General features: G+C 37.3%; 6 protein-coding genes across 13 annotated transcripts in view; 5 read left to right on the forward strand and 1 right to left on the reverse strand.

The window, feature by feature from the left end:
* Positions 1–11,429: 11,429 nt before the first annotated feature.
* Positions 11,430–16,840, forward strand: LOC108258186 (N-alpha-acetyltransferase 30). Of its 2 annotated transcripts, XM_053675848.1 has the most exons (5): positions 11,430–12,426; positions 13,793–13,916; positions 14,169–14,224; positions 14,470–14,569; positions 15,457–16,840. In XM_053675848.1, the coding sequence occupies exons 1-5, from the start codon at positions 11,659–11,661 to the stop codon at positions 15,492–15,494; spliced, it is 1,086 nt and encodes a 361-aa protein (XP_053531823.1). In that variant the 5' UTR covers positions 11,430–11,658; the 3' UTR covers positions 15,495–16,840. The 2 variants fall into 2 exon arrangements, with proteins under 2 accessions (XP_053531823.1, XP_017312150.1); XM_017456661.3 differs by having other exon boundaries at positions 11,432–12,426; positions 14,470–16,840.
* Positions 16,841–18,559: 1,719 nt separating this feature from the next.
* On the reverse strand, positions 18,560–29,775 carry armh4 (armadillo like helical domain containing 4). 2 transcript variants are annotated; one of them, XM_017455522.3, is made up of 8 exons: positions 29,600–29,775; positions 27,711–28,839; positions 23,533–23,898; positions 22,539–22,625; positions 22,304–22,462; positions 20,919–20,950; positions 20,711–20,845; positions 18,560–20,566 (listed from the first exon to the last, which is right to left on the reverse strand). In XM_017455522.3, the coding sequence occupies exons 2-8, from the start codon at positions 28,732–28,734 to the stop codon at positions 20,495–20,497; spliced, it is 1,875 nt and encodes a 624-aa protein (XP_017311011.1). In that variant the 5' UTR covers positions 28,735–28,839; positions 29,600–29,775; the 3' UTR covers positions 18,560–20,494. The 2 variants fall into 2 exon arrangements, with proteins under 2 accessions (XP_017311011.1, XP_017311009.1); XM_017455520.3 differs by having other exon boundaries at positions 22,539–22,685.
* Positions 29,776–30,402: 627 nt separating this feature from the next.
* Positions 30,403–38,386, forward strand: actr10 (actin related protein 10). Its single transcript, XM_017456631.3, has 13 exons — positions 30,403–30,600; positions 32,223–32,295; positions 32,764–32,846; positions 32,973–33,081; positions 34,288–34,395; positions 34,545–34,612; positions 34,974–35,053; positions 35,320–35,355; positions 35,486–35,565; positions 35,680–35,753; positions 37,037–37,118; positions 37,327–37,528; positions 37,623–38,386. Exons 1-13 carry the CDS (start codon positions 30,524–30,526, stop codon positions 37,802–37,804), a joined length of 1,254 nt encoding a protein of 417 aa, XP_017312120.1. The 5' UTR covers positions 30,403–30,523; the 3' UTR covers positions 37,805–38,386.
* A 3,983-nt stretch (positions 38,387–42,369) lies between these two features.
* pgfa (placental growth factor a) lies at positions 42,370–46,619 on the forward strand. Its single transcript, XM_017456244.3, has 7 exons — positions 42,370–42,520; positions 43,251–43,284; positions 43,402–43,598; positions 45,191–45,270; positions 45,388–45,417; positions 45,508–45,580; positions 45,663–46,619. The coding sequence occupies exons 1-6, from the start codon at positions 42,455–42,457 to the stop codon at positions 45,575–45,577; spliced, it is 477 nt and encodes a 158-aa protein (XP_017311733.1). The 5' UTR covers positions 42,370–42,454; the 3' UTR covers positions 45,578–45,580; positions 45,663–46,619.
* Positions 46,620–53,015: 6,396 nt separating this feature from the next.
* cipcb (CLOCK-interacting pacemaker b) lies at positions 53,016–61,237 on the forward strand. Of its 4 annotated transcripts, none has more exons than XM_053675630.1 (4): positions 53,016–53,262; positions 54,368–54,529; positions 54,660–54,835; positions 55,615–61,237. In XM_053675630.1, the coding sequence occupies exons 2-4, from the start codon at positions 54,421–54,423 to the stop codon at positions 56,461–56,463; spliced, it is 1,134 nt and encodes a 377-aa protein (XP_053531605.1). In that variant the 5' UTR covers positions 53,016–53,262; positions 54,368–54,420; the 3' UTR covers positions 56,464–61,237. The 4 variants fall into 4 exon arrangements, with proteins under 4 accessions (XP_053531605.1, XP_053531603.1, XP_053531604.1 ...); XM_053675628.1 differs by having other exon boundaries at positions 53,016–53,229; XM_053675629.1 differs by having other exon boundaries at positions 53,017–53,162.
* Positions 61,238–63,677: 2,440 nt separating this feature from the next.
* znf410 (zinc finger protein 410) overlaps positions 63,678–70,825 on the forward strand; it is a 7,373-nt gene continuing 225 nt past the window's right edge. Inside the window, exons 1-11 of one of the 3 annotated variants that reach the window (XR_001810595.3) lie at positions 63,678–63,782; positions 64,465–64,562; positions 64,643–64,694; positions 64,806–64,938; positions 65,150–65,320; positions 65,975–66,166; positions 66,318–66,477; positions 66,897–67,078; positions 67,525–67,614; positions 70,378–70,497; positions 70,686–70,822. Coding sequence is in view for 2 of the 3 variants with exons in the window: in XM_017456236.3 (XP_017311725.1) it covers positions 64,662–64,694; positions 64,806–64,938; positions 65,150–65,320; positions 65,975–66,166; positions 66,318–66,477; positions 66,897–67,078; positions 67,525–67,614; positions 70,378–70,497; positions 70,706–70,822 (1,198 nt within the window). In the remaining variant the exon portion in view is untranslated. Of the gene's footprint in view, positions 63,783–64,464; positions 64,563–64,642; positions 64,695–64,805; positions 64,939–65,149; positions 65,321–65,974; positions 66,167–66,317; positions 66,478–66,896; positions 67,079–67,524; positions 67,615–70,377; positions 70,498–70,623; positions 70,823–70,825 lie in introns of those variants that run through there. The other 2 variants (XM_017456236.3, XM_047150858.2) reach the window with 2 other exon arrangements.

Here is a 70,825-nt window from a genome sequence, read left to right on the forward strand (position 1 = left end):
CCTATCCTGGATGTATTCCTGCTTTGCCTCAGCATTCCTGGAATAAGCTCCGGATCCTCCCTGACCAGGATAAAGTGGTTACTGAAGATAATTGAATGAATGAATGAATGAATGTAGCAGTCTGCAAATGGTCGGGAAAACTACAGGTGATATAGCTCAAAGCATTTCCATTTTTCACAGTAGTTAAGCACAAACAACAATATATCTGAAATAACAACAGGCTAAGTACAGTGTTGCAACTTGGAAGAGAAGCAGACAATTAACTGGTAATTAAAATGGCTGGTAAAGAGAACAGGGACAAGCTGTGTGTAGCTATGCTTCTGTGGAGTACTAATGGAGTAATTAGCCTCTCACTGTGTGGTAATAAAATTGGCTGTGCCATTGGGTCTCCAAGCATCAAGTCAAGTTGAGCCTTGCTGAGTTCAGAGGTCACCATGTGCTACATGACTAAAATTGAAGCAGGAGTTACCAAAAGAGACAAGAACAGCCTATAAAGCCAATCCAGGCAAGGGTTTTTTTTAATATATCATAAAGAAGTGAAATATTGTGATCTTTGAAATCATTTGTACCAAATCATAGACATGATGTTGTTTCTCCAACATACATCTATTCTTTTCTGTTTTGGAAAATTTGTTATATTGAGCTGCCATTAGATATTGAAGAAAGTACAAATATCATTAACAGAACAATGAATTAAAGTGGAATTGCATAATAAAAAAGACTGATGTGGTTGTTTAGTCATAAATGTAGAATCCATATATGTTTCTTAATTCCTAATGTATCAAGTGGTGTGAGAGTAGAAAAAAATGTATGATGATGCTACTTCAAAGTTATCATGCCGTAGATTTCTTTTATTTGTCCACAGACAGGACTTACATTTGCTGGTATATTTAATAAACAGTACTGTGTTCAAATGTTGTTTTCCCATTCGTGATCTAAATTCAGCTCAGACCCGAGGCCCATTTTCAATTTTAATGAAATATTTAGTTCAAATCATATGCTATACAAAAGACATGATCCCTGGATAGACACTGCAGGCCACTAGAAATAGCCAAAAGCAATAGAATCAATCTAGCACCCCAAGCCTGTGATTCTACCTCTACCACTACCTTTAGGGGGGTTCACTAATCTGTAAACCCTGAATATAAGCTTAAGTAAAAGCCCTGTAATACTGGTAATTTGGTAAAGCGGAGTTTCTCCCCATGAGAGACAAAATCCTGTTGACTATTCAGTGGACAAATTGTCCCAAAAGTAATGCCATTAGACCAGTGTGCCACTGATCCCTTTGTAGGAAACGCTGTTTAATTGCCAAGAGCCAGTCATTGTTTGGGCTGACGGGTAAATATTATCTTGCAACTCGGGCTGTATCTTGAGAAGGAATGGGATTGAGAACGGAGTGGGAAGCATGTGGGAAGGTGGCCCAATGGCTTCAGCCAGCACAGAAGAAGAGAGGGATTAACAAGGGTCAGTGGGAAAATTCAAGCTTTCAAAAGTAGCCACAGAATCACTAGTTTAACTAGTGTGTATGGGAGAATAAATATGTGCCAGGTTTTTATTTAATTCAGGATTTGTTTGACTATGTGACTAAGGGAGGTCTTGTCTTTTTATTCCACTTGATGGTAGAAGCAGCCTGTCTGAGCATCAGGACTACCCAAGTCTACATAGTGTTTTGTTGTTTTGTTTTAGGTTTTCTTTTAAAAAATTGATTTGGACCATTTTCATCCACCTTCTTCACCTCCTGGTAAGCAAATAATCTGTTCAGAAAAATTCAGGCATTCAAGAGATACAAAGCTTTTATCAGTAAATAAATCATAGACAGGCTGTACTTGCTGACAAAAAAAACAACAACAACAACAAAAGAGAGATGGAAATGTGGAAAACAAAGCCCTTCCCCAATTTTGTGCCACCTTACTATCCATTCCCACATGAATGTTGAAGAGTTTGGACAAAGCCCCAGCTCCCATGCCCTTCCCTCCCTTTGCCCCTCTCAGTGGAACTGTCCATGACGATTTAAATTGGATGTGATGAGTGTGGCAGCCATCATTATGCACCATTGTCAGATGGAACCTGCAATATGAGCAATGCTTTACACACTGATTGGCTTTGATAGGTCATGAAGACAGGCGAAGCAAAACCCTTTCTGTCTTTTTCACTGAGTTCCTTACAAAAGAGGGCCTTTTATAAGTGTGTTGCCTTTCTCCTGCCCCACATCACCATCATGCTGCTGGATTTAAGATGGGAAATTCAGTTGGACCAAAGGGGCTTGTCATGTGGTTTGCCTAATCCACTTTTTACCTTTTCCTCTTACACTTATTCTGTACTTGATCCTGACCATAAATCTGATGCATGCAATGTAAAAGAAATCCTTGTCAAGCACAACTTCCAAATCTTTCAATATGTGAAAAGAAAACTATATTGTTCACTACTAGAGTGCAATTATATGTTACTAAAGATTATTAATACAATGTTTAAAAAGAGAAGAATATAGGATGTAACAGCTGTCAACATACTGAGGAACCTGGATGCAAAACCTAAAATATAGCAGAGATCAGTTGAACAGTTGTGTTTATTTTTCAATCAGTATTTATATTCGGATTTACATGCATTATCTGTTCACCTCTCTGTAGTAAATATCTATAAATGTGGAAGTGCCCTGTCTTGTAAACCCATGTCTAAACTTCGGTAATCTCATTTGGAAAAGCTGTTTTGTGGCTAAAGCTTTGAAACATGGTTAATTGATTAATCTTGCCTGGGGGTAGTATCAGAGTTTTCAGTCATTTCACTCTTAGTACTAACTAATAGCATATCTGCACTAAGTTGGTTTGAGTCTTTTGTTTATATTTCACCATCAATATAAACATTTATATCTCACTTTGCAAATAGGAAAAAAATCAGGGATTCATTTTCGTGATGGACCCCCTACCCCCAAAACCCAAACCCTGCTCGCCTACCCCTCCAGTGCAGCTTAATGCTAAGAGTAAAGGAAGGAATACAGTCTTCGTCACCCTGCTGTTTTCAGAGTTTAAGAACAAGAGGGGTTTAATCCTCATTGTTTAGGAGGCTAGGGGGTGCCCAGGGTCCGGCAGCTGTAAAATGATCCAACTGGCATCCCCTAATCCCCCAGAACCCCCAACCTCTAACTCTAACCCCCAACAGGCCACATTATCAGCCCAGTATCTGCTACACACTGGAGACTCCTTCCAAATATGCTAAATAAAATCTTCTCACAGAAGACTTCATCATATCAACGATTATACACAAATTTTTAATCTGTTTATGTGGAGCGTCTACCATACACATCCATGTGTAAGTTGTTACTATAGAGAAATGGCAACATATTATAACTTTGGTGTTATAGAAAATGAATTATTTCAAACTGTAAACTTGTATAATAACACATTTTTAGTAACACATTCATTATATAAAACTGAGCATTCAGCAGTGTTGTGGTATAATTTCTAATAACATGCAATCAAATTTATTTAGTTGAGACAGGTCATGTGAATGAATGTTGTTGCTGTTGTTGTTGTTGTTGTTGTTGTTGTTGTTGTTGTGTCTCTCCGGGACATAGGATAGAATATAGTGGCAAATGCTATACACAAATAAAATAGAATATCAGTAGCATGAGGATAAATGGATAAACCAGAGATAAACTAAAAACATATGAGTGTAAAAAATATTATTTTAATGTTCTTGCTGTCCATATGGTGCGGTGAATAGATAAGTCTCTCCTTCAGTCTTTTTCCTTCTATTATTGTACCATCAAAACATCTCTCTCTCTCTCTCTCTCTCTCTCTCTCTCTCTCTCTCTCTCTCGCCCTCAAAGGCTTATCTATCTCAAGCAGATGGTTCACTTGGAATAATATGCAAACAACATGATCTGCAGCTTTGATAAAGACATTCTTCCTTTTCCCAATAAACTCCCTCTCATGCCCTTCTGCAATCCCCACTTACCTCTTCACTTCTCTCCTCCTTTGACACCTTATTTCTGTTATCACCCTATATATCTTGCCTACAATACACTTCCACCCTCTTTAATTTGCTCATCTCCATCTTGGTTTTTCTTTTTTACTTTCTATGTGTGTTCTTTGTAGTCACTCTCCTGTACTCACTTTCCTAATTTCACCCTTTTATACCTTTACTAAACATCACACCTTTCATCATTCCATCTGTGAAATCTCTTCTCTATGACTCCTTCACCTCATTTTCTCCTGTCCCTGAAACACCCCCCAACACCCCCCAACACACACACACACAGACACACACACACAAACACACACACACACAGTCATGAGCCCTGCTGTTGTCCAATTGTCTCTCTTCCCTGTTGTGTTGGCGCCCGTCAAAAAGGCCCTAGGACGATCAGACAGTAAGAGGTCCTGACTGTGCCAGGGCTGCCAGTGCAGACTCTCTGCTTTTCTATCCCTCATGTCCTTTTCCTTCTTCCTCCACTACATCGTATATATTTTTTGTCTTATTTTTGCATGCACCCTCATTTGAGACATAGTTAGTGAGTACATGTTATTTAGTTTAAGTTTAGCTCCACAGCCCTTACCCTTCAAATGGGGCAAATCCCACAGCTTTACCTTTGTCTATATTCTTTATACTTTTTTGCAGGGCAATACAGCCATGCCTGCCTTAATAAATTTTAGTTCATGTGTTCACACGCCAGGTCAAATAACCCCATTCATGTTGCACTTGAAACCGCAAAAACAATGGAGGATCACATGATAAGGATATGGTTGTTCCCTCAGAACTCTGTGAAAGGCTTGAGCATGTGATTGACCAGATGACATGTTCTCTAGAATGAGCCGAATAAGGCACAGCTGATGTGCATTTATGCATGGACAGCCTCAGAAGTCTGGGAGGTCCAAATGGCCCATGAACAACTTACTGAATGCTGTTTCAACTTTGTGATGGATTTAGCATTGGACAAATCTAGCAAACTAATGTTACTAGCACTTTATAACATAAGTAATATGTCTAATTATAAAGAAATACATTCACTCTTCCATATACTGTATAACCATTTGTATCTCAGACTGTCAAGGCAGGAACTGGGACAAAAGTCTGTTGCTTTTAAAAAGAGAGAGTTTTCCATAAGAGCTCCTTACCCTCTGCAGCAGTGTGACAGGCTTTCTCTAAAGAGGCTTGAATGACTTTAATCTGGCCAGTAGAATCTGGCAGACATTTTAGAACACCTGCGACTGGCCAGAGTGGCTTTTGTCCGGCCTCAACCCTGAACTTTTTCCCTCTTAATCAACTTAACAGAAACTAATTAAAGCCCTCTCCTTTCCAGGACCTGCATTGTGTCCCTCAGCATGAAACGTACAAACATAAATAGAGATGCTGAAGAGGGGCAATTGGATATGACAGCAGTAGTTATACAGAAGACATTGTTCAGGGTGGTAATTAGAAGCCAATAAATAAGTAATGTCAATGGTTGCAGTAGTACATTAAACTATTTCAGATTAAAATATAAAAACATAATAGACAGGCCAAATTGTAACTGTACAGTATACAGTGCTGTGAAAAAAATATTGATTTCTTCTGTTTTTGTGTACATCTCATACTAAATAGTTTTAGAGCTTCAAATGAAATACAACATAAAACAAAGGCAACCTGAGAAAACGCACAATACAGATTTTATTTATTGATTATTTATTTATTTATTTATTTATTTTTCACAGATTTTTTAAATTTACACCTATCACCAATGTGAAAGACTAATTGCCCCCTTAAACTTAAACTCTGGTTGGGCCACCTTTAGCAGCAATAACTGCAACCGAACGCTTCCGATAACTGGAGATCAGTCTTTCACTTACTTCTAGGACTAGGACCTATGGTTTTGTAGTCTCGCTTTGTATAATTTGGATCATTTGGATCAGCATGTTATGCATCATGCTGCATAACAAATGAGTTTCAACTTACGAACATTCTCCTTTAGGATTTTCTGGTAGAGAGCAGAATTCATGTTTCCCTCAATTATTGCAGGTTGTCTAGGCCCTGAAGCAGTAAAGCATCCCCACAAAATCACACTTCCACCACCATGCTTGACCGTAGGTATGATGTCCTTTTTGTGGAATTCTGTGTTTGGTTTACACCAGATGAAATGGGACCTCTGTCTTCCAAACAGTTCCACTTTCAACTCATCAGTCCACAGAACATTCTCCCAAAAGGTTTGAGGATCATCAAGGTGTGTTTTGGCAAAATTCAGACGAGCCTTAATGTTCCTCTGGGTTAGCAGTGATTTTTACCTTGCCACTCTTCCATGGGTGCCATTTTTGCCCAGTGTCTTTCTGATAGTGGAGTCATGAACAGTGACCTTTATTGATGCAAGAGAGGCCTGTAGGTCCTTTGATGTTGTCCTTGGCATTTTTGTGACTTCCTGGATGAGTAGTTACTGTGCTCTTGGAGGAATTTTGGAAGGTCGGCCACTTCTAGGAAGGTTCACTACCATGCCGATTTTCTCCATTTGGAGATAATGGCTCTCACTGTGGTTCTTTGGAGTCCCAGAGCCTTTGAAATAGCTCTGTAACCAGACTGATGAATTTCAATCACCTTCTTCATCATCATTTCTCGAATTTCTTTTGATTTTGGCATACTGTGTTACTGGGTAAGACATTTTAACCAATTCATGCTGTTGAAAAAGTTCTATTTAAGTTTTGATCTGATTGAACAAGGTTTGCAGTAATCAGGCCTGGTGGTGTCTAGTCCAGCTGAACCTCATTTTGAATGCAGTTTCATAGATTTGCGGAATTAGCAACATTTTCACACAGGCCCAGTTGGTATTGGATACATTTTTTGCTTCAATAAATAACTATCATTTAAAAACTGTATTTTGTGTTTACTCAGATTGCCTTTGCTTTATCTTAGATTTTGTATGAATTTCTGAAACAATTTATTATTGGATATACACGAAAACGTTTTCACAGCATTGTACTTTGCATTCTTTTGCAGCACAAAATATGGTGTAGCTGATTAAAGAATGATATAGGGATGTTTTTCATGTTACTAATGCAAATCAAATTTTATATTAGATTTTTACTCTTTCCCTTTATCTTTTGAGAGCATTTAACATTTCTGCACCTTTACAGTATGCATGTTTCACAGACCCTAATTGCACTATATTAATGCATTGCTTTCAAACACACCACATAAAACAGGCTAATATTTCTATACAGGTGCCCTAAACCATTCTTAATTTCTTTCTTCATCTTAATTCTTAAGGTTGATTGTCTATGCTAAAATTGCCCCCTATGTGAGTGAGTGTGTGAATGTGTGTGCTTTGTGACCTTAACATGGACTGGCATCCCATTCAGGTTGTATACTTGTCTAGAACCCAGTATTCTTAGGATAGGCCCCGGATCCAGCACAACCAAGCGCTAACCAAGATAAAACAATCACTGAAGAGCATTCACTCACTCACTTTCAGTAACTGCTTTATCCTGATTCAGGTCATGATGAAGTCAGAGCCAATCTCAGGAACACTGGGTGTGAGACGAGAACACACCCTGGATGGGATGCCAGTCGATAGCAGGACATCATACAGGCACATGTTCACACACTCATTCACACCTAGGCATGATTTATCTTAGCCAATCCAACTACTGGCACATTTTTGGGAGACTCCACACAGGCAGTCACCTGAGCTCAGAATCGAACCCTGGGTCAAACTACCTGCTGTGTCACCACACCTCCTAATGAAGTGTAGTGAATGAATAATCAGGACATTGGCTGAAATACAATATTGCAGGGACAATTTGTAATATTTAAACATTCTGATTTAATAACAGAAATATTAACACATTAACTAAAAATTCTGATTATAATGGTGTACTGTAGTGAGCTTGTGTTCTGATGAACTTGTACTGTGGTGAGTTTGACTATATCTGCTTCTATTCTAATATTTTCATCTTTTCCAATAAAATGTTCTGTTTCAATCTGAGAAACAGGGAGCAAGCTCTGATGACTAAGGCATGACTGAGTGGATGGGATTCCCAGCCACTGCCATGGTAGTGCTCTCACACTCAGTCACAGGCTGCTAAGTGAAAGAGACAGTAATTAAGGAGAGCCTGCTCAAATAGATAGGCCTCCAAAGGAGATTAAAAGAGAGAGGCTGATTGTGCATGTCTGATTCTAGCTCATCAGAGACTTCTCAGCCTGAAGGCTTAACTTTCAAAGAATTGGTTACGTACAAGATTAGGTGTATGTGTGCACCACATGGGAGCACACACACACACACACACACACACACACACACACACACACACACACACACACACACACACAGTGTGTGTGCAGACAGCACAAATACATAAGCCTAACTGTAAAAAATTGACACACACATTTGCAATAATTTACTGGCAACAAGTCAATAAACAACTGTAAAACATATTTACAATAAAGTGCTATAATATGTTCAATATTATAAAGTAACACATAATCCAATACATTTGCTCATATGGCTGATGCTTTAAAAAAAAAAAAAAAAAAAAAAAAGTACTTACAATTAATGCAGGATACAGCTGAGTTGAAGGTTAAGGGTGTCACTCAAGGACCCAACCATAGCATTTTGACAGTGCTGAGATGTGAACACAAGCTTCTTATGTGCGACTCAAAGTCTAAACTACTGAGGCACCACAACTAACCCAACTAGCTTGCACTGATTCAGGATTCATGAATGAATTAACATGCACTGAATGACTGCATTGAATCAGTGGAAGCTAATCAGACTAGCTGCAGAGGCTCAGTGGTTAAGCCTTTGAGCTACAGAGTAGAAGGTTGTGTGTTCAAATCCCAGCAAATTGCCATGGTTGGGTCCTTGAGTAAGACCCTTAACCTTTGGCTCATTGTGTCCTGCATCTGTTTTACATCATGTTTTTTTAAAGCATCAACCAAATGAGCAAATGCACTTGATAATTTGTTATTTCATACTATGTATAATATTACAATACTTAAAAATATGTTCACAGTTGTTTGTTTATTTATTACATTTTTGTATTTGTATATATATTTTTTTACAGTGTATACCTAATAAGCTAATATCGCCTGCAAAACATATGAGTGTGTTTTATGAGGGATGTCAAACATAACCATGCTTCACTATTGCAAAAAAGCTACAAAACATGAATACCTTATCCTCAACACAGTTAATTAGTCTCATAAGAGGACTTATGTAATAGTCTTCAGAAAAACTTTTTAAAAATCCTGGGTTATTTCATATTATATTAAAGTAACTTAGTTATCTTAATAGGTAGTTTACACAACCTAACCACAAGCAACGCTTTGCATTTATTCTTTTCCTATAACAACATGTACCATGAACATTAGTTATTCAGAATTTGACAATTCACAAATGGTTGTATTTGAAAGTTTATGTTGTTGATAATGTGTGTATAGGGCCTACACTACTAACAATCACTATTATCGTGAATAGTGGTGAACTAATCATTAGTCGTTCAGAATAATAAAATAAAGCAAATGTTGCTATTGTTAAAAGTTATGAACAAAAGTTTGCGAATTAATTTCAATTTACAAATTAACAAATATCACAAGTTGCTAAGCTCAATGCTATCATTACAGGGCATTAGGATCTCAGGTACAGGATTGAGGGGGGAACAACAATGCGACAACACCGCCCTCTTCTCCTACTTTAGCAGTACTGCACTACAAATACCTATATGAAGAAATTCTAAAAATCTTCAAGGTATATACCCATTTGTCCAGACCGACTGAAAACTATTTTTAATGACACGTTTGGTAAATTGACGCATTATTTATTTGCATCATACTTATTCATGGAATCAATTAATAAAATTTCAATAATAGGACATTCATCATCCACATACTCTAATATTGTATGAACATAGTAGACTAAGTAAAAGGTAGTACATATTAAGGTGCACTAAGTAACATTCCTCTCTCTCTCTCTCTCTCTCTCTCTCTCTCTCTCTCTCTCTCTCTCTCTCTCTCCCCCCCCCCTCTTTTTTACAACTCCAACCAGTCTAGATTTGGGATATCTCCAATATTTTCTAAATACATACCAATATTTTATAAAATTCAGTAAAACAGATTAATTTAAAAAATCACAGTAGAAAACCACCACTAAAAGTACAACATTTTACCAGTTTTGTTCTTGGAGTAGCAGCATAACACAGAACTTAAAAAAAATAAACATCAAATAAATCTCTAAAATTATATGAACACAGCATACTAAGTAAAAAAAAAAATCATGCATTCATTCATTATATTCCTTTACTTTTCCTCTCTCCACTTATTGTATTTTAAGACTGTTCCAATTAGCCAGAATCATGCTGGATATCTTGAATTTTTTTTTAAAATTATAAACTTGTACACATGATATGAACAGACTTTGTGCTCATTACGTTACGGTAGTACATATTATGCATATACAGCCCTGCTGGGGGGGGGGGGGGGGGTATATTTGTAAAATATACAAAGCATTGAACCCTAATAGAATATGGCCCAAAACACACTACATTCATTCGAATTTCTGTAATGGTATAATTACCACAATTAAACCATTACAGAAATTCGAATGAATGTAGTGTGTTTTGGGCCATATTCTATTAGGGTTCAATGCTTTGTATATTTTTCCACTAGACATAAACATGCCACCAACACATTACCAGTAGAGACCTACAAGGACGGTTATAGTTCCATTAAAAACCAGTAAAACTATTTGAATTTCTGTAATGGTATCGTTTGTTAATGGAAAAGTCAAAAGTTGGTTTGACCTTGGACGTTCGATATTCGCGGATATGCTGAAATTATGGGACCGTTTCTAAAGTGACATACATATGTAGCTTATTTTAATAAATATCAAAAATATAAAAAGGTGTGCGTCATACCTGACACCTAGTCAAACACTGTACAGTTGGCTTCATGACTGTACATCATTCCATTCAAATGCTATTGAGCTGTAAATAATGGCATATTTTGTGTATGAGCCCTTGCAGTAATAAAATACATGGCAATATTTATATATGATTTAATAGTTTATTTTGTTAAATATCAAAAATCTAAGAGGTGTGCGTGTGCATTATAGCTGACACCTAGATGAACACTTTACAGTTGGTTATATGACTGTAAGTCATTCCCTTCAAATACTATTTAAGTTAGAAACGTGTATAACAATGTCGTATGTAACTTTAGAGACGGTCCCTTAATTTCCGTATATCCGCGAATATCCAACGTCAAACCAACTTTATTCCAGTTCTATAATTTTGTTTTCAGCGGAGATGTATCAAGGGTTTAATAACATAAGTTTTGATTTTCACTTATCAGGCCATAATATGAAATAAATGCTGCTAACTTAAACTGACCCAACTGTCCCAATACACCTGAATTCACCCTACTTTCTTGGGACTGTTGCGTAATTGAAAACAGAATTTGTCTCAGTGAAAGATATGCGGCGGTGTGTCGTGAAACTGCTTTGCAGCAATAATGGCGACCGTATCGACGCATCCCTTTCCGGCAGTGAGGAGAACGACGCTGTGCAGACACTGAGCGAGCCGGAGCTTATCAGAGGCTGAAAATGAACTCTCGTTTTTATGGACGCGTTTTGTTCAGTGTCTCATTTATGAGACTCGGTGAATACTGCTTCCTTTATTAGGTTTTGTACCGTGAACGCTGATGGCCGCGGTTCCAACTGGGCCTGGCAGCGGATCCCGGGCAGAGATGATTTCTTTCCAGGGGAATGGGTGCTCTGTCCTCGGGGAACGGGAGAAACTCGGGCGTAAGCTGCAGGACTCGGTCGTGGCAGATACTGGACAGAAACCAGATGTATGCGGGTGTAAACTGGAACGAGGGAACAACCGGGATTACCCGTTCTCGGAGCTGAACCACCAGTGTGAAACGTTTGAGCGACGAATAAACGGCTTGAATTGTATCGGAGTGTCTGGTTTTATCCATAATCATAAAGAGGATGAGAGCTTGAATGGACTTAATGCGACTGCAGAGCACTTTGACAGATCCAGCTCTGTACAAAACACCAACAACCCAGAGCACAAACTAGGTTTACCTTGCCAAGACATGAACAAGAACAGTGACATCAGTTTAGTTACATTATCTAGAACTGAAACCAGTCAGAGACATGCAAATATTGGACATGACCTTGGTAATAAAGTCACAAAATGTTACCTAAGGAATGATCAAGGACCTGAGGTAACATCTCAAACTGTAGCTGCTGCTGATGGACCAGTATTAGAGATGTGCAGGTTAGATCTGAACCATTCGCCTGTCACAGAAGTGAACCAAAGTCAGGATGTTGTGTATGTGCACTATGAGTCTGAACTACAAATGCCAGGCATAATGAGACTGATAACCAAGGATCTCTCCGAGCCTTATTCCATATATACATACCGGTACTTTATCCACAACTGGCCACAGCTTTGCTTTCTGGTACGTTGGCAACTACATCTAACTTGTGTCTATGATCGGTTCAGTGAACTACTGGGTTGTACGTTCTGACTGAACCTCAGGATGAAATGTGGATGAGGAAACTCAAAATAAATATCAGTCTGTATTTTGGACCAGTGTATCTAGAACTTTGCGAATAGTTGCTGTCAGGAGAAAGGTTTTCATTTGGCAACCACCATGCATTGTTGAAGCACAAGCTGTACAAAAAGGCCTCTGTAAAATGAATAGCATTTCTATCTAAAGCATGCCTAATCCACTCCCACTGCAAAGCCCCAACGACAGCAAGTGAAACCGGAGTTGGATCACTGGGTGTCGAGAAGCTGTGGTAATGCCCGAGTGGAGGTTATATGTAATAAGTGTGCATTTTTACGGTTACTGCTGGACCACACAGATAGACATGGACCGTGTGCACAAACTAGAGAGCAACATAGAAAGAAGAACTTATTAAAAAGTGTAACAAAAACATAATTTTATCATGGGTTCTGATCATATCTGTACAAAAGTAATGAAAGATAAAAAAAAGCACAGTGACTAACCCATAGGATATTATTCCATGATATATGTTACTCTTGAAGCAGGTTTAGGAACACTATTTGATAAAGCAGTGATCATGACAGAGTTTAGCCAAAAAAACAACAAAAAAAACCTTAATAAATGTTTAATTTGCGAGAATGATGTAGTTGATAATTTGAATGGAACATCCCTATATTAGAATGATTTAACATGTTTCATGTAATTTTTAACGGTCTTACATTTTACATATGGTGTAACATTAAGCATCACACTAGCTTTTGTGATTACCAGTGCATAATTCATAGGACATTTTGACATTTAAACAACCTTGGGAAAGGTCAGCCATGGTAGCAGATTCAATTCAATTCAATTCAATTTTATTTGTATAGCACTTTTTACAATAGACATTGTCTCAAAGCAGCTTTACAGAAATATCAACATGGTATACAGATATTAAAGGTGTGAATTTATCCCAACTGAGCAAGCCACTGATACAAGATACTTTCTCACATAAAGCACAAATGCATTACTGGTGTGTTAAATTTGATGAAGTTCTTAAAGTTGTTGAGGAATTAATGGTCATGGCTTACAGACAGGAATAGGAATGCTCTGGTCCCTGTAATAATTCATCATTTCAGGTCTGACTGCAGGGTGTCTGGAGGAAACTTTTGAAGAATTTGAGGCAAAAAAAAAAAAAAATGTTTGTGTTATACTCTTTTGAAAATTTTGCATAGAACAGAAGTGTAGATAAAGTTAGCGCTTCTATCACTATACAGTTTATTAATGATTGTCATTGTTTGATTTTTGAGCATTACTTTTTTATTTTTTATTTCAGGCAATGGTACAGGAGGTTTGTGTGGGAGCAATTGTGTGTAAACTAGACATGCACAAGAAGATGTTTCGGCGTGGATACATTGCCATGCTTGCTGTGGACTCCAAACATCGTCGAAAAAACATTGGTGAGGTTTCCTCTTTATAAGTTAATGACCAGGTGATTTTGTGCAGTACAATATGACCAGCGTTTATCGTTCATTTGGTCCAGAATTTATGTTTTAAAAATTATTTTGAAGAACTAAAAACTTAAGTGAGACATATCTATGCACATCATAAACCTAGTGATTCACTGTATCAGATGAGGACAGGAAATGCATATCACCTGACCTTGTACATAAATGTCCTTGGAAAACCTTGCACAAAGCTTTTTGTTTTAGGTACTAACCTTGTAAAGAAGGCCATCTATGCTATGGTGGAGGGAGACTGTGATGAAGTGAGTTTACACATGCTATTTTACACATTTGTTCAAACTACATGCTCAGATTATTGTATCTGGACAAATAGGAAAATAATAGTGATTGTTGGTGATTAGTTTATTTATGGGTGAGTAAGCATGATATTTGAGAGGTCACTATAGCAAACCTTTGCTTTAATAACACAAACATTATTTTATATTATTTATATTGCATTATTTTTCTTTAATCATAGGTATTTTTTGTTTGTTTCTGTTTATACTAGGTGGTGCTGGAGACAGAGATCACTAACAAATCTGCCCTGAAGCTGTATGAAAACTTGGGGTTTGTGAGGGACAAGCGGCTCTTCAGATATTATCTCAACGGTGTGGACGCTTTGCGGCTCAAACTGTGGCTACGCTAAGCTCAGGCCCTGTCAAAGCTTTCCTTTCTTCAGTATGCTCACAGTCAAAACCACCATTTTGACTGGGCACAATCATTCAAGGCCATCTTTGCTGGTTAAATAAAGTACTATATTTGATATATCTCTGTGAGAGCCAGGGAACACAGAGAAAAGGGAAAAAAAAAGTTAAAACACCACAAGTGTAGCAATTGAAGTCCTCAAGGAGTCATCTGGTGTGAATCTAAGCAGGGTTGGATCTCAGAAGAGCAAAAAAGGGTAGATCCAGCAGATTCAATTAATATTAAGCTGCAACAAAGAAGTCGCTTTAGTGTTAGTTTGACTTGAGGCTTCAATCAAGACGTGTTTTTTTCCCCCCCATCATGCTTATTCTTATAAGTGATTTGAACAAAGAGTGCAGATTTTTTTTTTAATGTAGTGTGGTGTGTGTTTGATTGCCTTGAGGGTTTGCTGTGAGCAGTGTGTGCTAGTAATGTGCTTATTGGTAAAGCTGATATGTGGTTTCTACATGTGTGGGAGACTTCCACTCTACACTGGTCCATTTCTCCAGACGCTTTAGTTGCATCAGGCATTATTTGATGGGCTACAAGTACAGTTCATGAACTAAAAGAGCAAAACAAAGAATAAACACTCATCGTTTGTCAGAGCTCTTTAATGTGGTAGTGATGCTCATATGCACAAACATAATGCTAGTGTCAATCCTTGCAATTGAGCAGTTTTGAATAGTTTGCGGCTGTTCAGGGAGCATGTAGGTTCTGTGTGAAATTCTGCTTATGTGAGAAGGAATTTCTAACTTTAAATTTATGTCTTTAAAAAATATGTCACCCTGCGATGGATTGGCACCCTGTCCAGAGTGTACCCCGCCTTGTGCCCGATGCTCCCTGGGATAGGCTCCAGGTTCCCTGTGACCCTAAAAAGGATAAGCGATATAGAGGCTGGATGGATGGATGGATGGAAAACATGTCTACCCCACAGAAAAACACAGCAAGGTCTGACCAGCAACTATCTGACAAAACACCTGCTGATTTGGTCATTATTAAGAAAATTTGAGAAACAGTTTATGAATTACTACTACTATTGTAACATCGTAGACATTTTATTTTATTTTAGTAAGTAACGTAACTAAAAAAAAATTACAAAATAAGTCTTTCTTTTTTAATCAATTTAGTCAAGTAGTAAGGAACGTGGAAAATAGCAGATGTGCCATCTTTCATGCATTTTGCATAGGAACTCTGCATTTTATTTTTGGAGTATGCTGCTGTAAATAAAAACCCCAAAACATACAAAGTACTGTCACCTGAGACTCCTTACATAAATGTCTCCCTACAGAAAGCGTCACCATATAAACGATTATAATCTTCGTTATGTAAAAACCAATTTTAAAAAAATCCTTTTATTATTAGGTGTAGAATATGTGGCGCGTCCTCCATACAAGTCCCTGTGAATGAGTTGTTACCAGAGAAGAGACTATTAAGACATTAGAACCAGTACGTTAATATAAACATGATTTGAATTACAGCCGACATTACTGTCAGAGCTGCTGTTATAGAAAATTCAACAGATTCAAGCACTCAATATATAACATTTTACTGTTGAATGCAAAGTTTAGGGGAATCCAGACAAAGAAATGTAATGTTCCTTTATTATTACAAGTAACAAAAATGGTCAAAAAGTGGGAGAATTTTGTGTAAGTATTATTTAATAACTTGTATGCCCAAACTTCATTTATATTATAACTGCCTTAACCTAATCTGCATCCTGTGAATTATTCTTGTTACGCAGTAAGTCTGCCGAATGTCATCCACAGTAAGAGTATTTTTCTGTTGGTCTTGCCTTATGCTTTGGATTGTTGCCTTGTTTTATTTTTTAATGTTTTGGATATGTTTTTAAAATATATAAATAATATAATATATTATTTCATAATGAGGGATGCAAACCATACACAACTATATATGTATAAGATCAGGTCAGACAACTGAAAATTGGAAATAATTTTATAATTCTGTGGCGTGTCTAGTTAAGTTGATGTGTCAGCTTTAGGATGAGGTGTCTACTGGAGATAGAGGACTGTGAAAGACTTACTGTATGTGGAAAGTGTGAGAAAGTAGAAGAGAGGAGCAAGGCTACAGAGGAGAGAAGATAAGTGGAGGAGGAAGCAGCTGAACTGTTTACCGGGTATTTCACACCTTGCAACTTTCATTGAACTACATTTAAATAAAATCTGTTTTAACTTTTAGAGTGTCTGTCTGAGTAAGTAATGCTATTAACTGGAATTACACTGTAATGTAGCTCAATTGTGATGTGCTGCCTAGCTTTACAATTAAGGAAAAGATATCAACAATTATTCTATAAATAAAAGTGAGACCAATAAGTACATTGTACTATTGATCCACAGAACCTTCTGAAAAAAATCTCTCTACCTCGAGTCTTCTCTTAATTCAGTCGGTCAAGTTTAGCAGACAGTAACAGTCTGATAAGTAAAATAAAGTTCCTCACATCCAGCAATATCTTCTCTTTTTTTTTGCGATTTAAAACTCCTCATTCTTATTATATCAGACTGGGATCTGCACCTGACTAGAGGCATGACCAGATTAGAGAGAAACTCTACAACCAAATATAATGAATGGAAGAATGAACACAGCAATTAACTACAGTTCCAGGAATGCAATGTTATATACTTCAGATTTTCAGCATGTTAAATCACTTGTCACAATGTGGAGTGTTAAAAATTCAATATATGATCTTGTTATGTATAGAATCAGTTCCTCTGGTGCTTCTCCTTGGGCGGTATTAAGCAATAGTAGATCATTTGGGTGAAAGAAATGGTCATGATAATAATAATGTTGGATGAAATAGTGCCTATCCTGTAGACACATGTCAAAGAGTCCACGATTTTCTAGTTTTGTTAGAGTGGTGGAAACAAGAACCCACTATTATCAAACACCTTTTATAAACTTTGCCAGTTAACAACTGAGAAAATATCAATTAAGGCCTTAGTTTGTATCCACTAAAGTCAACGCAATCTTAAAAACTGTGGAAAAATACAGTAGCCTTTAATTTGATACTGAATAGTCTATGATCCTGAAGTGTTTTACTATGCTCAGTGAAAATACGAGGAAATCCAGTTAAAATATGTCTAAACTTTCAGACACAAGTATGTCTTCTGGTAAACATGAATAATAAAGCTGCATTATTGCTTCACATCTGTTAAAGAACAAGTACAGTGGATGTGAATCTTGTTTGTTATATTGTCTCATATTATTTTCTGCCTGTGATCTTGTCAATCCTCACACATAAAGGCAACCTGGACTTGTTTTGGCCTCACCCTGTTTAGTGTTATGTCTGATTAACATGAACGCGACACTCACAAAATCTGGTTGGGAGTGGGTGTTGATCATGCTGAATTTGTAATTTAAATATTAAAATTAAAGAAAAAAGAAATACATTTTTCTACAATGAAATACTAGCAATAATGTTCATTTTGATGAAGGGTGTAGAAATGAGGAAATTCTGAGAATCAAGAACACAGAGCATTAGCATCATCTAACGCAAACTTTGTAAAGCTTTATTTCAGGATTTATGGTATATGGACAATGTTCTATTGCACTTTGGTCCAAAATGATGTCTGGTGTGTGTGTGTTTTTTTAATTAATTAATTATTTATTTATTTATGAGTTTCCACTGTATGCTGGTTGATGGTGTCAAACACCTCCATGTTTGGGAAAGGAGTCCAAGCATTCTGTTTATTACACAATAAATCCATTACTACTTATCCTGATCTTTTACTTGTTGTGGGCAGCAGAGAAGGTCAAATAAATTTGGATTTTTTTCTGTGGTTTAGTATTTCTGTTGGCTAAATCTTGAGGTAAAAAAGCAATTTTCTACATTCGTGCATCACTAATTAACAAACTAGTTTTCGAAACCTTTAAAGAAAAAAAGAGTCCATAAATCAGCAAACAATCTATTTTTTTATTCTTAGGTCCTTTAATGTAACAGACAGAAAAACTGCTCATTATGACAACAGAAGTACCACATAAACACAAGCAATGTTTATAAGTACAAGTGCAATTTGTTAGATTGTCACAAAGGCATTGGAACAATGCATTAAATTTAAAAGCTGTCAACAATTAGCAATAATACAGCAATAATCCTTGTACATTACAATGTATACTTTATGCACAAACATGATGCATGTACTATATACAGCTGTTCATTGAATGCATTAATGGAGCATGTGTTTACTTTCAGAAAGTTGGCTACAGTAAACATAGTTTACTCCATTAGACTACAATAAAACTTAGATTTTTGTCTGTTTATTTTTTTTGATGATCCATTAGCATTAGCAAAAAAAACAAAACCTTAAAAATGTATTACCATTACATAAGCAGCTGCATAAAAAAAAGAATAATGAAACGTTTTCATTTTGTAAATGATGTAGTTTTTCTCAAAGAGCTCTGCACACAAAAATGATTTGATCTGTTCTAAATACAGTAGGATTGCAGTCAGTATTTATAAATAGGAAAATGAAATCTGCACAATTCCAAGAATATACCGTTTATTCAAAGGAACAGTTTGGCCAAAAATAATTTTCTCATTACCTCAAATGTAGTCATCATCTAAGACACCTTTACTGAGCAAGTTTTCAAAAGTAAAATTGATTTTTTCAACACTTTCAGGATTGACAATCCAGTATAGCTTTTCCTATTTTTCCAGTATCAGAAAATTTAAGATCAACAGATGTCACATACCTTTGCCAAATGCTGCTAGCTAGTAACCTCATGTTAAGTAACTGTCAGTAAGTAACTTAACTACAACTATAATTTCATGTCTAGAATAATCTTATATTAACTTTTTTTCTTGTAGAACTGTCAGTATATTTCGGGTTTACAGTCTTTGCTATTTAATGTATCATATGTACCATACCAACAGATTAAAGAGCTGCTAACTGCTAATATTCCAGTCAGGTCCTTTGAGAAATTTTGGCACTTCAGAATCAGTGGACACACAATATGCACTTTGAAAACTAGGTGCACAACAATGCAACTGTAAAATGGTTCTGCATTTTGATTTTTTGGAATGTAGTCAGAATGTTGCACATTAATCCATGAATTGAAAAAAAAAGCATATTCCAGATTATAAAAAAAGTAATTAATTTTCAAAAATCAACCATTTTAAAGACTTTTACGCTGACTGAATCTACAAGGCAAATGTAGCTGAAAATTAAGTTTACGGCTTCTTGTTGAGCATTGAGCAAGGATGTCTAAATGATCAAGTACTTTAAAAGGCATAGCTGTCTATGTAAAACCATCCATATTTAAACAGTTTAATGAATAAGTCTGTGTTGAAAATTAAATACACAAATGAAATTGGAAATGTATCTTCATCCATTTTGGGACATATTGTTCACATGCTTGTATCGATGATATGCAATGCTTAAGGACAGATGCCCTTGATTAGCTGGTGATAGAATGGGGAGAGAGAATATGCCACACCTCCCTCCCCATGGCCAATTCTGGTTTTTTGGACAATGGCTGAGGCATTGTCTGGAACTTGCATTGTCTGGAACTTGTAATCTCCTAATGATAGGGCAAATGCTTTTCTGTTGCACCACTTGGGGGACCTGCAGGCATTTCTTGGCTGATGGACTACTACATCTGGGGCCAAATTGAGAAATTGTTTGGCCAAACTGGCACTTCAATTATTTGCAGAGATATTAACCCATAGAAATCTGCTGATGTTTGAGTGACATTAAACATAGTAAAATGTGCGAGATTAACTTCACATACTGACGTTTTTCCAAAAAAAAGCGTTGTTAGGACTTTGTTGTATTGTGAGAGGGCTGAAGCCTTTATAAAATGATCGTGGGGATGGATATTCTTCTTTGAGGGATTTAAAATTCATCTTCAGAGCTATCAGCTAGTAGCATTGCTTGGTCTGGTCCACTTCTAACTTCTGTAGTTTGCTGTAGTCAACAAAAAACAAATATCAATCATGACTGGACATACTAAAACAAATGTGTACTAATACTAAGGTATGAAGCCATAAAGAAGCTACTGTTAAAGAATACATTTCAACTTAGCATTTTATGTTTTCCTGTCTGGTTTACCTTTCTCCTCTGGTGCTTCAAGCTGTTCCTCCTCTTGCGATGGATCATCCTGATGCCATAAAGGGCTCCGACAATAAGAAGTGCCCCAGCTATACCAATACCCACAGGTGCCAACATCCCGGAAACATAGCCAGCCTTAAAGAAAGAGTATTACATTCCACACTGGGCTAAATTAATAACTTTAATCTTTTATTGAGAAATCACTTACCTTCTCTCGGATCAGCTTAACCCAGCTGCGTACTGCAAGAAAGCAAACAATAGTGAGCATGTAAGAATACTGAATTTCTGATTTGAACTAAAGGATCATGTAAACCTGAAGTGTTCTGTTTAGATTCTTTGATAGTTCAGTGTAACTTAAAGGCATTATATGTCAGAATTAGCTTTTTGTATGTGGTTTACAAGTAATTAGTGAAACGATACAACTGTATTGTGGGAAGATGCCCCAATGTAGGAGAGAATATCTTCATTTGAATCATTATTGAGAACATGTACACTTGGTTTGGAAGGCACAATAATGACTAAACTTATAATTCCAGTTATTTTTCATGATTATTCAGCCAATTTAGGGACAAAATAGTTTTCTTTTCATTTCATTATTTTAACCACACATAGGCAGAAAGGAAATCACACTTTCACAGCTAAACAGATTAGCTGATTTAGTTAACCTCAATAACAATGCTGTTGTAAGAGTTACAGAAAAATGCGTTCCAGAAGAGCAACCCACAAAATGCAGAACCATCTCTATCTGTATTTGACTGAAAACCCATCCATCCATCCTGTACCACATATCCTCCACAGGGTCGTGGGGAGCCTGGAGCCTACCCCAGGGGACTTGGGGCACGAGGTGAAGGACACCCTGGATGAGGTGCCAACCCATTGCAGGGCACAGTCATACACACACATTCACACACTACGGGCAATTTAGAGATGCCAATAAACCTACAATGCATGTCTTTAGACTGGGGAGGAAACTGGAGTACCCAGAGGAAACCCCCAAAGCACGCGGAGAACATGCAAACTCCAGGTCCGAAATGTTCTGTATGTGCTAAAAAGTATTCTCCAGTATTCTTAGACTTTACAGTAGGCTCAGTGCTGCTACTCTATCAAGCAGAGCGTTCACCAAATATTAATTGTAATTAATTGAGACGTGTGGATAATTTTGAATCCATAGTTTTCAGAATAATTGCCCTATTTACATAAAGTTTTTATGTTCGCTAAAATATAAAATAATAAAGAACTACACAATGTACCTGGGTTTCATGTCTAAATATTAGTCATCAGCCGTTCTATTTAATTTCTCTCATTATTATAAAGGGTGCCAATAATTGTGGAGTTATTTATCAAACACAGGAACGGGGAACTCATGATTTGATGCCCAGGTTGTTGCTAACTGGTTGTCCCTGGAGAACTTTGGCAAAACAGATCAAATTCTTCTGGTGATTAGACCTGCCCCTTGAGTTACCTCAGCTAAACGAAAACATATTCCATAATCGAATTCATACTTCATAGTCCATTTTCCTAGATGTTCATAGTCTGCTACACAACACAGAGCTCTATTCACATTTCGTCAGGTAACTGTAGACACAGACTCACTGAGGCCTTGGTTCCTCTGCCCCCATACCGGAGGAGGAGGAATGAGGATGTAAGGAGGATGTGTAGGAGAATGCACAGGAACCTCAGTCAACTCTTCTTCACTCTCCTCTTCCTCCTCCTCAGAGTCATCTGCATATTCATCCTCTTCATCCTCATTCTCTGGATAATAAAGGGTAAACGATATGAGGAACAAAACGAGTGTCATTTGTGAGAGAGTATATCTATAAGAACAAACCTTGAGATTCCAGTTCCTCCAGCCCTGACATTGGCTTCAACACTGCGGAGTGAGTCGTCTTGATGTCTGCAACCTTCTGAGTGGTGGCTAGCACAGGAGAAGGTGACAAACGAAGCACATCCACAGACGTTGTTAGGATATCTGTATCTGCATTAAAAAAAATGTTTTTTCTTGTTCATTCGAATTTGTTTATGGATGATGTAAGCCCACCATTTATAAAAGCCACACAGCAACTGCGTAGCATAAATGTTTGCATTAATGATGTCATGCTTAAAGGTAAAATCCACCTTGAATGACTTGCATATCAATATTTATAATCAATATGTCATCTTTAATTGTGCAAAAGAATTAATTTATGATTAAATTCTGTTTACTTTTTTGGTTTAAACTTTCACTAGCATGCTGGACTATTTTAACTTTGGCTAAACATTTCCTACACTACTCATGTTTTTCATTTCATTAATTCTATGTTGGGTTTCTCATTAATATGACACTGAACTCCACTGGAAAATGGAGTGTGGGAAAAGAAACTCTAACAGCAAAATCTGACATGTTTGTGTGTCTTGTGTTTGAGATTATTACAATTGTTGTCTTTGATTAAAGGCCATAGTAACTAGCAAAGTCCCCCTGTGACGCCAGTGCAGGAGACACCCGTTAACTTTTCACATGAGTAAAAAATAAATACAGCACCAGCCTAAAAATTAGCACCAGAATTGCGAAAACACATTCCGAATATTTCAATAGAAATATACTTCTGTGTTTCAGGACTTTTCTTTTAATGGTCAGAGAGACCAGGACACGTGGCTTCAAATCCGAACTTCAGTGGTGCTCATCTGTACACTGCAAATCAGTGATGTTACTAGTTGTAATGCATTTTATACATGCATTATATTATGGATCGGCTATACGTTGCAAACATATTACATGCACTACAGAAATGTTATAGTGTACGGAAATATTATGCATCACATTGAATGTATTTAGGCACTCTCACTCTGTAGCCTCTCTGTCCTCTCATTACGCTCCACGTCTGCTTCAGAGAAAGGCCTGCTGATTAGCATTTGAGATGATGAGACAGTATCCGAGTTCTCGGCACCTGACATCTGCCATGGTGAAGGCCAATCCGAGGGCCCTGGAAAAGACTGATGAGGACTCTGGTCTGTATCCATGGAGAGTGTTTGCTCTAGCTCTGTCTCTCCGAGCATTCCCCTTGCGGGCACCATGGCGACAGACAGCTCGGATGCCAGCGCTGAACTACTGGATGGTGTGACATCATCAAAGATCAAAGGGAGGTCTTCAGAAGACATGGTTGCGTCTGTGCCCACTTCCTGTAACAAGGGCAAGACACTCGCTTCTTCTACTGTTTCAACAAAGGTGAAACAAATAAGAAAAATACATTTTATATTTCATGTGAAAGAAGCAGGGAGAGTTTCCTATCTAAAATACTAATGATGATAACCCAAATAAACTCAGCAAAAATGAGGGCGTTATAGTTAACCATAAAATTCATGTCTGATTATATATTCAGTTAACTAGCTATGAGGACACTGAGGTCCAGACAACTGTAGTTTTGGAAGGTTTTGTTTTTTTACCTCCTGCATAGCATTTCAATTTGTGAAACACAATAAAGAAACAGAATTGCCCTGATAATGTGATGGTAAAATGTAGCCTACCGATGATTCTCAGCTGACATCAAAGGGGCTGAGGATACATTAGGACATATTATAGGCTACAGTAGGACATATATATATAGGCTAGCATCTAATATAGCTATATCAGATATGTGAGAACAAATTATATAAATGCGTGTTTATGAGCACAACTGGTGGTTTGTAAAACATAAATTTTTGTTTTTTTTATTTTTTTATTTAGACTACTACTACTACTACTACTACTCAACATTGATAGCCAAATCAGCTCGCTATCTGCAGTAAGGTTAGCTGATCAGTTTGGGCTACAACCTCCTTAATTGTTACGTAGCTACGTAGCTACGTATGTTACATAGCTCAATTTTAAGTTGTTGTATTGTGTAACAGTACTCATTAATAACATAATATACTCATAATAAAGTGCATTATTAATAGTTTTGTTGGCACAGTAATGTATAACATGATTAAGATATCAAGAGGAAACATGCAAACCAAAATATTTAACTCAATAAAAGTAAACAGTCTAACTGGAGTCAGCTCTTTATGGAAGAATGGAAGGAAACAATAAAAGAGATTAGAAATTCTCAGTTGATGTAGCATTTTAATACAGTATATTAACTATAACAAAAATCTACAATGTGGACGTCAATAAAACTTGCAATCCTGGTTATTAGGCCAGTTTATTAGGTCCGCCAACATTGTATGTAGATGCACTTGCCCTTTAATAAGGTACAACTACGATACAATAGTAGTTGAAGGTATATAATTATTTCCTGTAGTCTATCTGTTGCTATTTACATTTAGTCCAACCATTCTCATCACACACTTTAAAGATTACTAGTAGAATATTTAGAGATTATAGATTTATTGCACAATTTGTGTTAATAATTAGTATTATCTCTTCATCTCACAGCGCTAGTGTTAGTTAGATATTTTTGGCTGGTGGGTTATTCCCAACCCAGTAATAATGTTCATTCTTTCATTCATTCATTCATCATCAGTAACTGCTCTACCCTGATCAGGGTTGTAGTGAATCCGGAGCCAATCCCAGCAACACTGGGCACAAGGCAGGATAATTCACCCTGGACAGGATGCCAGTCTATTGGAGGGCACCATGCACACACTCATTCACACGTATGGGCAATTTAGCATAGCCAATTCACCTGTCTGCAGGTTTCTGGACAGTAACCCAAGCTCAGGATTAGTGTAACTCCAGCAAATCTGCTGACACACTCATACAGTGCCACATAACCTCTAAACTACCAATACTGTGTCAGCATCACTGCTGTGCTGAGAATGAAACACCACACATATAATGTGGTTACTGGCGTTCCAATATCATTCCCTTTCCATTGATGGAAGGTTAGAGAGCAAGTCAGAAAATTTGTAAGCATACAGGTTGGCACTTCCAGATGGAAGTCGCATCTGTCACATCAATAGCAGAAGTAGCACATTTTCGTAAACATGTACATAACGACTGAACCAAAAGACTGGTCTTATAATGGTGGAATATTTTTGTGTTTGGGGCTGTAATGTCAGATGTACCCCAGTACACAAACCAATTAGGTTTAAGTTCTTTCCTTTTTCCAACTTCTGCTGTTTGTTTGCCCTGAGTTTTTTTCTCCTGGCTGGTTTCATATCTTTTTCACTATGCACTATCTGCCTGATTTCTCAGTTCCATGCTACAGAAAAAATAATTTGTTCTATTTGAGACTCACTCTATGAGTTTAAAATCATCCATTCATATTAAACTAATAAGACAATCTGTCAATGTTTTGCTTAAGTCATTCAAAGTTGACCTTTTTCTTTTGTCATCTGACAAGTTTAACCTTCCAAACTCACAACCATTAATCTACAAGACAATGATACAACAACAAGATCAACACAAAAAGCCAGCGCTAAACACACATGATCCTGTTACCCGTGAAGCGAACAATTTGATGATAAACAGCCAACTTAGACTATAACAGCTTTAGTAGAATAGAGGTTTGATAATATCAACAAAAACAAAATTTCTCAAACTATGAATATTTTCTTTTTCCAAATATCTTTGGTAAATTATTGACATAATATAGTGTCTCAGCAGGTAGCATTGCTGCCTCACAGCTCCAGGGCCCCCGGTACAACCCTGAGTTCTGGTTACGCACTGCAACAAATGACTTAGCAATAAAAAATATTTTGAATATAGTCAAATTTATCTAGTAATTCCTGTTATAAGATTCTAATAATCCAAATCTAAAATTATGAAACCCATTTCTAGACATTTTAGTCATTTAAAGTAATCTTTAAATGCTCTTATTTCATTGGCAGATCATTTTGCTTCTAGAAGTACATGTTTAAAATGAACTAAATGATCTGCCTATTCAACAGGACTATTTTAAGCTTAGAATTACTGAAGATGTCTAGAAATAGCTTTAATAATGTAATATTTGGTTCAATTATAACAGGAAATACTAATAAAATATTTTTAATTGCTAAGATGTTGTTGTTGTTTTTTTTGCAGTGCTGCCTGTTTGGAGTTTTGCATATTCACCCCATGTCTGTGTGGGTTCCCTCCAGTCTCCTCCCACCTCCCAAAAACATGCCAGTAGGTGGTTTGGCTATACTAAATTGCCTCAAGGTACTGAATGAATGAGTGTATGAAGTGTATGTGGACCTGTGTCCCATCCAGGGTGTATTCCCACCTGTTCACACCCAGTGTTCCAGCAATCCTGACAAGGATAAAGCAGATCCTTGGTGGTGGTGGTGGTGGTGGTGGTGGTGATGGTGGTGATCATGATGATGATGATGATGAATAAGTCCTTGTTTTGATGCAAAGCTGATTTGGTAAAGAGTTGGGCTGGCAAACAGTTAACAGCAACATCTAGACTACAGACAGTGAATGTACACAAATAATTGTACAAACTGCACCTGTGGATATTATAAAATGGCCAGCGAGTTTAGATATTAAGTAGGTATATCTATTTTAGCACTGTTTATTTTTTCCATTTCAAGTATGAATAAAAGTTAATCTTTCCTTGTGCAAATTCCTCTTTACAGTAGAGAGTAATCACCTATCAAATATTTTTTGAATGTACACAACCATTCGGATCTGGCAGCTACATGTCCATCATTAGTCTTACCCTAATTTTTAGAATCACTCTTTTTATTTCAAGTTACATGACAAAAATAGAAAGTAATTAGGCTGCCTCCAGTCTCCCACTGTGGTTCAAAGTAGAGCAAGTAAAACTTATGCCTGCTACTTATAATCAAAGTATATCTTTCTCTGTCTCTGCACTTCTTTCATTCCTTCTCCAGTAATAACAGAACCTTACAAATGCTTGCTAAAAATACAAGTAATGCAGATACTGTGATAAGCACTTGAAGATTTCCTGGAGCAAGAGAGTTAGTAGCAGGGAAAATAAAAAGCATTTCTGTTGTTACTAACTTCAAGAACATTGGGGGGGGGGGGGGGTGAATGCAGCAAGATACATGAATATATTCAAACAGTGTGACAATAACAATTATTACATAAAGTGCTGACCTCCTTGTAAATGAACTGGTTCTGTCCAGGTGACTCCAAGCTCTGCCAGTCTGGAACTGAGGGTCAGGTCAGGCTGCAGTAGTCCAGGTACCAATTCTTTATCTTGTTCTGCAGCTGTAAACAAGTTTATCTCTGCTGCTCTGTCTTTGTCCTGTGTAGATCCTCCAGTCTGTCCATCGTAACCGCCTGAAGTGGTTAGAGATGTAACAGCTGAGTTGATGTTCCTGGGAGGCTGGCTCACAGAGGCATGGGCAGAGAACGGGGGTTGAGTTGAGATTTCTCTCGAACTCTTTAGCTCATCAAATTGGTTCTTGATCGTCTTTACCTCCCATCCTCCGTCCTGTTTCACTGGGCGAGGTTTTGTTAGAGGCTGTACAGTCCCCTTATCTTCTTCGATATCACTGTAACGTAAGCTGATGTAGTCACTGTGTCCCAGTGTAACTTGTGTCTGTGCAGGTCTGTCTGTCCTCAGCTGTATTGGCAATATAGATGGCCCAACTTTCTGCTCAGCATAACTCTCTGGAGATGTGGGTGGCTCCTTCTCTGTATTTTCATTTCCAGGTCCCACTGTATGATCCACAAGAGAAAATGATTCATATGGAGATGCAGGTAAAAACTTCTGATTCTTTTCCTCAGCTGAACTCTCATCAGTAGGTCCAGTGCTTTCTTCATGGTATTGTGTATAAGATTTAGCACTCCTCCGAAACAACTCTATCTGTCTAACGTGTCCCAGGATGGCATCTGTCACTGCGATCTTCATCTCTTCGTGCTTGCCACTGGATAAGACATCTGCTGTTCCTCTAGGTTCTTGTACAAGAGGGGAAGAGGCCAGGTGTATGGAAGAGATTATACACATCTTTTCATCGTGGTGGCTTGCTGGATGTTCATTGGTGTCTCTTGATCGTTGCTCTATTCTATCACAGCGTCTTTCCTGTGGCGAGGAGGTGCTCTTTAATGGGATAGCCCAAGTGGATAAACATGCCCCAACCAACAAGAGAACTTGGAGTAGTACAAGGTCCGGCATTCTTAACCGACTGTTAAGTACGTAAATTTGGCACTTGAGAAGACAGAGATTAAGGGACTTTTAGGGGCTCCTAAGGATGGATAGTTGGACACATCCAGAACTCACCTTGGAAAAGAAAATAGTGAAAACTGTTTACGTTTCATAGCAAGACACCATTGCCTTCTTTGTTGAAACTATAAGATGTGAGGTAGAACTGACAGAAGAGGTACTTCATGAAAAAAATAATTTGTACACAACATTCTGACAAATAGCTTTTAAAAAAAATAATAAAAGATCTAAATCTTTATCTCATATCTGCAAAAGACACACACTTCTCCTGCAGAACCTGACACAGCACCACTGCTGCACTCCTCCACCAACAAACCCCTAAAAATAGCACTGTTCATTCTCCATGACAAAGCGCCCTAGTGCATGCTGTACAAATCAATGTGCAGTCAATTGATAATGATCAATTATTGTAACAAAATCTATTTGAGCTAGAATCAGCCTCAACGTCTGTGAACCCTGCTTTAAGAATTTTCAGAAAGTGCATGGAAATTACATTCACTGGTGCTGAATGCTTTCTCTTTTCTGACTCATCCTCTTTTGATTTATTTTTTTTTTCTATTTAAATATGCATATTAACGTCCATATACCATGATCATCAAAGTGGACCTATAGCTCAGATGATCATCTTTGCGCAGTATAAGGCAAAATGACACTCCACCAAGTGCAAAAGACAGATTAGTCACAAACTGGGTGACATATTTGTAAACACAGACATAGGCTACGCAGTGGAGCTACATGAGTATGCTGATTATTCAGCAAAGCTCCATAAAAATTTTATGTCAAGATGTAGTAGGCTATACAAATCACTGATTCTTACCTAGGGTGTTAAAATCAGCCCGTCGACCTCATTCTGTTGAAGTACAGAAACACCTCCGATCCAGTGCTATCATATCCCTCTGGCTTTAGACACGTAAACGGGATTGGCAGTGTTGCTGTGTTTATGAGCTCTGGATGCTGCGCCATGCCGAGAAAAAAAACCCAAAGCAGGTCTGAATCCTGTGTTAAGACACCCCCCCCCCCCCCCCCCCCCCCCCAAAAAAAAAAAAAGTTCCCAATATATTGCTTTTATTGAGACAACACCCAGTTTAATCTTTTTTTTATTATCATTTAATCTAATTATTCCCACAAATGCATGTCTACTAATCAAAACATAGACCGAGCAAGTTCAATGTATTAAGTTTTATTTTGCATGCAGAGTTCTGGATCAGCCCCCGGCGACACAATTTTATTAAACCAACATCGTGGTATCAGACAGCACTGGTCAACATCAGCACCACGCAGCCTCGGTCTGATTAGTTTGTTCATTACATCTGACCCCGGATCAGCTTCTCCACCAATTCCACCCTAAATAGTAACACAATAAACGACGCTAAACTGGTCTCCGATCAGCAGAAAGAGCGTCTGCTGTGCTGCACTGTTACTGCTGACTGTCGTGTTGCCTTTCGACGCCCTCATTTTCGTAAATATGAATATGCTGGGGGGAAATGTAACAACTAACACGCAAATATATTTGTGAAATGTAATCAGTGCAGCTTGAGCCGTGAAGCAAAATTTTATTTTGAATTAATTGAAAGATTGTATTATTTGTTCATTTTAATCTGGCAAATGCTAGGTCTGCTAAACCAAGGACCTCTTCCCCGCCCTGCAAAAACAACAAGCGTTAGCTGTTATTGTGAATGTTTTCTTCTGTGTTGTTCTGGTCGTAAAACAGCTGTGTTATAAATCCACTCGGTGAATTAAAATGCCCTTGTTTGAGGTTTTGGGGAGCGGAGGAGAGAAAACAGCTGTTATCGTTGATTTAGGAGCTGCATATACAAAGTGAGTGATGAAGTTAAGGAGCGTTAGCACTGTAAACTGTGAGCTAACGGGAGGTACAGTGCGGCTGAGTCACACTTCTGTAGTGAAGCAGATTTGACACAGAATCTTTATATAGAGATTATAGTTTAGCCGTTTGGGATTTAGATGCGTTTTTAAGGTCGTGGTCGCTTCATTGTATTATTTATTTGTTGTCTTGTGTTAACTTCAAGAGAGGAATGCTGGTGAGGGAACTGCTGTAAGTGATAACAGGAAGTAAGTCGTTTACATTTAATGCTGCATCACATTAAATGTAAACACAAACCGATTTAAATTAGTATGACGTTTCATTGTTGAATTAAAAAAAAAGTGCAAATTTGGTCAATTGCTGCCGAACAGAATACCTCTGGACGTGCTGTTACTGCTGGAAACTCCATCGTTGATGATTTTCCTGTAACAGCATGCTCCATCATGGAGCCTCATGTTTTAGTGGAAAATCCATTATCCATACTGTTTATCCTATACATGGGGTGGGGGACACCCTGTCCGGCGGAACAACCCATCACAGGGAACAATCACACACACTATGGACAATTTGGAAATGTCAGTCAGCCTACCATTACTCTGGACTGAGGGAGGAAACTGGAGTACTTGAAGGAAACCCCCAATATACAGGGAGAACATGCAAAGTCTGTGCACACAGGATGGATGTGGGATTTGAACCCCCAAACCCTGGTGGTGTGAAGCAAACATGCTAACTGCTAAGCCACCATGATCCGCTCAGTGGAAACTCCTGCTCAGCCAGTGGTCATGTTTCCATCCTGAACAGTATCCAGTAATAGGAATTTAGTGGCATTGATGGCCGATAACGAATTAGCTATGTAATTTTAAGTGCACAAGTTTGCATCCCTCAGTTACTAGGTCGGGAAAACAAAGAAAACGTGCATCTGCTTTACCATTCATTTACAAAAGAATTCTAGGATTTTAAAAAATGAAATGTAAGGTGGATTCTGCAACTAGACAACTTTCTACCTTGAAAAAGTTTGCCATGACCCACTCGGTCTCCACACCCGACTTAAAGAGTAGTGCAGTGTATGACATGGAGCAGAGTTAAAAGCTTAATATGTTGTTAATAATAATAATAATAATAATAATAATAATTGAAAAATTGGTTGTCATTTTGTCCTGGAGAGACTAATTCTTAAGCCTTACAGCTGCGGTGTGTACGACCACATAGGGTTGTAAACCTCAGGCTTCCACAAGATATGATGAGATTTCAGTGTATTCATTTGATATTTTATGATATTTTATGATACCATCTGCTATGATACTGTGTGATTTAGTGGTCTTTGATTGTTCAGAATCTGAGTTAGGAATGCTTTTAATTTTAAAAGTATCAGCATTATGGGCAAACCACCTTACTAGTCTCATATTTTATTTAGACTTTCATTTAAAAATGTGAATTATTTTTAACACATTATTTGTCGCACAGAATTTTTTTTTCTAATAATAGATTTATGATTGTTGCATCGATTAATTGTCAGATTCACACCCACACCTTCGCAATATTTAAGCAGTACATTTAAAATATATATATATATATATATATATATTATTTTATAAACAAGCATGTCTGTACTCCACAGATGCGGTTTTGCTGGTGAAACTGGGCCTAGGTTTATCATTCCTAGTGAGATCCAGCGTCCTGGACTCCAGCAGGTGAGCTGGATATCTACCAGTAAATGCAATGTGTGGTTGCTGATCAGGTCAAATCTAAAGCGGAGTTGTACGAATATTTCCTACAGCGGGCCAGATGGAGGAAAAAACACACAGTCACAGGTCAAAATGTCAGACATGTGTTCTAATGACCAATTATTGTCTTTTGAGACAAAAATTAAATCTATGGAGTTTCCTCTGATATCAACTCTCTTGTTTATTTTGTGCCGTCATGTCTACCCAAAAGCTTGGGCATGTTAATGCAGGGCTACAGAATGAACATCATTAACATATTGAAGAGCATAAATATTAAGGCGACTAAGAGCTAATCTGTTTTTAGATCTGGGAATGTTCTAGCAGACCAACTTTAAATGTTTACAATTTCACGTGTTGGTTGTGATTTTAATTAATTATTTGAATTGAATGTTGATTGGTGTTTTTTTTTTGTTTGTTTTTTTCTCCCCCCTCCAGCCCATTAAGGTAGTGCAGTACAATATAAACACAGAGGAGCTGTATGCCAACCTGAAGGAGTTCATTCACACATTATACTTCAGGTAGGGGATACACACCGCATTTATGTCATGATTCTGGATATCAGGTCTCATATGAACACACAACTTGAGTGTGTTTGTCTCCCGGTTCAACATTATGTTATTGTAATGTGTCTGCTGTGTTTGTAGGCATTTGCTTGTGAATCCACGTGACAGGAGAGTGGTTATCATCGAGTCCATTCTCTGCCCTTCGCACTTCAGAGAAACACTGTCACGGGTCTTCTTTAAACACTTTGAGGTAACAGAACATTTTGTCAACTGGAACTCATTAAAGCAGGGTCTGTAATTGGTGAATCACCGTTCGGCTTTGGATGCATCAAAGTATTTCACAGTACCAAAGCTTAAAAATGACTAGCAGACGAATAAACATATAGGGTTGGGGGGGAGTGGCTGTAGTTGAGCTTGGCTTCTGTAGCAGATCCTCTGTTGCGGTTTATCCAAACACATGCACGTGCAGATTGTTTACCTGAAGTTCACTCATCGACCAGAGACTAGCTACAGGGCTAGAGACTTTAGGTCAGAAATGTTGCCGTTTTCACAGATTTTTATAGCTTTTTCGTTTTATTTACCCTCTCTGGTTTGATTAGTGGACCGGCTTGTTGAAAATAAAAATGGTTGGAGATGTTTAAAGTCTCCATGAAATCAAAATGGAAGTTTTTGTGGGTTTTTATCATGAATATGTTAGACTTAAGGTTATCTGTAAGCTAATGTGCTCCAAAACAATGACAAAATTCGCATTTAGAAGATGTATGCGTTCAAAATTTATTGTCTCTGTCTGTACCACCAATACGGATTTTTGATTGACAATTTTGATGACCTCATTTTGTACGTCAGCTTCTCGTCAGATTTTCTGTCCAACCAAATGATCTCTAGAATCTGAAGTGTCCTGCCCAGAATATTATAAAAATCACCTTTCCAAATCCAGCACATTGTTATTGCTCAGGCTCGCATCCATGGTACTAACTGTCAAGTACAGCTTAGCCCAGGCTGTGAGGTAAACTAAACGCTATTGGCTATTTATAAAGCGCGAAGAGCCACTTGGTATGTCCCGCCCTGACTTCCTGTTTCAGTGGAAATTGTGGCAACGCATCAAATGTTGCAGAATGTTTCAAGGCACTTCATGGGGACTTTAAAGATGAATGGACACACAATATGCATGTATTCTCCTTCCAAATAGATCTCTCATTTGTTCAGAACCCATGAAGCATGGAATTAGAATTAAACAGTAACTGTTGTCATCTTTCAGTCATGATTATCCAGATCTTTGTAAGCATGGAATTTCTACCTTTTGCAATTTTTCCTGCACCAAACATTTTGGTGTGTTTTAAAGCAGAATCATTTTAGTTTACTGGAATGTTTAAATGCTGTATTTTTCTACCATGCCACAAAATGCAGCATACAGCTGTTCTCCTCTGATGTAACATATGCTTTTCTTCCCACCTAGGTTCCATCAGTGCTTTTTGCTCCCAGCCATTTAATGTCCATCATGACTTTAGGCATCAATTCGGCTCTTGTGATGGACTGCGGATATACAGAAACGTTGGTGTTGCCTGTATCCTTTTTATGATACAATATGAACGTTTTCCACACGTTTCATTCAAGGTGGTCTAAGGGTAGCTGTTACACTGTTTGTTATTGATTAGGCCTTTCATTCATAGATGTATGCATATATGAGTTGGATTTCTCCTGAACATTTACTAGGTCTATGAAGGAATTCCTATTCTGTCTGCATGGGAGGCCTTGCCAATGGGCGGAAAAGCCATTCACAAGTAAGTCAGGTGATAAAACTGATGAAAAGATTGTTTGTTTTAGGTGTAAGCTTTCAAACACGAGGTTTTAAAATGGAGACGAGTTTTGTTAACTGGATGAATGTCCAATTTGAAACTTAGCAACTAACAGCCCTTATTCAGAAGACTTTCAGATTAAGTGCAATAGTAGTGTTAAATCTATTGATGTGTTCAGAATTGTACCAGAAAATGTGATCATTGGGAATTCTGGCATATAAAGTCCAGTTTTCAGGTAATATTACCAGTGATATATCAGTGGGCTTGAGATGCTGGTGGGACCTGGTGTAACTGTGTGTGTCTGACTGTTAATGTGGATTTTCTTGCATTCCTCACCGCTGTATAGGGAGTTGGACAGTCTGCTGACAGAGCAATGCACAGTGGACACGGACTTGAGCAGCGGCCAGAGTTTACCAACCGTCATCGGTAAAGTTCTGCCAGTATAAAAACTGTTGCATGTGTCTACATCTCGTATTTAAATCCTTTACTAATCCTTTACTGCTGCATAGAGAAAAGTAAAAATGTGTGATTTTAAGATAGCACTTTGGTAGGAAGACCAAAACAACAGACAAGCCTTACCGATTTTTCTAATCAAGCAGACTAAATCGAGCCATTTACAAATGGCCATCAGGTCTGTCAGAATTAAAATAGATCAGACACTGTATTTGACATCTGTATTGTCTTTGCTCTAGGCACCATTCCAGAAGAAGTTGTAGAGGATATCAAAGGTAAGCTCCAAAACAACAGTAGATTAGTAAAAGACTGCAAATTATGGTACCTGTTTAAAAAAAAATTGTATAAAATTAACTGTTAACTAATCTATTTGTTGTTTTTTGTCTTGTTCTTTTCTGTAATTAGTTAGGACATGCTTTGTCAGTGACTTGCAGAGAGGCCTAAAAATCCAGGAGGCCAAGTTCAACATGGATGGAATTGCAGAGGTTTTATGACTTTATGTTCAGTGTTTATTTGATTACAGTTTTAGTACACCATTGCTATTGAAGCTCTGTGACAAAGCACATGTGCAGGTAATTTTTATTCTTTTCTGTCTACAGAGACCTGCTCCTCCACCAGATGTTGATTATCCCTTGGACGGAAGGAATATCCTTCATGTTAAGGGATCTATCAGGTAAATCTGGTAAACATTTTTACATTTATTCTTCTGGCTGGATTTAAGTCCATTTAAATGAAAATGCACTGTGACTGTCAATTTACAGCTATAGTGCCATTTTTTAAATTATTATTTATTTTATTTTTTTAGTAAAAAAAAAAAATGTATACATATTTTTCATGATGTGATGTTCCTGAGCAATTGTGGCAATCTGACAATCCTGTAGTAGTAATTCAGTTAGTGAAGTGTCAACGGTGTCCAGTCGGAATTGGCTTGTACATCGTACACCTGCTTAAATATGCCAAAAATTCTGGCCCAACTCTTTCGTCACAGTGATTGGTGGGAGCTGTAGCCAAGCATGAAAGAGAGAGTGACAGCGTGTGAGACAGTTAACAAACCAAATTCAAGTTAGAGTCTAAAGGAGTATTAGTTTCATATTAATACACTACAGGAGGAAAAAGGATTGAGGTCGGGTGACTTTTTTTTTATTTATTTATTTTTTTTGTTGCTGAACAAACAATGATAATCAAACAATTTTACTGAGGAGTTTATATCATTAGCCCATTGAGAAGTTGTTGAGGTAGTTGAGGTAGAGAATTCACCATAAAGTGAGGTGTTGATGTGTCCATGCTTTTGTATCTCAAACTCTGTTATACCAGGTGAGAGTGAGCCATTTGAGCCCTTCGGCTCGCCTTATTTGTGTTTGGTGAGGATTGCAGTTAGCATTCTAACACTATCCGGTTTGACAGGCCTGGAGCAAAAAATCTGTGAGATTACAATAAGGCAACCTTTTTCTCTTCATGGGTGTGAGTGCTGCTGCTTAATCAGTCACACCAAGAACTAACGAGCTGACTGTTGTTAAAAGGCAAGCTCTTATGGAGAGCTTTCACTATTTCATTTGGTACTCAGTAACTATGACGGTCACACTGATGTACACAGTAAAGTTCATACTGTGTCATAAGACTTCTCTGAGCAATCATGAGCAGCAAATTCTTGAGCTACTTGCCAAACTACATACTAGCATACTAAATAGTATATCATTACACCATTGATGTCATTACTGTAGGTGTTCCACTTTGTGTGCATTGTACAATTGGAACAGAGCCTTGAATTTTATCTAAACGTTTGCACTCGCAGCTTTGAGATTAATCTGTGGCAGAGAACAACGCAGTACAACCCACGTTTTGAAATGTTCTTCCACAAGTATCTTAAAATAGCATTTACCCTCCACCTAACTGCCTTAGCTTTAAGGGTTAGAGAGGATAAAATTAGCTGAATTGTAATTTTTTTTTTTCTTCCAGAGACTCGGTTGCTGAGATGTTATTTGAACAGGACAATGAAGAAAAATCTATTGCTTCACTAGTGCTTGACACTCTGGTTAAGGTAAAACAAACAAACAAACAAAAAAACACAGTTTAAAACACAGTCTTAATTTACCCTCTCCACTAAAATACCAGCATTTCACTGGTATTTAATCCACAGGGCACTATTTAATCCACAAATTAATCCACAGTGTTTAAGAATATTATTGTCCATATTCTACTGGTAATAACCAAAACTCTCTTGTATCTGTGTGATTATTCCTCATCAGTGCCCCATCGACACACGCAAGGTTCTGTCAGAGAACTTGATGGTAATCGGTGGCACAGCTATGCTTCCTGGCTTTCTTCACCGCCTCTTGGCTGAAATCCGCATACTGGTAGAAAAACCCAAATACCGTGACGCTCTCGCCACCAAGAGCTTTCGCATCCACAGTCCACCGACCAAGCCCAACTGCACTGCCTGGCTAGGAGGTAAGAAAGAAGATTCTTTAGACTTGCATAAGAAACTATGCATAAGAATTTCGAATCACTTTTCATTATTTATTTTCCCCTCTTACCTGTGCAGGGGCTATATTTGGAGCGTTGCAGGACATTCTGGGTAGTCGCTCTGTGTCCAGAGACTACTACAATCAGACAGGCCGCATTCCTGACTGGTGCAGTCTCAGTAGTCCTCCACTGGAGTCACTGTATGACATTGGAAAGACAGGCCCACCACTCATGAAGAGGGCTTTCTCCACAGAGAAATAATCCAGTAGTGATGCATCTCTTTCTCTGAGACATAAAGACTTGCATCATCAAAGCCTCTTTCCTAGACTCTATCTTTGTCAAAAGCAGTTATGTATTCTGTTTGCCTGTGATTTTGTGTGTAGCTGTTCACAAAGCGAAGCATAGTGGATGAACCACTAAGTGGCAGTCTTTCTCACAAAAACTCACTGAGGTCAGACTGATTAGAACAGCATTTTAACTACACGTGTTAAGCTCGAGAAGTTTGAGCAAGTTCAACAGATAAATAAATAAATACCTGAACATAACTAAACACTCTTTTAGCTTTTTGAGTTTTATAACGTATTACTGCTGTGGCAGATATTCCACTGCTATTGAGTGGGGGAAAATAGCAGTATTATTAAGAATATTTGGCGAATTTTTTTCTTTTTCTCCTCCCATTCCCTCCATTTATATTTATGTTGTATTTTCAGTGCGTTTAGAAAATCTTGCAATGACATGAGTTAAAAGAATCCTACATGTATTTAATTTATTTACACATTAAATGCTGTTAAAAAATACATGGTGTCTTATGTGTACTAAATAAATGTTCCAGAATAAATATTATATGGTTTTGTTTTCTTTCCTTAAAAAGTATGTCTTTGATATACATTTAAATGTTTTTGGTTATTCATATATTTGAAGTCTTATATTTATTTTGTCATTTTGAGAAGGACCTTACAGGGTGCTCATATTTCAACTGTTTACAAAGATTAAGTGTAGCACTGGTAGAGTGTAAGTTCCTTGCACAGACATAATTCTACCAGCAGAATTTTTGACAATCAAATAATACTACGCGAATACTGTTATAAATAATAGATTATAAACCAAATTCTGTGCTCCAGGTCTATTGTACAATCAGTGAATAGGGGAACTTGGTGCTATGATTGATATAATTTAAGTTTTTGAACATAGGATAGAAAGGCCTTTAAATAGTGCTGTTTAAAGTGTTTCTTCATTAACTACGTGTGTCAGGTGAAGAGCCATGTAACTTAACGAACCAGCAGCAAGAGCTGCCAGGTCCAAACGTCCAGCCCCACTACATCTCATGTATGAATGTGATAATGTAATAGTCCACCTACACAAAGCATTCTGACCTGAATCACTGTAATAGTTCCCACTACAACATCAATGGTTCTGTACATTTTAGATACTAAATCTGCACTTACACTTGCCATAGCCTTTTTTTTTTTTTTTTTTTTTTTTTTTTCCCTCAGAAATTTATTAGATTTAATTTTGGTTATTTGTTTTAAAGCAAGATGTTGGAGCTGCAGACTGTTTTTAAGTCCACTTATTGCTGCTGTTGGTGATGGTAGTGTTACTAAATTATATAGATTTGGTTACATTTGTGCCACAAATCTGCCATTTCTCAGCTATAGGTCTGCAGAGAGAGGAGAAAGCCACCATAGGTCCTTTGTTTTGTCAAGGAAATATAAATACAATACTTTCCATACAAGACATGCATGGTGTCCCAAAAGTCTCCATACATGGGGGAAATTAACACATTTTAGCAAAATGTTTCATACTTGGTATGTATGTACCTTGTAACACTAACAAGTCACATGACACCGGGGAGGGAAAATGGCTAATTGGGCCCAATTTGGACATTTTCACTTAGGGGTGTACTCACTTTTGTTGCCAGCAGTTTAGACATTAACGGCTGCGTGTTGAGTTATTTTGAGGGGACAGCAAATTTACACTGTTATACAAGCTGTACACTCACTACTTTACATTGTAGCAAAGTGACATTTCTTCAGTGTTGTCACATGAAAAGATATAATCAAATATTTACAAAAATATGAGGGGTGTACTCACTTTTGTGAGATACTATATATATATATATATATATATATATATATATATATATATATATATATATATATATATATAGTGTATGTATATATATATATATATATATATATAGTATATATATATATATATATATATAGTATATATATATATATATATATATATATATACTATATATATATATACTATATATATATATATATATATATATATATATATATATATATATATATATATATATACTATATATATATATATATATTCAGACAGTCTTTAAGAAAGCCTTTGACAAAAGAAGAACGCATTGAACTCATTTTCATGGCTGGATCAGGAAGCTGTCACAAAGGTTACGATGGACTTTAACAGGAAACATGGCAAGCACATCACACACAACACTGTTGCCAAACTTATTAACAAATTCAAAAAGATTAAAAGTGTTGCAGCTCAACCAAGAAGTGATTGTCCACGGTCATCCGCTGACGAAGGCACAACCGATCTCGTACTGGCAAACACAGTCCTCTATGTATGGAGAATTCTGGGACACCCAGTAGATTACACCTGCTTAATTTCACTATGCTGTTTTATTAACTTCCAAATGGATTATTGCATAGGTGTCTAGGACACATTTCTAGCACACAGTATTCTTTGGATCTGATCTATTTAAATGAGAACATTTGACTAGCTTGTGTGACTGCAAATGGAGACTTAAGCATCTGGCCTGTATGATGATGGTTAAGGTTGCTGCATAATGTATTGTGGTGCTTTCACATGCTGAGAGCACAGATGGTCGATGTGGAGTTACTAAAATAACTACTACAGTGTGGTAGTACATGGCGACGTTGTGGGTTTGAGTCATCCTCATGCAAGGACATTTTCTATGGGATCCTGTTGTTCAGCTCATCATGGTATGCTCCCATAGTGTTCCAGCTAGCAGTCTAAAGGTTTCTACAGTATCTTGATGAACATTTTTAAAGGTTTTAAGGCTTTTAAAGGTATGTAGAACTTTCAGGACAGATGGTTTCCATTTTTAAAGGGTTTTCCAGTATGGTATTTAACCTTTGAGGGTAAATACTTCAGAGACAAAATATGTTTTAGTTACTATCGAAGAATGCTAAGGATGTGATTTAATGTAAATGTTATATCATGCCATTCCTGTCAAATACAATATATCTGGGTTTGCAAAACACCCAGTGACCTAATGTCAAGTCATATAGATTACAAGCATGTTTTGTTCAGTCATGAACAGCACCAAATTGACCAGGATATTACAAGAAATTACTTGAATGACAGTGATACCTGTGAATGGAGGATGTAATTACTCCATCAGTCATTAGATTATAATTTTTTCAGTTTGAAGATTAAACATTGGTAGTCCTCATAGCAAACAGCCATTTTGTCAATATGTCAGTGTTAATATATATTTAGTCCTGAAGTTTAGATTAACGAGTGCACCTAATCTTACTCTCTTCACTGTTTACATTCCTTGGTTTTCTGTGTGAGTTCCCTGACAAACAGATCCTTCTTATCACCTTAGCATCTCTGTAACATTGAGCACCATATCAGTGGAGTCCTCCTTCATTCCACTGTTTCCTAAAAAAAATCTTCAGGAGAGGAGAATTTTCCTTCCAGCAAACCAGAAGGAGAAAAGAATCATACACCGGCTTCACTACTTCTAGTGGTGAAATCCTCTTTTCTTTATTAATTATTATAATGAAAATATGGTCAAAAATGAAAATAATTGTGAAAAAAATGTTTTTAAAAAATACTAGTAAAAGTGGCTTATGAAAGATTTTTACACTAATGTGAAATTTTGATTCATATTTTGTTAAACAAATTATGATGAAACAATCTACATATAGTTTATAAACTGCAAATGTGAAACTAGAGAAAATCCTGGATTCTGTCATTGCTCCCCAACTGTTAACCATCATATCAGCATTTACTTGTCATTATGATAATGCAGGAGCTATGAAACATCACACTGTAAAACCGGTTCATTTAACTAAAAGAATTTGAGGAAACTAATTACCTCAAAATTTTTAAATTGATAAATCAGTAGTTTCCTATTGTTAGGAATTAGTTTCCTCAAATTTTTTGAGTTGAATGAACTATTCAGTTTTACAGTGCACCGTCTCCTTATTCCCACATTTTTTAATTGATATGAGGCTCTGTAGATTTGCTGGGAACTTTATTTTCTCTCCAACCATTCTCTAGTACATTAATTGTTGTGTAAGGAAAACATAAGACTTTTTGTTCCAGATTGCAACAATAAGTTATATTTTAGTAGCATAACTTATTTCTGGTGGAAAATGTAAAGAATCGACTGCATGAATCTACACTCTGGGCTCCAAAGAAACCAGCCCTAACCCCATTCTTCATACTATTCTCAGTATTTTTATGATGACTGCTGCTGGTGGTTTTGGTTCCACAAAAGTTACAAATAATTCACTTTAAGACATTTGTGAACAGCAAGTAATCCGATGTGGTTGCCAAGATGAAACCTTTTATTGATGTCTTTGAATGACATTTATAATTTTTATCTGGGCTGTTTATGTTGCTATCTAGCTTTTTTTATATATATATTCTTCGTTTTGTCCACATGGATGACTTATAGTGCATTCTACAGCTTTTGAAACCAATGAATAGATGAATTTTTTAAATAGAGTAATATAGATTTTCTCGGGATAGTATGTGTTATAGTGTTAAACAGTGGCCTGCAGTCTGGGATAATGAAGTCTCTTCCTCATGATGTGTGTGGTGATGCGTGCTCTTCCGTCTCTTCTCCGCAGAGCTCTTTGGAGAGCTCTTTTGAAGCTGTGATTCAACATGAGCAGTTTGGTCAGTCTAGCACAGATCCTAGCCACACTTCTCCTCCACATTCCACTGACAGAGGTATGAAATTACTTCACATGCTTTGCTGTAGACTAAAATTTATATTGTGTATTCATTCTTACTTGCTTTGAAGACTTTTTTTTTTTACATTCTGGTCTGCATTTTTAAATCAGAATAATATCAGTTATCTGTGCAAGCAAGCGTTTTATTCTGCATGTGTTTAGTCTGTTACTTGTTGCATTTGAGTCATTACTTTCTCAACACAATGTTTGTATAATATTAATATACTCTTTACTTGTATCTCAAATAGAGGGTTTGATGAGTACTTTTCAATGTATGCTAGCACATCATTGTGGATGTGAAGTCTGATAGTATGTCTTTAAGTCTATATATGGGCGATTTTAACAACCTTTTTCATCTCTTTTGTGGAACAGTACATGGAAATCTACAGTTTCATAGAGTTGTTGGGAATTTGCACGTCCTCTAGCTAATCTTCTCTCCGACCCAATAATGTTCCTCACTTGCTCTAATTACTTTAGACTTTCTACGTGTTTGTTCACAAATGATCCTGACTGTGAATATGAGCCAAGTATTCAATGGCCATCACTGTGATCCCTTCATTTAGACTTGGTTTGTTGCACAAAGACAATTAGTAGTATGACATTGTTCAAACTACTTTCTGAATAATTCTCCCACTCAGTGGATGTCAGTGCTAGTAATGAGTCAAAGTGTGAAATGAGCTGGAAATGATCATGATGTTAATTTCTATTATAAATTGTTGGTGTCGTAGGTGTCAGACACTCTAAGCATGACCCATTCCAAAGGTAAAATAATTTTTTTGCTAATATGTCATGCCTTTAATACATATTATTAAGTAGTACTCTTACATCGCATAAAATCTTATAGTGGAGACATTTAAAGCTTTGTAATTGATCATGTAGTGATATTGTTTCATGATGTGTGGCATCGGAGTGTGTGTCGCCCGCTGGAGAGGTTGGTAGAAGTGGAGCAGGAGTATCCAGGGATTGTGGAGCACATCTTAAGTCCTCGCTGTGTGCCTCTTCATCGCTGCGCTGGCTGTTGTAATGATGAAGAATTACAGTGCACCCCTACCCTTACACGCAATGTCACAATACAGGTACACTTTTATTATGTTATCTGTTAGACCAGCAGTCACTAACCCTGTTCCTAGAGATCTACCTTCTTGAATACTTTAGCTCCAATCATAATCGTGCCCACCTGACCATCTACTCATTGCCTTAATAAGTTCTTGATCAACTAAAACAGGTGTGTTAGGTTTTGGGTGGAGAGGAAACCTGCGGGGGGGGGGCTCACAGTGGCCTAGTGGTTAACACACATGCCTCGCACCTCCCGGGTTTGGGGTTTGATTCCCACCTCTGCCCTGCATGACACTGTGTAGGATAAGCAGTACAGAAAATATATGGATGGATGGATGGGTAAAACTTGCAGGAAGGTAGATCTCAAGGAAAAGGGTTGGTGACCACTGTGTTAGACTATTCAGGAAAATGTAAACATACAGGCAGTGTGATTCTTGGTGTACATATCCAGTGATAGGCCCCCACCCATTTTATTTACATTTCAGTTTAAAGCATCCAAACAAAAGTTCATCAGTGCAGAAAAAACTATCAAGGATCATGCCAATTCATCATCTACAGTGACCCTCTCATGCTATACAATATAGTTAATGCTATAGCTATCTATGTATGTCTGAATGTGTATAAGCCACTATCGGCAAAACATGAGAACTTGGCCCCTGATCCTACCTTGGGAAAATGTTCAATATTTCAAGTATAAGCTTGTATAAAATGAGATGTCTCCTTTGCCTTCCTAGAAGGCATGAACTCACTCCATCTCATTTGATAAAGCATGTACAGAGGTTTTTTTTGTTTGTTTGTTTGTTGTTGCTAATTTGTTAATGTTAAATATTTAACTAAGTTGGCCTATTTTCTCTGCTAATGCCAGGTTAAACACATATCAGTTCCAATAGCTGAACTGGCTGAGCAGCAAGTCAAGCTAATGGTAAATGTCAGTTATTACAGGATATTTTACTTCTTATCAAATCATTAGCCAACTACATAGCATTAGTCATGCCTATGAGAAACCTACAGAAATTGAATGATGTTTTTTTTTTTTGGCAAAACAGTGTAGTTGATTTTAAAAGCTTTAGATGCTAAATTTATTTTTACTTTCATTTGAGTAGATATTTTGGTCTCTGTGTTTGTGTGTGTGTGTGTGTGTGTGTGTGTGTGTGTGTGTGTGTGTGTGTGTGTGTGTGGACACTAGCTCCCTAGGTCCTCTGGAGCCCAAGGGTCCCTAATGTTTATCTTTCTGCCCATCCCTACAGATGAAACTCACTGGTTAGGACTGAATTCTGACCATTTTAACTTTTACTGAGCAGTAAAAATGGATGTGTGTATAACATGACGGATGGAAGGCATGCAATGTTCTTGCTTTGATTACATTATTTTAATCTATTCATAGATATAGTGATTGGCTAGAATCAGTGTTACATAAAACCATCAAACAGTAATATAAAGCCTCATAATGGATATAGTATACAGTACAGTGCTCGATATAGTGCTTCATCATGATATAGGAGAGTAAAGATTCACCATAAAGCTGCAAAAAATGTTTTTTCTTTTTTTTTCAGAGCTCAAGTTTCATGCAATTAATAACTGCATTCAATATAGCATCCTCATTTCTTTCCAGCTGGTGAAAATATGCCCAGTGGCGTGGACCAAGCAGTATGTAGAGCTTTCATTTTTAGAGCACCACTCCTGTGAGTGCAGGTACGGAAATCAAACAGCATCTAAAAGTGCACAGGAGCTTTTCTTGAAAGCTGTGAATTTCTTCATTGACTTTATTCTCTTTATTACCATCTTAAAACACAATTATTTATTACTTAGACCCAAACAGAATCACAAAAGATGCCAGAGGTGAGTCTGTTTTGTCAAAAACTAGCCTATTTATGATATCTAATCTCAGTTATGACAGTGAAATAACGATGATTTTCTCTGCTACAACAGGCAGAGGCTAAGTAGGCCATACAGGGGAAGAAAAGGGAAAAAACGGAAAAAAGAGAACAGAAAACAGTAGCAGGTATGTTATGCCCTCTGCTGGTTATGACATGAGTTATTTCAGTTGCTAAAATCAGTTCATTCATTCATTCATTTGTTTTCAGTAACTGCTTTGCCGTGGTCAGAGTTATGCAGGATCTAGAACCTATGCTGGAACCACTGGGACGGGAAAACACACTGGATGGGACGCCAGTCAATTGCAGGACACCTTTTACCATTTCCAGTCCACCTCCTGCCATGTGAATTTGAGATGGGAGAACTCTTTTTAAAGAAACCAATTAAGGCTTGGATCCTGCTAAAATAAATGTGCTCATATATGTTTTATATTTCATGAACACAAAACATATATAGATCATCAGAACATAAAACAATGTTTTAGAATAGCTAATAAATGCTCTCTAATCCTGGTGTTTTCTCAACAATGTATTGATAAATAAATATTTGATATCTATTGTATACATGTCCACTGGCTGATGCTTTTCATCCAGCTGTTTGTCTGTTGTAGGTGTCAATCATTTCAGCTAAGAAAAACACATCCATTTACTTTTATTTTATCTATAAACACAAAGATATGAACCTTTTATGCATCTGTGATGAAAGCTATGACGAGTTCTCTCAAGGGAAGATCTTGCAGTCCACCGACAATAAGATATCCTGTGGGAAGCACAGAATGATAGAGTTGAAGCTCTGTAATCCCCCTCTGTTGTTACTTGCTTAATCCCTCTGCTGTGGTGAGTGCGGTCATGGAAATGACAAGGAGAAGTGACTTTGTGACAAGATGCGTGACCACGGAGATGACTGAATACTATTATGATAATCAGTACCCTATTTGCCTCGTTCATCTCCACAAGCATGTCTTGGTTTTCAATATTTGCCTGTATGTCCTGCTATATATATCCTTGTACACAGAGAAAACATGACTACAGCTAGCTATATTCAATTTATGTAATAAATATTAAATAAATCTAAGTTGTACCTGATTCTGATGGCACAAATGTGTTCTTGTAAAAGATTAATAAAATAATGGAGGTTTTTAGCATGTTCAGCCTACCCTATGTCCATTTCCTATCAAAGGTTAAATTACAATCATACTTTTTTACTGTTATGAAATGATATGAGCTATTAAATATCTTTTTTTTACTCTTTTGAACAATGTTGTGCTGATGATGGATTTTTCTTTACGAAATATTTAGCTAGACTGGGACAGGTTGTGCATAGATAGAAAAAGTACTGTAGATGCCTCATTGGACTGAGCTGGAGTTGACAGGAGTAGAGTTGACAACCCATGTCCTAGTCCATGGGGCCCCATTCGTTTTTGAAGTGAGTGTGTTTGAACCGAGATCTGCTGATGGTGGTGCAAAAGGTGCAAATGTTAGTTTGTCCAAATCAGTGCCGATCAGAACTGATTCCATACAGAGGGACATAAGCATTCAAAAGCAATAAATGAAATGCAAACTGACTACAGTATATACCATTTTCCAGAAAATCCAAAATGAAGGTGTCTATGAATTTTAATTTCCTGCGATATAGGTATCCATAACAACCAAAACCATGTATGAAAATCCCAATTTTGATTTCATAAGTTCTTTAATAATGTTTACATTCGTAACCAAAATGGCTCGATTATGCTATAGATCCTGAAGATTAAATTTGAGTCCCTTTTCCCTTACACATTATACAAGATTACACCACAAACATACAAAGTTAGCCATTTGTTTTCATGACAAGATTCCTCGCCTCAACTAAAAGAAAGTATTCTGTATGTGGCAGAGTAATAAAAAGACATCTTATAGATTATGAATAAAAAGTAAAATGGTTAAACCGGATTCCTGTGAGCTGTGAAAGCCGAGAGTAATCACATTTTTTTCAAGTTGCAGTCGTACATAAATTATTTTAAAAATTATTTTTAAAATTATTTTATACTGCCACAGACAGGCAGATCCACAACTTGTATAAACCACAAAAGGTGATAAATATTCACAGAAATTGTTTCAGATGCACAGACCACATGGACCTACGTATAGGCTGCTTTGAATATTTGTATCCCATTTAAATACATTTAAATAGATTCACACAATCTTCTGTTGTATTTTTAAACCAACTCAATTAAGACACTAAGGTTTGCTATAATAAGAAGCAGGAGACATGGTTTCCTGAAAATTACCATTGTAAAATTGTAGGTAAACAAAAGGCATCAAAAGAAACATGAAACATAACATACATCCTGAGTTATACACACAGTACAGTCTTCCAGAAGGCAGTACTGTTAACAGACATTTCAGAACAGTACCAGGGTTTCCTAGCCACAGTTTACATAAAAATATCTCTTATTAAGTAAGTAAATATTTCTATATGGTATTGTGCACTTACGCATTACCAGGCCTCCCACAGGATCGAAAGTTATGGGGTGCTTCTCAATACTCAATTTGATGCTTCCTCGTTTCCTTGCTCCTCCGTCCTCCAGCCCGTGACCTGGAAATCGATTATAGTCGGCCATCTTGAAGTACATATCAGTTCTCGGATTTCACCAAAAGGAGGCGAGGAACGAGGAGTGAGGAAGCTTCCAGAGGAGCTAGGAGTGAGGATACACAGGTGTGTTTCTTGTTGAAAAACCTGACACGCATTCAAATTCCCTCCCTCCTTTACATCTGCCTTTACGATGGTGGGAACTCTAACCACTCATAAATGTAAGTATGCTGCATGAGGTCATTGTAAATGTAGACTGTATTGATGTAATAACATATTTGACTTAGCCATATACATTTTGGTGCATTTTTAAACATGGTTTGGACATTTTATTTTAATGTAGTGGAGCTATTAACTCTTTAAATTGAATGCATTCATATGTTTTATGTTCAAAATTAATGCTCATTGTATTTGACAATAGAGAATGAACTTTATATAGTCCTTGAGTTATTTCATTTTAAAGTAATGCATTTGTCACGCACAATATTATTTGTAGCTTATGCATGTAGGGATAACCAAATATGCAAAATATTAAGATTCAGAACTGCACCACTGTAATGCAAAGTAATTTCCAACAGGGACTCCGACCTCCAACAACATAACAGCAGATTCCTGAAGCTTTTTAAAACAATTTTTTATTGAATACAAACAAATTTTCAAACATACAGGCAACAAACAAATCAAACATTAACAATAAACAGACAGTAGACTTAACCATACAATGAGTGACAATAAGGAGACATACAAACAAACAAATAAACAATAAATAAATAAATACGTAAATTAAAATAAATAAATACACAAAAAGTGCAGTGAGGTAGGCTAATCCAGCTGAGCACAGTCATTTTTAATGGACGTCGCTTTGAAGTGACGCTTGAGAGAGCGAGGATATTCCAGTCGACTTGCTGTGATTCCTCTCACCTCATTATAGACCCTTTTCACATAACGTCACGCAACTTCCGCTCTGACTCAAAGCAGTGTATGGTTACTTCCGCCGGCATAGTGGAACGCTATGGGGTTTACCCAGTCCATTCTACATCTGTCAGAACTACATCTAGATGATGTACAGCGACGTGTAGACAAATTTTCATATACGACACATTCTAAACTTGATAAAGGATACAAAATCTTCTATGAAGGCAAGCATTTTTGCATTGTCCAGCCCAGCTTACATTAGCAGAGGAGCAGAGCAGAGCATAACGGTAGTAGTTAGCTTTCTCTTCTGCAAATAGAAAGTCTTTAAGTCCTTATTCTTGATTAATTTACTGTAATACAGACCACAAACTCTTGTTGCAATCGTGTTTCCATATTACCGATGTTAGCTATAGATTGTGTATTGTTAGATAAAAATCAGTAACGTATTCATGGTTAATGCTGTGCCTGTTCACCTAAACATTGCATTGAAGTACAGTTTTGATTGTAGATGTGGATGTGGATGAGGTGACAGTGAGAGGGCGTTGTCACAGGTCCATGAGGAAAAATGAGGAGGCTCATCACCTTCAGGTTTTTCTGATTGTTGTGTTCTGCTGCAGTTGAGGATTATACATTAATATAAAAAGTAAACACTTGTTAGTAAACTTGTGGCATCACAGGCCGAGAGCGATGCATACTGTTCTTGTTGCTGCTAGCTAGCCTGCTTTCCCATCCAAGGCAGTTACACATTAAAGAATGATAACCTGGAAATGTTCATTAATGTTATCAAAAGAATCAAAATATAAGAACCCGTAAATACGTAAACATTATTATTCTAAACTTTACCTTTCGAGGTTTGTGTTGTTAGTTAGTTAGTTAGTTAGTCCTGAATTTTCACGAAGTTTCCAACACCCATAAGATAAAACGGAAGAACGTATACACTGCTTTGCGAGTAGGCGGAAGTTTTCTGACGTCATTGTGAAAAGGGACGATTGCATCGCATCCTAACGGGATGGAACTAAGATGCGAGAAAAGGAAAGGAGGAAAGGAAAGGAGGATGCACAAATAAGAAATGAGAAGCACCCATGGACATGATAGGTCGAATTCGTTGAGCTGTCACGTTTTTTAGCTGAACGTCTGTGGCATTGACCAATAGGAAAGCAGGACGAGATGTAATGGGCGGGGAAAGCTAGTGACGTGAGCATATAGCGTTTTGGTCAGAGACGCCCCTCTCTACAAAAATAAATTTTAAAAAATTTATAGACTAGTCAAAATTCCCGTTCCAGATATCTATTCTGCATTTTTCACTCGTCATAATTGACATTAAAGCTATCTACAACATAATTATGACTAGTCATAATATACACTGAAGATATCTACAATGCTATTTTGACTAGTCATATACTTCCATTGGAAAATATTTTCTGATATCTACAAATGAGTTGTGACTAGTAGAAATTGTAATTAAAGATAACCATCATTCATTTTGTACTATGTATAATTATAATTATAGATATCTCTAATTGTATTCTCACTAATACAAAATGTAATTCGAGATATCTGTATTTGGTTTTTGAATAGTCATAATTCAAATTTAAGATATCTTAAATTCCTCATCATTAAAGATAACCAAAAATACATTTTAGAGATCTGAAACTAATATATAACTAGTAAAAATGCAGTTGTAGATATCTTGAATTTTATTTATGTCTAGTCCAAACTTAATTATATATATCTTTAATTTAAGTTTATTATTAGTCGAATCTTATTTAAAGATATCTATAATGTAATTATAGATATCTCAAATGGCTAGGGCAATCTTTATTTATAGAGATCTGCAAATGTCATTCTGACTGGGACAAATCTCAATAGACATATCTTGAATTAACATTCTGACTAATTACTTTATAGATATCTAATAGATATTTTTATACATGTTTATAGATATCTAAATTGTGTATTCAAATCACCCAGTTGCTTAGCCCGTCTCTCTTTTTCTAAACAATCAATTAGTGCAGTTCGGACAAAAATTAAGACAAATTCAAACATATACACCCAATTAAATATGCCTATTAATCTGAGAAAAGAATGGCAGTGCATCAAACTATGGGCCTACATAATGTTATTAAATCAGGATAGAATAAAGCTTGAAGAAATACTAATCTACAAGTTCTTTGAATAGAGAAAACGCCATTGAAAAGTGCCAAACACGTCAAGTTCATCAACCCATAAAAATTCATTTGTATGTTTACAGTCCACATTTTGTATCACACTCCAGTATATTCTTATGCGCATTAAAAATATTAGAGAAACAGCGACTCCAAGAGGCCAAAAGGTTTTTAACAGCAGCAGCCATGGTTTCCTCATCCCACTCACTTCATTACAAAAGCAAATTGTACTTGCACAAAACTCAATTCAGATCAGAGGGAAATTAAGTCATTTATAACCCTGTCTTTATGATGGAGTTTGTTCTTCACTCCCTGTGTAGTGTGCTTCTCTAATGCCATTTAAAACCATAATAAAGAAGCTTCCTAAAAGATTATTTAAAGCTATTAAATACACCTATACCACAGTGCTGCTGAATGCTCGAGTCTGATTAGTCAGAAGATTTTGATTAATTTTCTATAACAACAGGTATGACGGTTATAGAAAGGCAAATCACAGATTTATATTATTTATCTTACTGTAATATGTTATCATTACATAATAATAACTTACACATGACTTGTATGGTGGACATTTCACATCAAAAGGCTTTTAAAAATGTGTATAATAGCTGAAATGGTGAGACTTGCTAAAATTCAGAAACACCCATCATTTTCCTTATTTTACAGAGGTGAGATTTCAGGAAATGTTGCTTATTCCAGATATTCTTCTAAGCATACAGGAAAGTGATAGAGTTCAGTATTAGTCTCAATGTTCCTTAGTTCTAATCCACTGATGATGTAAATATGAGCTCATATCTGAAAACATCATTTTGACTAGTCAAACCTGAATGAGAGATATCTCTAATTACCTTTGTGTCTGTATTACGATATCTATGTCAGATCTCTTAAATGGAATTTTGACTAGTCGAAATGTATTTACAGATATCTCCAATCAGATTTCTGACTAGTCGAATTATAATTAAAGATATCTCTAATGATCATTCTGAATAGTCAAATCATAATAAATATATCTCTAATGATCATTCTGACTAGTCAAATCATAATTAAAGATAGCTCTAATGATCATTCTGACTAGTCAAATCATAATTAAAGATATCTCTAATCATTCTGACTAGTCAAATCATAATTAAAATATCTCTAATGATCATTCTGACTAGTCAAATCATAATTAAAGATATCTCTAATGATCATTCTGACTAGTCAAATCATAATTAAAGATATCTCTAATGATCATTCTGACTAGTCAAATCATAATTAAAGATATCTCTAATGATCATTCTGAATAGTCAAATCATAATTAAAGATATCTCTAATGATCATTCTGAATAGTCAAATCATAATTAAAGATATCTCTAATGATCATTCTGACTAGTCAAATCAAAATTAAAGATATCTCTAATCATTCTGACTAGTCAAATCATAATTAAAGATATCTCTAATGATCATTCTGACTAGTCAAATCATAATTAAAGATATCTCTAATGATCATTCTGACTAGTCAAATCATAATTAAAGATATCTCTAATGATCATTCTGACTAGTCAAATCATAATTAAAGATATCTCCAATGATCATTCTGAATAGTCAAATCAAAATTAAAGATATCTCTAATCATTCTGACTAGTCAAATCATAATTAAAGATATGTCTAATGATCATTCTGACTAGTCAAATCATAATTAAAGATATCTCTAATGATCATTCTGACTAGTCAAATCATAATTAAAGATATGTCTAATGATCATTCTGACTAGTCAAATCATAATTACAATTGTACCTATCTAAAATATAATTATGGATAGTCAAGCCAAAATTTTATATGCTAATTCCGCTTGCCATATGTGCAGAGCTGTGTGTGTATGCATGTGTGTGTGTGTGTGTGTGTGTATGTGTGTGTGTGTGTGTGTGTGTGTGTGCGCGCGCGTGCGTGTGTGTGTGTGTGTGTGCGTGTGCGTGTGTATGCATGTGTATGTATGCATGTGTGTGTGTCCGTCCGGGGAGCAACGGCTCTACGTAGGGGGCTGCTGTCTCGTGTACAGTATCGTGGACTGTTGCTGAGGTGTGTAGTAGCAACACGGGCGAGACGACACACACACACACACACACACACACACACACACCGCAAGGTAGGCTTGGCTACACAGACCTTCTCCCTTTTGGTACATTTTAGACATTGTGTCATCTGTTTATTCTTTGTTACTCTATAGTCATGTTCTGATCTGAACACAGCCGCAGAGCTCTCTAATCTAAACTAATCTAACCTAACCTAATCTAATCTAATCTAATCTAATCTACAGAATGCTAGTTTGGAAACCTGTTAGCTCGCTAGCCGACTGTTGTAAATAGCATTGCTAGCTTGCTAACGGTAGGCTACCATATAACGTAACCCGCCTGATAATATTTACATATGAGTATATAAGTGAGAAATATATTAAGTAAATGTAATCCATGCACGGTTTTTTTTTCTCTCCACTGTTACACGATGATCTAAAAACGTAGACAGCTAAATGTCAAACTAGCTCCAGAGCTAGCTGCTAAACTGTAGCTAGCTAACTTGAGTAATCCCTTTAACTGAACAGAGCCCATTTCCCCCGTGTGATAAAGGTTATTTTAACATTTTACTCAACAACCCCGACTCTCTCCTCCTTTTATTTACTACTTTTTAAGCTCATTAACAGGAACGGAGAGTTGTTGTAACAAAACCCAAGTGTTATTTCCTAATAAATAACTAAAGGTGGAGGAAAATCGTGTGAAATAAGAAATACCAAAGGAATTATTTGAATCTTAGACTTTTCTACAGAGGTGAAATGAATGCAGCAGGTCAGTCACTGTCCAATATAACTGTCATCATACTGTTGGTTGTTATAGATTACACAGTTCTTCTTGTTCTTCAACATTTAATGGTGTAAATTATGGATGAAATATGCTGGGATACAAGCTACTAATGTGTACAGCATTGTACATGAATGTGCTGGTGTTACTGACTACCTTGTCCTTGTAGCTTTCTAATACACCTGATATCATTTGCAGTGATGAAAGCTTGCATTATTCTTTCTACTACTGCTTTAGTCTAATCTGGTCATAAAGATTGCAGTATGTGCCACAATTGTTACAAAGTAATGCTTGCATTACAAAATAAAAGTATTTAATTATTTGTTATAGCCGTATGATGCTTTTTAACAAACTTGAGAATAAAAATAAAGTGCTTTCCTGATCAGGAAAAGTTTTGATGATTTGTAATAGTTACTATGTGACTTTTCTCAGCCCTTTTTGTGGCCGTGTGAGAGTGGTGTGAGCAGACCAGAGGAGAAGTCAGTATGAGCATGAAGATGAATGACGACGGACTTGTAGCGACTATGGCCAAATCTAAAGCAAAGAGAACAGAGAAGTCCAAACCTGATTCGGAAAGGGATTCTGGCTTCTCAGGTTTGTGTTATAAAAAATAGTGTCTTTCTGGTGTCAGAGTATGAATATATTTCTGTTTCTTGGCTGTGTGCATGTGGGGGCTTTTTTGTTTTGTTTTGAAAATTTCCCCTTTTTTTTTTTTTTTTTGTAGATGCTAGTTCTGAGTATCTGAGTGTAGTTGACCAGGCAGACACAGATGATGCAGCACGAGCGATGATGCAAGCGGTGTCGGGTTCCAGGTCCCAGACTTCTCAGCTGGCTGTCATTGGAGGATCTTTCCAAAGTCTGTCACCCATGATCATCATGAATAATGTGCTTCTCAAACAGGTAAAATCAACATTTGCAAGGAACACGGTCCCTCAACCACCTTGAAAATGTTTTATTTGAAGTAAGTATGGAATTCGGATAAACGGTGCGATTTATTTGAAGTACGTATGGAATTAGGATAAATAAGACGTGCACTTTTGGAGAACGAATAAATAAAATGAAAAGGAAAACAAATCAAGGAAATGCTGCAATATTCACAGGAGCTTTTTTCTAAATTACCGCAGATTTGGGCCAAGACACGTCATGTGATGTCATCACAACGCAAATTCAGCCAAAACCCGCTTTGATTCACATAACATAAGTACAGCTAAAAGGTCTCATTTACCAACAAGCATCACTCTGAAAGACCGTGCGGTTATAATTTTGTGCAATTGCAATTTCACCAGTTTGTGTAGTTTTCAGCAAAAAAAAGCACAAAAAATTCTGCAAATTACGTCGTAAATTTTGAAAAAAAGCTGCAGCAAAATCAAGCATTTTTTGGTGCTTAATAATTCACATAAACATTTAACATATGCGAGATTATAGTCTATATAAAAGCTAATTTTATGTGTGATTATGTTATGAGCAACGTCAAATCACCCAGATGTGTAGCTCTAGTGGGCTTAGCCACTAAAATTGATGTGTCAAGAGAAATTATGCTGCATGTGTGTCTGTCACCAGACAGCAAAATGCAGGCCTACATTTACTCAGATAACTTATTTAGTTTCTTGATATCCAGCTGTGAATCATCCATCATGCTTTGATCTCATTGGTTTTTGTTTGTATGAATGTATTGACAGCCTGGTGATAACCCTCCCTCTGCAAAGCCATGGGGCTTCAGTCCAGCTGTTGAGGTTGTACAGCAACCCCAGGTAGTCTTCCTCCAACCGGTAATCTCGCAGAGAACTGCTTCAGAGCCAAAAGGACCACCCAGTAAGCGTCGTAAGCATAAGAAGTACCTTCCCATCCTGAAATCCTATCCCAAAATAGCCCCTCACCCGGGGGACAGCCCACGTAGTAGCTGCACTAGTAGCAGCAGCTCCACGGTCACTGCATCAGTGAAGAGTTCCAGTTCGTCTTCCAGCTGTTGGGATGCTCCTGATGGAGACAAGCAGCAAGCTGTACAAACCAGTTCCTCTTCCGTCACTTTCACGCCGAACCACATTACACCAACCAGGCATCATCCAGCATCACCTCAGCCCCATACTCCACTTACTGATTCTAACACTGCCAGTTGTCCTGGTGTGGAAAAGCCCACTGCTGGAAGGCTGGAGCCCACGACAGAACCCACAGAAATGCACGCCAAGACATTACAGACCCAACCACAGGCTGACATTAAAGATGGCATCTGCCAGAACAGTGACTCTGACAGCAATGACAAGAGGAAGCGTTTCTGCAACACCTACAATATTCTAAGTAAATCCGGCCTGCTGGACATCACACTGCGCACTAAAGAGCTGATACGACAGAACCGGCGCACACAGGTTGAGCTGGACCAACTCCGTGAGCACACAAACCTCTTTATGGAGGCCCTACAGACAGGAGACTTGTGTATCTGGAGCAAATTACAGATGAGTATGCTGGAAGAAAGTGAGAAGGAGAAGACTGTGAATACTGGGTCAGAGACACAAATGGATCATTTGAAGTAGGACACTTGAACTTTTTGAAACAGGTTGTGTAAATTTTACCAGTCTTGAGCATTCGTTTCATTATAGTGGAATGTTTCTAAGTTTGAGAACTTCCAACGCCTGAAATATTGTGGCTAAAGAAGAACAATATATGTTAAGCTGTTCGTAATGGTGAGCTCTGTGGTACCTTTGCTCCAGGCAAACGGAAGAACAGGTACAGCAAGGGCGCCCATGGCTCCAAGGTCCCTGGTTCAGTCCTGAGTTCTGGTTACTGTTTGTGTAGAGTTTCACACTATTCTGTACGTGTCTGTGAGAGTTTCCTCCGAGTTCTCCAGTTTCTTTCCACCTCAAAAAACATGCTGATAGGTGGATTGGCTAATTGAAATGACCCCTAAATGTGAATTATGTGCAATTCGATGACATCCTATCCAGGGGGTATTCCTTCCTCACTCCAGGTGTTCGTAGGGTAGGCTCTGGAGCCACCATGACCATGATAGAGCTGTTACTGTAGATAAATGAGAACTTTGATTCAGTAATGAAATTCAGTTTGATAGAACCACGACCACATAAGATGAATGGATATGTCAGACCTTGGTAAAGGCTGTACAAATGAAAGATAATCTTCATAAATCTGATCTGCAGTCAGTTTTCGAAGCATTTATGACAGCTTTAATTTTTTGCCTCGGTAATATAGCTAGATTGTGAAGTTACCATAGTATTAGCAACATTGTGAATATGCGTACAGACTGCTGAATAGCATGATTTAAAACAGAACTAACCGTCAATATGAAAACAAGGATACGGATAAAAAAGCATTCACATTATCAGCAGACAAAGCAGGCTGGTGCGTTAATGCTTTATAGAGGCATGTGACAGAATAACCTTAGCGATAGTACAAAAAGGTAATTAGTAATCCTACTTTTGTAGTTGTATGGCACCACAATGTTTAGAAGATCTGCTCAGTGCTGAAATGATTCTGCGCCTGTAGGATGGACTCTTCAGATGTAACTTTTGCAGCACTTCTCTGCTGTGCTTCTTTTACCTATGTTACCTATGTACTAAGATTTAGTAGCATTACTCGTTTTATAAATACCCAGGAGGAGCAGTTATGTATCAGAGACATGCATTGTTAATCAGCCAAACCGAAGATCTCACAAATTGGTATCATTATTGCTTTTCATTGGTTTGATCAGATCACTTTCCTCAAGTACCTTTTAAATAACTAAGGCAGAGAGCCTGTTAGCTGAATCCTAAATTGTAAAACCAGTTGCCTTAACCTCTCCACTGGTAAATGCGGTTGCCAGCACATCTCGTCTAATGTCCACGAATAGCGTTTTGGTTGATTGGCCACTTGCAATAAGTGTATTGTGTGATAATACAGTCAAAATGTTCTTTTAATATTAACATACAATTTGGTATCCCAAACAGGTTCCCCAAAAATGTTCATGAATTGTTTTGTAACCGAGGCATTAACCAGAATGTCTCTGTGGCTTATTTTGAAAACCTCTTAAGCAACTGGTGTTACATGGATGTGAATTGTTTTGAGAACTTAATGTCTGTCACACATGAAAGAACATGTTCAAAACATAGCTTCTCTAACATATTTCTCTCCTACAGTTATGAAGCTCTTGCACTGATTTACACTAATATACAGAAAGATGCTTAAACCAGTAAACCGATGAGTTGCCCCTATATGGAAGACTTTATTTTATTTTATTATTATTTTTTATTATTATTATTTTTAATTCAGTTTGCAGGAGTCTTGTACTGAAATGTATTAATTTGATAGAATTATTTGTTGGATTTAGTCTCAGCATCATTACAAAAAAGATCCAAGTCTGAAATCTGTTCAAATGTTTGGAAAATATAAGATGTTTTCTGTGAATCACAGTACAGGTGTTAGCATGTAGCCTATATACCGACAGTCTTTTGGCCTTTTTTATAGTCACGCAAAATTGTAGGAAAGAATTTCACAGCCAGGTGGATATTATCCAGGCAGTTGTCACTGTATAAGTAGCTTGCTCCTAGACTGTCCGTTTGGATCTATAGATCTTGTTATAATTCAATCTCTAAGATTAGGCTGTGCATAAACACTGGAATGCAATTGTTATGCTATCTGCCTTGTTTTTATTCCAATTGTATAATGGAAGTGTACTGGCAGATATTTTTTTTCCATAGAAAAATGATTGTTTGGAACTAGTAAGGCCTAACAGCAGTGATCTTGGCCTTTTTGAAACTTCACTGGAGTTAATTTTGCGCCTCTGTCAGTCCAATCTTTGTTGGCAAAAAAAACGAAATGTCAGAAGTGATACTCAAGATTTTGTTTTGAGGCAGCTAAAAGTTGACCACTAGTTTGTAACTGTGACGTTTTCTTTTCGAATATTTTCGAAATTAAAAAAAAATTCTAGTCTGTGAATTTCACATTAACTGTAGCAGCATACTCCTGCCTTTAAATATGGTATTTAGCATTGCTTTCAGACAAAGGTCATGTAAAAGTACATCTCATTGTCACTCTGTTCTGTGGGTTTTGCGTTACTGTTACTGTTCTTGTGGCTCTTGCTTTGATCTTTAGATTTAGCTACTATATCTTATTTACTCATCTTCCTTTTTAAAGCCTGTCAGCTTCAAATGCTGCATCGGTATCTCTTTATTTTTGCACATCAGCTGTGCCTCTTAACCTTAAACCATGGAAGTTTCCATAGTGAATGTATGTTTCTGTTATTAACGTTGTTACCGTGTTCTTGGGAGACATAACTGTCCTAATCAGTGAGTCATGGCTAGATCTCGAAGACAGAACACGTGATTGATTTTAGGAGAGTGCGTAACCAACACTAGAGCACTGTTTTCTGCTTGTAAAAACAAAAGGCCTCCTTTTTGAATAATCATACACATATAATTCATTTTGTATACCTATCTTGCACATATATGCAATTTTTAAAATGGTTATCATTGCTGTTCTTTTAAAGTATTTACAAATATGTGCAAACTGCAAAATTATTATATATGGACAGCTGCATTTTCTTTATTTCCAGTTATTTTCATTCTTTGTTTTGTTGTTGTTGTTGTTTGTTCGTTTTTAAACAATTGACTGTATAGTTGAGGACATTCCATATTTGATGTAAGACCAATAGACATTTTGACATTTTTATAGTCTTCCATTATAGCATCTGGGAAAGTACAATCCAATTATTTGGCACTCATACAGTTCTATCTGAAAGTATCTGACAAGGCCAATTCTTTTTTTTTTTTCTTTCTATGCTATTCACTGAAGTCATTTTTAGATTGAGATCAAAAGATGAATTTGAAACTGTGAAAAGAGGGAAAAACAATCAGAGCAACTGCACACAAGCATTGGATATAGCCAGTAGAACTGACAAAGAAATAAACCACTGGTGTACTAACAACCAGACATCAAACCAGTTGGCCAAGGAAAACAACAGCAATTGATGACAGAAACGTTGTGAGAGCTATGAAGTAAAACCCAAAAACAATAGTTTGTGATGTCACCAACAACCTTTACAGGGCAGGGGTGAAGGTATCACAATCCGCCATTCGAAAGAAGACTTTTGAGAGCAGAAATATAGAGGCCATACCACAAGATGCAAACCACTCATCAGCAAATACAGAGACGAGCCACAAAAGTTCTGGCCAAAGTGTGGAGTAAGAAAGAATCTGTTCATGATCCAAAACATACAAGCTCATCTGTAAAACATGGTGGAGGTAGTGTCGTGGCTTGGGCTTGCATGCCTGCTTCTGGAACAGGCTCACTAATCTTTATTGATGATGTAAGCAGAAATAATTCAGAAGTGTACAGGAACATTCTGTCTGCCAATTTACAGAGAAATGCGTCCAAATTAATTGGGATTAACTTGCAGCAAGACAAAGACTCAGAACACACTGTCAATACAACAAAGGTCTTTATCAGGGGGAAAAGGTGGAAGGTTTTAGACTGGCCGAGTCAATCACCAGACCTTAACCCAGTTGAGCAGTATTTCACCTCCTAAACAGGAGACTGAAGAGAGAACTCCTCCCGGGAAGCTGCAGTACAAGCCTGGAAAATCATCACAAAAGAAAAATGCAACAATTTTTGATTTCAAACCCAAATGTCTTCAGTGTATAGCAAAAACAAAAGAATTGGCCTTGCCATTCCAATACTTTTGGAGGCGTCTGTATACTAGTAGAAGAAACAGATCCCTCAAAAACGTGCAAATTTATATTTTCTAAATAATAGTAGTGTGTGAGAGAGGACCTTAGTGAAAATGTAGTGCTAATGCATCAGTAATTTTTTGTGCACTTGTACAAGATTATTTAAAACAAGATTTTAGTGAAATAATGTTATTTGCCATGAAAAAAAGCCCCATAGTAATTTAAAAACATTACACAAACAATATTCCAGTTAAATATTTAATATATATTGGAGGTGCTGGTATGACTATGGTACTTGGGACCTAATAACTGACTGCATGTAGATTGTGAAGTTTTTTTGGTTATTCTGCTGACTAGTTCATCACTTGGACTTCCTTCATTTTCTGACATGTACCAGCTGATCATCTTGATGCTATACAGAATGAACCCGCAACATCAGAAAATCCCCCTAGCAAAATCTAGCAGTTGTATTACCCTGTGGTTCCTGGTGGACCTTGATGATAGTGCCAACAATGACCCAAGCCTGATAGTGATATTGCATAGCAATGATATGAGAAGGTGCAACGTAATGTAATGTAAATAAATATGTGTACTTCAGATGTAACAGAATACAAACACTGAGCATCTAAATAAAACCATATTTCTACCATACAGTATTTTTATTTACAGTATCACGCAACATAAATATTCTATTTAAATGTGGAGCTCACAGACTCTGAGCTGTACACAGGGCAGCATATATCTGCTGGGCTGTCCAAAAGAATCATCATTTGATTAATTTAAATATTAACATTCATTGCACATGTTTTTCAGCATTCATAAATGATCCCCATCAATTTTAAAACAAAGTCTTCTTGGAAAATCATGTGCATGCAAGTATATTTAAAAATATATTTTTAGGTAGCTGCTGTTATTAACTGTAAGTAACAGTTTCTTGATTTGGAAAGGCATTGTTGCTTTGAAACAATTAGCTTGCTTACTCGATTACATCAGGTGGAAGATAGAATGTTTCACGGGGTGTCTTGTTCAGGGACTGAGTAAAGTTATGTTCTGCAAATTGCTATTTCCACTAAAAAAAATTAAATAAATTTAAGCAAATGTAAAGGCACAAAATAATTATTACAACATGAAATACCTCTAAGCCAAAAACAAACAAACAAACAAACAAACAAACAAAAAAAACAAGTAAACAAGACAACAGATTTTACTTCACCAATAGTAAAAGTGTGGAATCATCATCATTATTAAATTGTTTACTATAAATTAGCCTATATGACTTTTTTTATTTTAATTTGCAAATATTCTTGTTTATATACAGGGCTGGATATATGGGGATGCTGTACCCCCAATTATTAAAATGAAAATGCAAAAAGTATCACCTTGTAAAACCATTCCATCTCCTTTGAGTTAATTGTAGTAGATATGGGGCCTATCCCAGGAACAGTGGAACCTGGAGGAGTTCCTTCTTCTCCAAGACTTCATAGCACCCATTGGCTAGGGTGAGTAGTTTGGTGCTTTTGGTCTGGCCACACAACATTATAACTTCTGGCTGGAGTGTACACCATTTTCTTTCATTGCAATCTTTGGCTTATCTCAGGAATTTCTGCAACAAGCTGTAATATGGGAGCATTAGTCATAAATGTCATGAAAGGAGCCTGTGTTGCACATACAATGCACAGATCCATCTACAAACACCAAACACAATCACCCTTTTTATCCTCAGATAGAAAGTGCAGGTATGTAGTGGAGCAAGTTCTATACACCACTGGCACAGAAGTAGGGGTGACTAAATGTTCAGGGCCATCATACTTCTTACAAAATCATTCTCATTTAACATACACCATGTCCACCACAGAACGCCTCGAGTGGGTACTTAAAACATAAAGCATCTTCTCTCTCGTTGCTGATTCGTAACGAGAAAATGAGACTCATGAAGAGTTTCACTTCAAACTTTTAAACACACTTGTAGTATTTCCGTAAGTGGACCTGAGTGGCTGAGATGTAAAGGTGCATCATATGGGAGCCTCATAGGTCGTTCGTGAGAACTTTTAAATACACTTGCAGTATTTCTGTAAGTGGACCTGAGGGTCTGAGATGTAAAGGTGTATCATATGGGAGCCTCATAGGTCGTTCGTGCAAATTTCATGAGAAGAGAACAGTGCAGCTTTATTAGGTGTGGCCCATAGATACAAGCTCTGAATTGAGCCATACAGAACCACACCAGTCTATCATTCAGCTTTAAGAGAGCTGTTTTACTATTCTCATACTCTGAGGCATGATATTGAAAGTAAAGTGTGTTTAAAACTGCTGAATTTTTATTATTTAATTTATTTATTTTGCTAACAAAGACATACAAGCAACTGTGCATTTTCTGGAGCTGAATCTCAATGGTCTTTCTGCAATGTTCATGGAACCTTCAGCTCCATTATGGTATATGCTAGGTATCCCATCCTCTAAACTCTGACAACATCCCCATTGCTGTCGGACCGAATTCCCCTGGTAGTGCAGCTCAGTCTCACTCTCCAACTCTGACCCCACAATTCTGCAAGACCTCCTTCAGCCAGAGAGCACCTCATTATATTCTACTCAACCTTGCCATTGGTCTCATTAAATAGACCACAAACAATATATAAAGGGGATTTGGTCCTGTTAGGAGATGGCAGATCTTACATTGATCTTAATGAAGAAATGTAAGATCAAGCTATATAGCGATTAGAAATTATTGCAATAAAAAATAAATAAATACTATTTAAAAAACCTGTAAATAAAAAAAAACTTGCAAACACAGCAAAAAAAAAAGACTAAATAAAGAACAAGTAAAAAAAAAACAACAACAACAAAAAACTGTGGCAGACATTTTTTTTCTGTGGCAGACAGCTTTTGTGCTTGTAGACACAATTCCAGTTTGAGACATGAATCAGTGCCAGTGTGTTTAACCAGTCAGGAGTCTGCACTGGTTTTGTCTCCACTTGTATGTCCTCGGCTCGTATAGTACCTGCGTAAGAAGTGTAACCAAACTTCCTGAGTTTGTATGCATGGATCCACACTATATCAACCAAAACGGTTCACATGTGAGTCGATTCTCAAGGTTCACTTAAAAAGCCGACTCATTACTATTCACAACGCAACCCGGAAGTACATGTTGCTACCGCTTTTTGTTTGAGATGTGTTCTGGTTTAACATGACGGATGGAGGTATGGTTTCTATAAATTTTATTAATTTCTTTTTATCAAGATGCAAGGGATTGTTTATGAATAATCTGGATTTAAAAATAATATAACTGGTAATAACACTAAACAATGTGGGGAGAAAAAATCTAACCTAGCTAGCAGGTAGCTAGTTAGCTCCTTACAATGTAGAAAACGCCGACAAAAGTTTAGCTAGCTAGCTGCGGTTTTTCCTGAGTTTGTGGTAATGTTTAACACTGTCTGACTAATACAGTTTAGTTCAGGCTAGTTATTTGGTCGTTTGCGCTACTAATAAATGAAAGTGGGTGTAAAACCTGACAGTTACTTTAAGCTAACCGGATACATGTTTGTGTCTCAAAGTGTCAGAGGCCGGAGGAAGAAAGCTGTGTGAACCATTTCCTCCTTCACTTTGTTGTTGTTGTTGTTGTTGTTGTTGTCGTCGTCGTCGTCGTCGTCGTTGTTGTTGTTGTTGTTGTCGTCGTCGCTGCTGCTGTCGTCGTTTCCTAAATAAACTGTGAAACACAACTTTAATATCAAGATTGTCTGGTTCACAATTAACAATTGCAAACACTAAAAATTCCCAGTTTCATTGTGTTTTTCTTTCCAAACACGATTTAACACACCATGTTAATTATTATTAACGGCTATTGGAATTCTCATCGTTTTGTTTTTACTTTCTCACTTTTAGCCTTTTGGACGACTGACCAAAAAAACCTTTGATAGCAGTGATGTGATGAGCATAATCTGCTATTTCTGATCCAGTCGTCCACGTGTCCACTTTAGCGGGTAAGTTCGCATAAACCGAAATAAACTGCGACTCCATATCTGACTGGATTTGGTTATATTTGCTGTGTTCCTCACTATAGAACAAACAAGACTGAATCCATGCTTTCTGATGAGCTTGATTCCAAACCTGAGGTACTGAAACACAACAGTCCAGGTTTTTATTTTGTCAAAGTTTAAACTGACATTTCTATGATATTTGAAAGCCACTCTTTCTGACCTAACTCTGTTATCATCTTTGCAAAGCTGCTGGTTGAGTTTGTGCAGAACGCCTCCATACCCTTGGGTCAGGGTTTGGAGGAATCGGATTCGAAAACACAGCGTCTACCTCTCCTTCCCTCTTCAGATAATTCCATATGCAGCCAGCTAGACCTTCCAGGTATGCAGTGGTAGATGTTTTATATTGTTTAAGAGAGGTCGTCATGAGCATCTTCTCTATTTATATTAATGTCTGAATGTTATGTATGTGCCACTTGTTTGCGTAGTTAGTTTTCTTTTATATATTACTTCTGTGTGCCCTAAAGTGCTCTTACCATAATGTATCATACAGTACCATAATGAAACCGTGTCTCTTGATTGTGTACGTCTAGAGAGTGCTCTTAGCCATGCAGCATCCCCATCGCTGTCAGAGTTTGGACCAGAGCGAAGCCCCCTGGTAGTGCAGCTCCAGTCTCACTCTCCAACACCGACCCCAACTGCAATACTGCAAGACCTCCAGCAACCAGACAGCACCTCATATGTTTTACTCAACCTTGCCAAAGGTGTCATTAAATGTTATCTGGGTTTGAATTTGTGTATAGTTTTCACAGTTTGTCTTTGTAAATAATAATTTGGGTCACTCTAATATTCGACAGTCACTTACGGCTGAGGTTTCTTGGTCCTTGGAGAGCAGGATTTGGGGCTCAGGCAAGCGTCAATGGGGGTTTTTGTCTGTGAACTACGATGTAGTGTGCATGCCGCTATAGCACCAAACATCTGATTGCAAGCGATTCGGAGATTTTGGAAGTCTTGTAGCGTGCACTCGACCTTAAAGCTGCTGGACATAAGATTTGCGAGCTTCACCCTGTCTGGTAGAATGCTACCTGTGTAAAAACATTCATTATGAGTGTTGTGCTATGTCCTTCTCCACTCTGCAAATTAATCAGTTAGTTGTAATAACATTGAGAGAATTCAGAGCTGGACCCTAAACCACTATTCTATGCACTAATTAATATCAATAATAGCAATGAGGTCATTAATATACAGACATACTATTTAGTTCAGTACTATACGGTTTGGTACGTGGCCCTCACCGGAGGATCTAATTATTAGCTGCCGTTTTTGTCGTCCTCTCTGTATTATGAAGTGTTAAGAGTAAGAATTAGAGTTATGAAAATGACGTTCCTCCTCTCTGTCTTCACCTGCTTTGTGTGAAGGGCTGGCAGCCTCGACAGAGCCCCTGGTGTTCGTGCAGGATGATGTGGACGAGGCCGAAGAGGAAATTTCAGCAGGGGAGTGTACAGACGGAAGTGCCCCATGGTACCTGAGGGTGCAAGAGCTTGCCCACGACAGCTTGATTGCTGCCACTCGGGCCGAGCTGGCAAAGGAAGCCAGGGCTAGTAGCAACAGTAATGTCCTCTTTCTTCAGACAGTTCATCGCAGTCTTTTAGTTCTGAGTCACAATGATCTTTTTTTGGCTTGCATTGAATTTTCATGGTAGTACTGTCCTGCAGTATAGTTCATTCACGTATGACAATTCATAATAAACCCTTTGTCCAGGTGACCATATTCTTAGCTGCCAGTCAGAGGGGCCAAAAAAGGAGACACCGCCACGAAACAGTCGTGCGTCTGCAGAGAAGATTCTCAGGTGTCCTTATGAGAACTGCCAACGGACTTTTACCTACCCTGCTCATCTGAAATACCACCTGAAAACACACAGGTAGAAAAAGGAAGGTGTTTTAGGAACTGAAAGCTGCCCAAAATTAAATTGACACACTTTTCCCTTTATCGCAATTAAAGACAAGTCTGGTGTACAAGGCTTGTGCATGTGTAACTTACAAAACTGACTCAAGCAGACAGGCTTGTGGATTATGAGATTGCAGTTTGTGACCTTGTAGGTTTATTCTGATTTAAAAGCTAAAAATATGGCCAAGGATGTGTAAAATGAAGTGTATGTGAGCACTGTGCAATAAATAACTGTTGTTGCACCTATTATTCTCATCCAAACAATGCAGGGCTTTGTTACACTAATGACTGTTGAGCTTTAACCTGATTGTACTGAGTGTATAATACTTTGTGTGTGTGTGTGTGTGTGTGTGTGTGTGTGTGTGTGTGTGTCTGTCTCCACTTCCACTTCAGGAATGACCGCACTTTCCGCTGTGGCGCTGAGGGCTGTGGGAAGAGCTTTTATGTACTTCAGAGATTGCAGGTCCACATGAGGACACACAATGGTGAGAAGCCCTTCATCTGTAACGAGAAGAACTGTGGCAAGAAGTTTACCACTGCTGGTAATCTGAAGAACCACAAACGCACACATACTGGTAAGCATCTTCATAATAAACATCAAATTCCTCACAACTTGGTTTGTCTACAATAAAATATTTGTAATTTTTTTTATTTATTTAATTATTTTTTTCAAAAGTCAGCAGATTATAGTGGTGATATAAAGGGAATATAGGGTGAAATAAAGTAGAAGAAAAACTATTGTAACGAGCACAGGAAGCTAATGTCATTTGATTAACAACAATTTTGTGTATGATTGGAGTAGAACAATAAACTTTCACGAAATGCAACAAGTTCAAACTCCTTTCATTCACTTTAACTTGGCCATATTACCAGTCTGTGTTTATCTACCGGTCCAGTTTATCGTTTGATCCCTTAGGTTTTATGTAAATTGTTTAGTTTTGTTGCGACGTGATCTTCTACTTTTATTCATTTACATTAACACGTGTTATGTGATTTCTCTCCCTCTTGCCATGTGTATCAGGTGAGAAGCCCTTTCTTTGTGACGTAGACAACTGTGGCCGTTCTTTTGCAGAGTACTCAAGTCTCCGCAAACACATGCTGGTTCACTCTGGTGAGTTTAAATTTCATTACACACACACACAAATTACCCTGTGTTTTGTATCATTGTATTTGAACTGTGATTATATTTGCTTTGGTGTTACTTTTTTTTTCTCTAAAATTATTTCTCATATGCTCTTCTAATATTTCTTGTTTCATTTTTCTCTAAACATATGCTGCATGTCCATAAGTGCACATTTTTTATTAAGAGCACTTTTTTATTGTACAGTGCTGTACTTGTGCTGTGTTTGGTTACCCTCTAGTTTCCCTGTAACGAATAAAAAAAAAATAAAAAAAAAAGTACCACACCAAAGTTGATTATTTTCCAATAACAGCACATCTATAAGTGTTTTATTCCTTTTACCTCAAGCAAGTTATTTATTAATTAAAGAATGACATATTATACTCTTTATCTATTGATAGTTGCATTTAATATTGCAGCTCGTATGTAAAGCAAGTTAGTTCCCACTATCACATATATTATAGCAACTATAAACAGTCATTACCTCACAAGACTCGCAAGAGTTTGTCAGTCTGTCCATTTGAGATTTTCATTAGCACAATATCCTAAGAACGAGAGGTTGAATGTTTGTACAATTTATGGTGGAATATCTTTATACTCAGCAGATAAAATGATTATATTTTGGAATTGACCAAACAGGATCAGGGTCACAGTAAGGTCATCTGGATTAGTTTTTCTTCAGTAGCTTCTTTCCTGTTTGTCATGCAGAGATGTTACTTACACGTTCATGTTCAGGAGCTCAAAGCCGGTTTTATGGCTAAAAATTTTCTTCAATAGCTTTCTGCTGGTTGAAGTATATTTTAAGGGTGTTTCTGGCTTACAAATTAGTAACAAGAAGGACTTGACGTGTTTGTGGCGGAGGCATCCCTGCCGATGGTGTTGGCGTTGCACTGTACTTGTTTTTCTCTTGAAGTTAATAGGAGAAAAATTCACCTTGTGTAAATTAGAAAACTGCCTTTTTTTGGCATTAAGTTTTGTCAATGCACAGCAGTTTTTCTGCTTGCTGTAAAAGTCTGTGGTTGCATTGAGTTTACCGGTCTCAGCCATGTTTCTTCTTTCCGAACAGATTGACATGGGGGTGGAGTGAAGGGGCATTGTGGAATGTCTGTAAAAAAAAGAGGCCCATTTAGACATAAATAAGCAGTTTGTCTGTAGCATATGTTCTAAACGGGTTTTCTCAGCTACATAATACACTTCTGAGGCCAAAGTTGAAAGAATTATTTCTTGTTATTGATTGTTGTTTTTTTAAAATATATTTTCCAGGTTATTTGTACTAATACAGTAAAAAAATATAAATATAAATAAAAAATATCAACTATTGCACCTTTTGAAGTATTGCCAGACAGGTTTGCGTTGCTCTCTTCCATTAGAACAAACTCACTGTTCTATTATTAGGTAAACAGGTGACTCGCACATTTTTAACAAAAAAAAACAAAAAACATATATACAGTGCTGGGAAAAAGTATTTGTCCCATCCTGATTTCTTCATGGGGTTCAGCTGGATTAGACACCGGTCACAGTACACAGTAACACACACTGCCAAAGTTGAAAGAAATTCCAGAAATGATGAGGAAGAAGGTGATTGAAATACATCAGTATGGAACGGTTACAAAGCTATTTCAATGGCTCTGGACTCCAAAGGACCACAGTGAGAGTCATTATCTCCAAATGGAAAAACTCGGCACAGTAGTGAACCTTCCCAGAAGTGGCTGAACCTCCAAAATTCCTCCAAGAGCACAGCAACGACTCATCCAGGAAGTCACAAAAGAGCCAAGGACAACATCAAAGGAATTACAGGCCTCTCTTACATCACTAAAGGTCACTGTTCTGACTCCACTATCAGAAAGACACTGGGCAAAAATGGCATCCATGGAAGAGTGGCGAGGTGAAAACCACTGCTAACCCAGAAGAACATTAAGACTCGTCTGAATTTTGCCAAAACACACCTTGAAGATCCTCAAACCTTTTGGGAGAATGTTCTGTGGACTGATGAGCCGAAAGTGGAACTGTTTGGAAGACTGGAGTCCCTTTACATCTGGTGTAAACCAAAAACCGAATTCCACAAAAAGAACATCATAGCTACAGTCAAGCATGGTGCTGGAAGTGTGATGGTGTGGGGAAGCAGTAATTGAGGGAAATATGAATTCTGCTGTCTACCAGAAAATCCTAAAGGAGAATATCTGGTCTTCAGTCTGTAAGCTGAAACTCAAGCACAACTGGATTATGTGCAAGACAATGATCCAAAGCATAGGAGTAAATCCTAGTCCTAGAAGTAAGTAAAAGACTGATCTCTAGTTATCGGAAGCGTTTGGTTGCAGTTATTGCTGCTAAAGGTGGCACAACCAGATTTGGAGTTTAAGGGGGCAATTTGTTTTTCCATATGGGTGATGGGTGTTAACTTTTTTTTTGCTTTAATAAATAAATAAAAACTGCATTGTGTGTTTACTCAGATACTTTTTCACAGCACTGTATACATAACATGTTTTATGTATTTCAAGTCAATGAAAATGAGTTTTTGTGACTTCTGTGCCCATCTCCACTCAACATTCCACAACCTCCAAAGAACAATTTGAAGAAACAGACAGGTATGGGTAGTTCATATGTGTTCAGGACAGGCCTTTACACAGCATCATGTTATTGAATTAAAGAACATAAAGCTCCATGATAAACCTGGTCTGACTACACATGATACCAGTGTAGCATAATCCGCTCACATGCCAGTTTGATTAAGAACATTGTTTGTTGCATTATCAGGGGAGAAGCCGCACCAGTGCTCCATATGTGGGAAGATGTTCTCTCAGAGCGGCAGCAGAAACGTCCACATGAGGAAGCGACACGGAGAGGACACCCTCATGTCTGAAAGCAGAGAAACAGGTAATAAGATATGACTGCGTAATATGATTACTATTGAATCTGTAGTCTTTCACAGCAGTTACACCAGGCTATTACGGATATCTGCTACACATATTTGCTACACATCGATAATTTGCTTGAGTGCAGGTGAATCACAGAAGAGGAAAAGAAATGTTAGGCTGGAGATCTTTTCACTTTATCAGATGTAGTTCTGGGTTGTGATTGACAGGCGAGGCGCTAACTCATAGCAGCTTGCTAGAAGCTGATGGTGCTGCCACTGACTCCATGGTAACTATGACGACTGTGGAGCCAGTTAATCTTCATCATGCAATGCTGAGGGCACAAGGTA

This window comes from Ictalurus punctatus, chromosome 25, assembly GCF_001660625.3.
Source record: "Ictalurus punctatus breed USDA103 chromosome 25, Coco_2.0, whole genome shotgun sequence".
Taxonomy (NCBI): Eukaryota; Metazoa; Chordata; class Actinopteri; order Siluriformes; family Ictaluridae; genus Ictalurus; species Ictalurus punctatus.

What these genes read in the sequence shown, in the direction of transcription:
- LOC108258186 (XM_053675848.1), top strand. Translation starts at nt 11,659, where the DNA reads ATGGCCGCGGTTCCAACTGGGCCTGGCAGCGGATCCCGGGCAGAGATG. An exon ending in GGCCACAGCTTTGCTTTCTG is followed by an intron (nt 12,427 to 13,792) that starts GTACGTTGGCAA and finishes TTTTTATTTCAG; the next exon opens with GCAATGGTACAGGAGGTTTG. An exon ending in CTTCAGATATTATCTCAACG is followed by an intron (nt 14,570 to 15,456) that starts GTGTGGACGCTT and finishes CACCCTGTCCAG; the next exon opens with AGTGTACCCCGCCTTGTGCC.
- armh4 (XM_017455520.3), bottom strand. Translation starts at nt 28,734, where the DNA reads ATGCCGGACCTTGTACTACTCCAAGTTCTCTTGTTGGTTGGGGCATGT. An exon ending in GCAGAGGAACCAAGGCCTCA is followed by an intron (nt 20,951 to 22,303) that starts GTGAGTCTGTGT and finishes GCTTTCTTGCAG; the next exon opens with TACGCAGCTGGGTTAAGCTG. An exon ending in TGAAGCACCAGAGGAGAAAG is followed by an intron (nt 20,567 to 20,710) that starts GTAAACCAGACA and finishes TGTTGACTACAG; the next exon opens with CAAACTACAGAAGTTAGAAG.
- actr10 (XM_017456631.3), top strand. Translation starts at nt 30,524, where the DNA reads ATGCCCTTGTTTGAGGTTTTGGGGAGCGGAGGAGAGAAAACAGCTGTT. An exon ending in ACATGGATGGAATTGCAGAG is followed by an intron (nt 35,566 to 35,679) that starts GTTTTATGACTT and finishes TTCTGTCTACAG; the next exon opens with AGACCTGCTCCTCCACCAGA. An exon ending in CTGCACTGCCTGGCTAGGAG is followed by an intron (nt 37,529 to 37,622) that starts GTAAGAAAGAAG and finishes TTACCTGTGCAG; the next exon opens with GGGCTATATTTGGAGCGTTG.
- pgfa (XM_017456244.3), top strand. Translation starts at nt 42,455, where the DNA reads ATGAGCAGTTTGGTCAGTCTAGCACAGATCCTAGCCACACTTCTCCTC. An exon ending in CACGCAATGTCACAATACAG is followed by an intron (nt 43,599 to 45,190) that starts GTACACTTTTAT and finishes ATTTCTTTCCAG; the next exon opens with CTGGTGAAAATATGCCCAGT. An exon ending in AATCACAAAAGATGCCAGAG is followed by an intron (nt 45,418 to 45,507) that starts GTGAGTCTGTTT and finishes CTGCTACAACAG; the next exon opens with GCAGAGGCTAAGTAGGCCAT.
- cipcb (XM_053675630.1), top strand. Translation starts at nt 54,421, where the DNA reads ATGAGCATGAAGATGAATGACGACGGACTTGTAGCGACTATGGCCAAA. An exon ending in AAGGGATTCTGGCTTCTCAG is followed by an intron (nt 54,530 to 54,659) that starts GTTTGTGTTATA and finishes TTTTTTTTGTAG; the next exon opens with ATGCTAGTTCTGAGTATCTG. An exon ending in ATAATGTGCTTCTCAAACAG is followed by an intron (nt 54,836 to 55,614) that starts GTAAAATCAACA and finishes ATGTATTGACAG; the next exon opens with CCTGGTGATAACCCTCCCTC.